The sequence below is a fragment of the Schistocerca cancellata genome, chromosome 2, assembly GCF_023864275.1.
Source record: "Schistocerca cancellata isolate TAMUIC-IGC-003103 chromosome 2, iqSchCanc2.1, whole genome shotgun sequence".
Classification (NCBI taxonomy): domain Eukaryota; kingdom Metazoa; phylum Arthropoda; class Insecta; order Orthoptera; family Acrididae; genus Schistocerca; species Schistocerca cancellata.
In genome coordinates this window covers 772,512,620-772,584,708 of record NC_064627.1, presented here as the reverse complement: position 1 = coordinate 772,584,708, position 72,089 = coordinate 772,512,620, and the positions used below count along the sequence as shown (strand labels likewise).

The 72,089-nt window shown below is 43.2% G+C and overlaps 1 protein-coding gene across 1 annotated transcript; it reads left to right on the top strand.

The window, feature by feature from the left end:
* Positions 1-40,268: 40,268 nt before the first annotated feature.
* Positions 40,269-48,838, top strand: LOC126148264 (cuticle protein 21-like). Its single transcript, XM_049915746.1, has 2 exons — positions 40,269-40,285; positions 47,556-48,838. The coding sequence occupies exons 1-2, from the start codon at positions 40,274-40,276 to the stop codon at positions 48,153-48,155; spliced, it is 612 nt and encodes a 203-aa protein (XP_049771703.1). The 5' UTR covers positions 40,269-40,273; the 3' UTR covers positions 48,156-48,838.
* The last annotated feature ends 23,251 nt before the right edge of the window (positions 48,839-72,089 follow it).

Genomic DNA, 72,089 nt, shown 5'->3' with positions numbered 1-72,089 from the left:
AGAGAAGTGGCGGAAAGTACAGACAGCTGCCTTCTATGACGAGAATGTTGCAAAGTTGGTACAACGCCACGACAAATGTCTAAGACGGAGCGGCGACTATGTAGCGAAGTAGCTGGAAGGTGTAGCAAGCTGTTGCAAATTAAACATTTTTGATTTTCACTGCAGTTTCCATTTCGCGACCGATCGGACCTTACTTTCCGAACACCTCTCGTATTTTACATGCCATTATCTACTAGACTTAAGTATTTAGTGTTCGTACTTCACTTTCAATAACTGTACATTACAATTATTTAAATTCCTTTTATCCTGTTTGTGAGCTCTACATTCCTCTATTGAGTTTCTTGTAAATACAACACGTGCTCGGAAGAGGAAATACTATTAAGTTGCTTGTTTGTTATTTTTTATAAATGTAATCTTGTGAAGTCTCTTCGTTGACATTTATGTTAGCCATATTAGGCACTAACCACCAGTGAGTGTGTATACCAATTATCGGATACGTTATTTATTCAGTCCATCTCAAAGTCTATATTTAGATTGAATAACCACCTTGAAACAGCCATAATTCCGATCAGTCTTTAGACATTGTTCTTAGTGTCATATATCTGTGACATAGGCGATGAAGCCCTCAGGTTGGAGTGGATAAATACTATATTGCAACAATTCTTCTTGCTCAAAAACCGCCTCCCTCTTTCTTATTACAGAAAAAAAATAATCCTTGACAGTTTTTCCGTCCAGTCAATAAGTGTCGTATTAGAAACTGCCTATTGGCTTCTGTCTCGGGTTCTTCGGCCGACGTTCATCTAATGATTTTACTGACGTTTCGCCATCACGAGTGGCTGGCATTGTGAAAGCTTCACCCTCCATTGCCGGTGGTGAACTGGAGTCGAGCTCGCGGCCGCAGACTATATGTACCTGGCGCGCCAACGTCCGAGGGCTTCTCCGCGGTCATTTCCGGTGCGGTTCTCGTCTTGCTACCTGCGACGGTCGTTCGCTGCAGAACGGGACGCCAGGATCCGTTTACCTTAAGGCTTTCCTCTTTCTTGTTGAAGCTGTTCGCGTCTTTTTGTATTCCTACAGCTTCTCTGAACAAGCGCGTGTGATAGTGCTTCTTTACAGCCAGAACTTCCGTGTCGGTGAATTTTATTACGTGGTCGGTCTCACTCAGTGCGTGCTCTGCCACGGCCGATTTCTCCACCTGCCCCAATCTGCAATGTTACTTATGTTCTTTGATCCTGGTGTTGGTTGATCGTCCAGTCATTCCGACATAAACTTTTCCGCATGTGCATGGTATACGGTATATTTCCGACATTGCAAGGGGGTCCCTTTTCTCCTTTGCCGATCTAAGACACTCTTTGATCTTCCTTGTCCGTTTGAAAATCGTCTTTACGCCATGTTTGCGCAATATACGGCCGATTCTGTCCGTCACTCTGGGAATGTATGGCAGAAAGGCCGTACCTGACATTTCTTTTTCTGATTCCTTACTTCTCCAAGTGTTTGGCTCTGTTACATTTCTAATATAATTTGTGGAGTACCTATTCCTCCTCAGAACACTTTTCAGGTGTTGCATTTCGCGTCTGAGGTGCTGCGGCTCACATATTGATCCTGCTCGCGTTACAAGCAATGGGTACTCCACAAATTATATTAAGAGGAGAACCGCACCGGAAATGACCGCGGAGAAGTCCTCGGACATTAACGCGCCAGGTACATATAGTCTGCGGCCGCGAGCTCGGCTCGAGTTCACCACCGGCAATGGAGGGTGAAGTTTTGATAATTCCAGCCAATCGTGCTGGCGAAACGCCAATAAAATGATTAGATGAACGTCGGCCGAAGAACCCGTGACAGAAGCCAATTGGCAGTTTGTCAACCAGTGGCCACGAAATCCTTAACAATTTTGTCGTATTATAGCTACCTTTGCTGTTCAAGATTGTATAAATTACCCATGAAGACTTTTCCCATTCAGGCTCTAATCATCACAGCCATTTGTCTTCTTAGTCATGCTGTGAGAGTATAGTAATACAATTCTACGGATAGTCGATGGCGCCGGCCGCTGTGGCCGAGCGGTTCTAGGCGCTTCAGTCCGGAACCGCCCTGCTGCTACGGACGCAGGTTCGAATCCTGCCTCGGGCATGGATGTGTGGGATGTCCTTAGGTTAGTTAATTTTAAGTAGTTCTAAGTCTAGGGGACTGATGACCTCAGATGTTAAGTCCCATTGTGCTTAGAGCCATTTGAACCATTTTTTTTATAGTCGACGATTACGTGTGAAGGAAAACAATCTTTATAGAGCATTAATAAGACAAAAGCGATTTTAGGCTTAGTTGATAGTGGAACTAAGACTCGTTGCACGTTTGCAGTTAAGAGCCTTTCCTACAATATCTGTTCAGAAGCATCTGGACACGTCTGTGTAATGTGAAATTGACTACTAGATGTCACAAAATGCGGACCATCCATTATAAAAGGAGATGGCTAGTATTGTGCTGTCAGTACGGAAGCAGTACCAGCATAACGTATCGGTCAGAAGAGCTCAGTGATTTTGAAAGCTGACTAGTCACTGGTTGTCATCTGAGTAACAAATCCACCAGGGAAATTTCATCCCTTCTCAAGTTTCTTAATCAGACTGTTGGTGATGTGACTGTGAAGTGGAAACCCGAAGTAACAAGCACAGCTAAAGCAAGACCACACATACCTCATGTACTGACGGACGACACGTCGAATACGGCGAACGGTCGTTGTAAAAAATCGAATCAAATCAGCGGAAAGGATCAGTCGTGAGTTCCTAGGTGGTATCAGCACCAAGTTCTAACTCATCAAAGGTGTTTCATTGGGTGCACGTTGGACTCCGGGCAGGCCAGTCCATTTCAGAAATGTTAATGTCCAACATCATTGTCTCATAGACGCTTTTTTATGACAGGATGCATTGTCACGCTGATAAAATCATTCATCGTCTCCGAACTGTTCCTCAACTATACGCTGTGCACAATGCGGTGAGATATGTTCTTCTGCACATACCGTTTCCTTAAGCGCATTACGGGAACCACACCCAAATCACGAAAAACATCCGCATATCGTAACAGCACTTCCTCGCACTAAACAAGGTGGCAGGTAAGGTTCTCCAGGTCTTCGCCAATCTCAAACCTTTCCATCGGATTGCCTGAGTTGATGTAAAGAACGACTTTGGGTGACTGGAAACGAGTGATTTGGAATGATAAATCACCCTGTACGCTGTTGCAATTCGACGGATGAGTTTGGGTTAAGAAAATGGTATTTGCGGAAGAACACATTCTACGGCACTGTGCACAACGTATAGTTGAGGAACTGTTCGGAGACTATGACTGCATCAGCGTGACAATGTATTCTACCATTACGAAGCATCTATGAGACAATGGTTTGTGGACATTAACATTCCTGAAATAGACTGGCCGGTCCAGAGTCCAACTCGTACCCAATGAAATATCTTTGTTGTGAGTTAGAACTTCGATTTCGGTTCTTGAGGGAGAATGGATTCCTCCACAGAGATACAGACACATCATTAAAAGTGTCCCCAGGACAGGACCCCATATTAATTTCCACTAAGATGTCCGGATACTTTTGGTCAGAAAGTGTATAATTCGAACGCCAAGAGATTTAGTCAGCAAGTTTTGCGGAAAAAGATAAGGAAGATTAGGGTTTAAAGTCCCGCGGATTAAGAGTCATAGAGACGGAGCAAAAGCACGAATAGGACAAGAAAGACGAGAAAATTATTAAATATGCTCATAAATACAACATACGCCTTAATTTATCTAGGAAAAGCAAGAGTGTCGTAAATGCGGACGGCCGGGCGCGGATCAAAGTTACGAGAAAGGCTTCTAGGCGCGCAGTCCGGAACCGCGCGACTGCTACGGTCGCAGGTTCGAATCCTGCCTCGGGCATGGATGTGTGTGATGTCCTTAGGTTAGTTAGGTTTAAGTAGTTCTAAGTTCTAGGGGACTGGTGACCTCAGATGTTAAGTCCCATAGTGCTCAGAGCCATTTGAACCATTTTTACGAGAAAGGCAAAGGAACACCGAGTAACGATTGGCTTATTCGAGGCATGCTGCCACGGGAGTTGACTTTGGTCGTGTCAGTCAGTAGCAACGGGCGCATAGGCAGGGATCTGTTAGGGTACTTGTTGTCCAGTGTGTACTTTGCTGTGCTTTTTGGCACCATATTTTATGAATAATTACGGTTAATAGCAAGGTGTGTGGTTTGAAAATGAGTGCGTCAGCCCGAAATGGGTAACATCTACACTTGAATTTTATATCAGTTCAAGTGGGTCGGACGAAACAAAAATGTTAATTATCCACTTCCCTAATCGAATAATGAATTCTTACCTAAACTTTCATAGTCTCCATCATTCAACATGTGAGTAAAACGACTACAAAAATATGGCAAGAAACAGTGCAAAAACACTTTATTCCTTTATGACGTTCTTGTTCGCGAAAGACAGCAGGTTTTTCCGATTCCAGGTAGAGCAAAATTGTAATGAAATTGGTTGCTGCTTTTAAAGGTGACCTAATAGTCTAGCAAAGAACGTAGAAATTCAGTATGTGTTAAGCTCTTCTTTTTGTTTACTTCTGCATTACTTCTGTTAGAACGTAATTGGGCAGGTTCGTTGGTTGCAGAAAGGCGTACGCGTTTCTCCATAGTTAATGCATCGTTTGCTTCACTCACTATAGTGCATCACTAGGCTGTTCCGGATCTTTAGACTCGATTCTTACGCGCACCCACAGATTTAATCTATGTTTCATTATATCGATACACTTCAAAAGCTTTTACGGTGCCTGGATTTCAGTGTATCGTTCGCCACTCATGTACCTAAGCAGGTCATCAACCGCAATATCAGAATAAGTCGCACTATTTCCTTCTGTTACATCTCATTGATATTCCCTGCTTTGTACGCTTCCCGTGCTACACCTCACAAATAAAAGTATTTGAGGACTTCATTGAACCAGCTCTGTATCACTGCTGCACTATTACCTTTCTGCCACCTCATTCTTGCTCCACCACCCCTTCCTTATTCTTTTGTATCATCTGCACAATCCCGACAAACCTAGGGAGAACACCAACTCTAGCTATATTATGAAATACCGTCATCAAATTTTATGTCCACGAAACAATAGTGAGATTTTTCCAACTTTTTTAACCGTGTAAAGGATGTTCGAAGCCTGTGCGGTCAAAGTTTTTCAGACCATAGAGGATCCTACACTGTATGTTTTAGTATAATGAATCATTGTTCAAAGTACGTATTTCGGACGGAACGCTATCTTGAAGTATGTGTTTGACATTTCTGCATCGACGTTGGTGTCGCTACCTTGAAAAACAATACGTGATCATTTGTGATGAGTCCACTATTGGCTCTTTTTCTTATTGTGATGTATAAAGTCGTTTGTGTATGAAACTGCAGTAGAAACTAAAGAGGAAGTGGTTGGTGGAGTCCTAGCTACTTGTCTCATAGCGCGTGGGGCGTTCAATAAATAATGCAACACTTTTTCTTCTCGGCCAATTGCTGCTGAAACAATGCCGAATTTGTTGTGGGCCATCGCGGAACATTGGCCGCTTCAGCGCCTTTAGTTCCATGAAGTTCCAATACGAACTGTAACGGATTTGCGTTCCAAGGACAAAGCTGTTATTGAAGCGGGAAACCAGAGCATCGCAGACATTCATAGGCGCTTGCAAAATGTCTACGGAGACCTGGAAGTGAACAAAAGCACGTTGAGTCGTTGGGTGAGGTGTCTGTCACCATAGCAACAAGGTCACGGAAAAATGTCTGATCTCCCGCGTGCCGGCCAGCCGCACACAGCTATGAAATTGAAGAAACGATTTCAGAGTGTTCGTCACGAGAAAAATGCAAACGATCTTCTGCCCCATGACAAGGCAAGGCCTCACACAAGTCGGCGCACCCGAGAGAATCTCACAGAACTTCATTGGGCTGTTCTTCTCCATTCTTCCTACAGCCAGGAATGTGTAAATTTCGACTTCCATCTGTTTGGCCCAATGAAGGAAGCAGCACGTGTATTATGAGGAGATCATTGATGCAGCGAGACACTGGTCCGACGTCGACGAGTAGAATGGTACCGTCAGGGCATAAGGGCCCTCCAGGTAGGGTGGCGTAAGGCCAGCGCACTGAACGGAGATTATGTTGAAAAATACGGTTTTGTAGCTAAAAGAGTGAGGAATAATATGATGTATTGGAATCCTGAATAAAAGCAACCAGCTTTCAAAAAAAAAAATGTGTTGCAATACTCATTGAAGGGCCCTCGTAAAGCAGACAACGGGCATATTTGTGAAAGTCGGGTAAACTGCTATGCGCTGATGCAATACATCGACTGAATTTAGCCGTCATTTTGAACAGTTGCTACGAGCTTACGTTTCTGCTATAAAATTAAGTTGTTTGAATCAACAAAATATAAATATTTACCTCCGATCATTAGTGCTTTGTCTTAAAATACCCGTACTGGATCTGTATAAAATTTTTAACCAAAAGATTTGGTACAAACTACATAGCTTTTTCGTAGAATGAAATAACGACAATATGAAACCACGATGTCCTCCAAGACCATAGCAAACAAGGTAAACAGCAGTTCCACATCAGCCGCCTTCGTAATTACCCGACGCACGATTGTAAGCTACTGGCTGACACGACGTTTTAGTCGTGTGCCACACACTCCAGAAGTACAGTTGGTGACCACTTACTGCAGGCCTTAATAGGACGGGGCTCTAGCCTGCCCAGCCAGACTGCATTTCTCAGCCTGGTTCGGCTCGCGAAAAAGCACTGCTTTCATTTCTGGGCCCGATTTATGTGCCCACTTGGTGAGCTCTCCCAAACAGACGCCGAGTACTGAGTGTAACACGCGGCCGGTCGGTCGACGAAACTCTTGCCGCAGCTCTTCACCCAACCAGGAAAACTAGAGTACCAGGTAAGGGTATGCCTTTTGTTTTCTAATGGAGTGAAATGCTCTTCTGTGAACCTCAAATAACACTGTGAAATTATTTTGGGAATGGTTCGCTTTCTGCTAGCGGCAGAGACATTTTGAGCAAACATGAGACCACTCTAACCTTAGCTCCTAACATTGCATTATATATTGTGCAAGAGAAATTTATTACATCGAAGGAAAAGATTATGGCACCAGCAGCTGAAATGCGGATTTTTACAATCCTGGAGCAACCTGGGTTTAAGAGATGCGGTTATAAATTTCATATTAGCGTAACGAGAAGAAGTATAGAAGATATTTTAATTCCGTCTTTTCAACTACAAGAAAATGCGTGTTTTGTCACCAAACGCATGTCGTTCTGTTGAAATAAAACATCATCAGTGGTCTGTAATGAGAGATATTTACAAAATGAGTTTCTTTCTGTATTGAATCTATCGGTACCTCTCACTTCGGATGACTAATTACGTTTCATTTCAATAAAACGAACGCGTTTTGCGACAAAAACAGGCATTTTCTTATAGTTGCAAAGGCGAAATTGAAAAAAAAAAAGATGCTCCACGAAGGAATTATCCGAACTGGACGGAAATCGGTAGATATGATGAACATGTACAGACAAACAAATTATTACAAATTCAGAAAAACTGGATGATTTATTCAAGAGAAATAGTTTCAGAAATTTAGCAAGTCAGTAACACTTTGGTCCACCTCTGCCCTTTACGCAAGCACTTACTCGGTTTTGCATTAATTGGTAGAGTTTTTAGATATCCTCCTGAGGGATATCGTGCAAATTCTGTCCAACTGGCGCGTTAGATCGTCGAAATCCTGAGCTGGTTTTTTAGGAGGGAAGAGAGTGCCACGGATCTGATATACGAAATGGAGTGGCAGGACCTTCTCACAAGGTTTCAGTCACCAACTTTCTCCTCATAGTGTGAGAATATTTTGCTGGCGCCCACCTTCATAGAGAGAAATGGTCATCTTAAGGAAATAAGAGAAATCAGAGTTTACACAGAGAGATTTAATTGTTCGTTTCTCCCGCGCGCTGTTCGAGAATGGAACGGTAGAGAAGTAGCTTAAAGGTGGTTCGATAAACCCTCTGCCAGGCACTTAATTGTGAACTGCAGAGTAACCATGTAAATGACAAACTGCCTATTGGATTCTGTCTCGGGTTCTTCGGCCGACGTTCATCTAATGATTTTACTGACGTTTCGCCAGCACGAGTGGCTGGCATTGTCAAAGCTTTACCCATATAGTCTGCGGCCGCGAGCTCGACTCCAGTTCACCACCGGCAATGGAGGGTAAAGCTTTGACAATGCCAGCCACTCGTGTTGGCGAAACGTCAGTAAAATCATTAGATGAACGTCGGCCGAAGAACCCCAGTCAGAAGCCAATAGGCAGTTTGTCAACAAGTGGCCACGAAAGCCTTAACAATTTTGAACCACGTAAATGCAGATGTAGATAGGGTTGGACTGCCCTGCCCACGATGCTCCAAATTTTCTCGATTGGGGACACATCCGGCGACCTCGCCGGCCAAGATATGGTTTGGCAAGCAGGGATGCAAGCAGTAGAAACTCTCGCCGTGTACTGGTGGACATTATCTTCCTGAAATGCAAGCCAAGGCTGGCTTGGTATGGATGACAACAAAACGGGGCTAGAATATCGTCGACGTATCCCCGTGCTGCAAATGTGCCACGGATGAGAACCGAAGGGATCCTCCTATGAAAGGAAATGGCACACAGACCATTACTCCTGGTTGTCGGGTCCAATGGCGAACGACTTTTGGGTTGGTATCATCCCAACACTGTCCAAGGCGTCTCAAGTCAAGCCTGCACTGGTCGTCAGGGCTCAGTTCGAAGCGATACTCATCACTGAAGACAAATTCTGGTGTATTCAGTCAGATTACAGGCCGAAGTCTTTTCTGGAGACGTCCCGGACACCAGCGCGATACCAACCTGATTGTCGTCCGCCATACGGCCCGACGAACAGGATTGACGGTCTGGGGTGCCACTTCTTTTCATAGCAAGACCACTTTGGTTGCCACCCGCGGCACACTTACGGCATAGCGGTACGTCGACGATACTCTACGCCCCGTCTTGTTACTCTTCATGGCAAACCACCCTGGGCTTACATTTCGGCAAAATAATGCACGCCTGCACACGGCGAGAGTTTCTACTGTTTGTCTTCGTGCTCGCCAAACGCTACCGTGGCAGCAAGGTCGTCGGATCTCTCTCCAGTTGGGAACGTTTGGAGCATTATGGGCAGGGCCCTCCAACCAGTACGGTACATTGACGATCTGACGCGCCAATTAGACAGAATTTGGCACGATATCCCTCCGGAGGACGTTCAACAGCTCAGCCAGTGCCAAGCCGAGTAATTTCTTGCATAATGGAGGTGCACCAATACGTTATTGACTTGTTCAATTTGTGAAGCTCTTTCTCTTGAATAAATCATCCAATTTTTCTGAAATTACAGTCTTCGTTTGTTCAAACAAATTTCGGGCTTGCAGCCGGTCGTCGTTCAATACCTCGCACGATATTTCAACTGGGCACCTGCCAGTCACCAGCCAGATGACTGGCAGGTGCCCAGTTGAAATATCGTGCGAGGTATTGAACGACGACCGGCTGCAAGCCCGAAATTTGTTTGAACAGTCAATTCAAAATGACTGGCAGGTGCCCAGTTGAAATATCGTGCGAGGTATTGAAGGACGACATGCTGCAAGCCCGAAATATGTTTGAACAGTCAATTCGCCGGGAAAATTTTAAAATACTATCTTCGCTTGTCTGTATATGTGCATCACATCAACCGATTTCTCTCCCATTCGAATAATTCCTTAAAGCAGCTACGGCCAATACGACATTACAAATGAATAACGAAGGAAAGTACTTAAGAATGAGAGTCTCAGTCCGAAACAGTGGTATAATTAGGATATTGAAGCAGAGGCCCTTGCTCTGGGGCTGTTTCCGTAGGGGCTATTTTACTTTATGCACTCAAACGTAGGAAAGTAATAAGGGCGGATTAGAGGAAGGTGGACTGATGGTTAAACAACAAAGAGGTGCTATGTTGGCATGGGAATGGTGGTGGGGGAAAACACAAAATGAAATTTTTCTCTGGCTCCTGTCACCCCTGCTATACCACTGGTCCTGGAGTTAGACGACCGCCACAAATTCACCCCAAAAATTGATACATTTCTCCGACCGATGGATAGCCAGCAATACTCTCATTGGAGAATTCCTCACTTTGGTTACTGAAATTCTGCATTAGCTGGTTGTCATCCTAAGGAATGTCTGCCAGACAGTTGGCTCCTCATGAGAGAGAAGGGGTAGAAATCAGTCGCTGCCAGGAGAGATAATTATCGGGAAAAATATTTGTATTACAAATCAGTTCCACACGTCCCCGTCTGGTATGAAACATGTTGCGACATGTGTAGCAATCGAACTGCCTTGGACTGTTTCTCGCAGCTATTTTGCCTGTAACATCATTTGTTATCTGAACCTTGCAAGATAATTCGTAAACAGCACACTATCGCATTATGACATCTGTGTCTGCTTTTTTGCGATTCGAAGTGCTTCCACTGCTTGCTCTGCTACTTGGTGAAGGGATCAACACGGTATATCAATATTCAACCGTGATAATCTAAAGCTCCGAAGATCAGACTGATCACATGCAAAAGTTCAAAACTTGGATTTCCACCTTCCTTTCGGCTCTATTTTTGTTCAAGTTTGAGTGAATGTGGTAACCGTCGGAAGGAGATTTTCGGATATTTAAAAGATAGTTAATATTGTGTGCCACTAACTGGGGACTAATGCGAACTTTCTCCACGATTGACTAGACAGGAATTCTATGGTCTTCAAGCATTTAGCTAGTAATTCATGGTTACTCTATGACTGGGAAAGTCTATATCACTTAACTGCAGTGTCATAATTTAAGGCATTTTCACCATACTCGGTAACCATCTCATCATGAATTTATTTAGCAAATAAGATACGAATCATCACTCCGTCTTCCATCTGTACCAGATGGTGCCACAGCACACTCTGAACGCTTAAGGCGTTCTGTGGAGGAACACAGAAATAAAATGTAAGCGATGACCACTACGAAGAGAAATGGTTGCTCCACAACGCACATTGAGAAATTATTGTGTGTAGTTATCCCCAATAATATATACAGGGCTATTACAAATGATTGAAGCGATTTCATAAATTCACTGTAGCTCCATTCATTGACATATGGTCACGATGCACTAAAGATACGTAGAAAAACTCATAAAGTTTTGTTCGGCTGAAGCCGCACTCCAGGTTTCTGCCGTCAGAGCGCTCGAGAGCGCAGTGAGACAAAATGGCGACAGGAGCCGAGAAAGCGTATGTCGTGCTTGAAATGTACTCACATCAGTCAGTCATAACAGTGCAACGACACTTCAGGACGAAGTTCAACAAAGATCCACCAACTGCTAACTCCATTCGGCGATGGTATGCGCAGTTTAAAGCTTCTGGATGCCTCTGTAAGGGGAAATCAACGGGTCGGCCTGCAGTAAGCGAAGAAACGGTTGAACGCGTGCGGGCAAGTTTCACGCGTAGCCCGCGGAAGTCGACGAATAAAGCAAGCAGGGAGCTAAACGTACCACAGCCGACGGTTTGGAAAATCTTACGGAAAAGGCTAAAGCAGATGCCTTACCGTTTACAATTGCTACAAGCCCTGACACCCGATGACAAAGTCAAACGCTTTGAATTTTCGGCGCGGTTGCAACAGCTCATGGAAGAGGATGCATTCAGTGCGAAACTTGTTTTCAGTGATGAAGCAACATTTTTTCTCAATGGTGAAATGAACAGACACAATGTGCGAATCTGGGCGGTAGAGAATCCTCACGCATTCGTGCAGCAAATTCGCAATTCACCAAAAGTTAACGTGTTTTGTGCAATCTCACGGTTTAAAGTTTACGGCCCCTTTTTCTTCTGCGAAAAAAACGTTACAGGACACGTGTATCTGGACATGCTGGAAAATTGGCTCATGCCACAACTGGAGACCGACAGCGCCGACTTCATCTTTCAACAGGATGGTGCTCCACCGCACTTCCATCATGATGTTCGGCATTTCTTAAACAGGAGATTGGAAAACTGATGGATTGTTCGTGGTGGAGATCTTGATCAGCAATTCATGTCATGGCCTCCACGCTCTCCCGACTTAACCCCATGCAATTTCTTTCTGTGGGGTTATGTGAAAGATTCAGTGTTTAAACCTCCTCTACCAAGAAACGTGCCGGAACTGCGAGCTCGCATCAACGATGCTTTCGAACTCATTGATGGGGACACGCTGCGCCGAGTGTGGAAGGAACTTGATTATCGGCTTGATGTCTGCCGAATCACTAAAGGGGCACATATCGAACATTTGTGAATGCCTAAAAAAACTTTCTGAGTTTTTGTGTGTGTGTGCAAAGCATTGTGAAAATATCTCAAATAACAAAGTCATTATAGAGCTGTGAAATCACTTCAATCATTTGTAATAACCCTGTATTTTATGATCGTCTTTATATGTATAAAATCATTTATCTTCCAATTTTTCAAACAGATCTTATCAAATCTACCATTTAAGGAAAACAGTACATTACAAAATTAATTCTGAAAATTTCCCTTCAGTTATGCCGAACTACATATAAGAAATTCTTCGTCATTAGTTGTAAGATCGATGGGAGTAAACAGACACATCATAGTCAACAATAACTGACACCAAAACTTTCCACTGGCATTCTAAGATAGATAACTTAAGCCTAGTACAGGGGTAATAGGACAAGACCAGCAGCTTCGCTTCCTTGCTATGTGAGGTACAGTACCACATGATGATCCAAGAAGTGCCCTGACCAGTCTAGAGTCCACAGCGCAGTGAGGTAATGGTTTCCATTGTCGCCACGATGGAGAGGAATCGTTCAAGCTATTGTCTCTCTCTACATCTAACATGTATAAATGTTTGCTTACCGAGACGGTAGCCAGGAAGCTCTGAAGCCAGATTCAGGTTTTCTGACTTCCTTTATACTTCATTACTTTAAATATATTCCAGCTAGATTTGGAGCAATTCTTTCAATGCAATGCTGGGCGATTGCTTTCTTATGTAGACTTTTCGACCAAGATGATCACTCGTCTAGGAACTTATTGCGTACTTCCACTAAGTCAGATGAATTCTGACTTAAACAGAAGTGTATCGATAGTTGCTCTTCCCGCGAACTATCCATCCATGAATGGAATCGATGCGCAGAAGAAGATAACACACCATATGGTAGCTTGCGGAGTACAGATGAGGATGTAAACAGAAAATAATGTTGCACTGCCGCTTCCTGTTTTCTTCCCATCAGAACAGAAATAGTTAGTAATTACTCTCAGTCATCAATAGAGCTTAATCGTTCCTTCTTACCTCTGAGGGAAAATTTAATGTAGTATATTCGATTCAATTCACCCCGGATATTGAGTTTCTAGCGAAGAAGGAATAGAACTATTTTCCGGGCAAAAGCAGCTATTACGATGGTTCATTGATAACTTCCTGCATATCAGTCAGCACTGAATTTAAATCTTTGCTGCATGGCAGTCTTTTAGCGGTAAAAAAATCAATAAATTTATGGTTTTAGAAGCCAGTATTACTATTCCTCTTATTTTTAACTTCACTTTTTCATGTACGAAGCTGTCAATCTTTCGGTCCAATACAGAGCTAAGTCAAAAGCTTCAGGCTTGCTTAGCCAGAATCGTTTATGCAACAGCGTGCAGGACAATTTCAACATGTTAGAAGATGTTCCATGTTTTGCATTTCTCCACAGTCGTTCTAATAGGCTTCATTTTATCAATTTGGTTTTGACAGGAACTACACCAGTTCCAATACGGTTTAGAATTTTCCATGACCAGTAGTTTAATTCAATACAACTTTGTGGACGTTCTGAAATAGGGTAGCCGACAGGCGGTTCATCCAATGTGTAACTTAGGAACCGACATCTTGATCTTAGTGTTGTTAATCCAAGAACGCCACTGCATACTGGACGATGCTCATTAAATGTCTTTTTGAACTCCTCAGTATGTTCATGAGCTACCCTATGAGACCTGGGACTGCTGAACCCGCAGCTTGGTAGAGCTTTTCCAGTGGAGTGGGCTTCATGCATCCTGTGACCAGCCTACGGGTTTCGTTAAGGCTTACGTCGATCTTATTTCTAGTCTCCGATCTAGACTAGGCAGGGCACGCGTACTCAGCTGCGGAAAAGCAAAGTGCTGAAGCGGTGGTTTTAAGTGCAGTAGGTTTGGCGCACCACATGCTGCCAGTTAGCTTTCTAAGGATATTATTCTCTGCAGCTACCTTATTTCGATTTTTTTCGCAGTGATCCCTGTATGTGAGGGTCCTGTCAAGCGTCAGTCCGAGGTATGTCGGCTGGTCTGTGTGCTCAAGGGTAACGCACTCCAGCGAACGCGCTGCTTTCTATTTGGTAGGCGCGTGTGCAGGTAAAATAAATGTAAATGTCGTGTGACTAGGGTCTCCCGTCGGGCAGACCGTTCGCCGGGTGCAAGTTTTTCGATTTGACGCCACTTCGGCGACTTGCGCGTCGATGGGCATGAAATTATGATGATTAGGACAACGCAACATCCAGTCCCTGAGCGGAGAAAATCTCCGACCCCGCCGGGAATCGAAACCGGCCCCTTAGGAGTGGCATTCTCTAGCGCTGACCACTCAGTTACCGGGGGCACAGGTGTGTGCACGTGAGAAGTACATACTTTAGTTTTAGTAATATTTGGTTTGAGATAGTTGTCATCGTAATATATTGACATAGCTTCTAGGTTATTCTCCACTTTGCCTCTGCTTCCTCAAAGTTTCTTCCTTGCACTGTGAAACTCAAATCGTCTGTGTAAGGTGTCAGGCAAATCCAACACCTTCCATGAAAACCCTGACATGATAAGCAAATCCAGTAGTATGTCACATAGCTCCGAATAAATCGTGACATTAAATTAACCAAAATTATACGAGTAACGAGTGAGCAAATGAAATACCACAGACTAACACAAGAATGCCTAAATGCATGTCATACCTTCCCACCGTGAGACAGACGCAGTTCCGAGGGGAGAAACGAGAACAGAAGCCGAGAGCAGAACCGTGTTAAGCTGGAAGGCCCTACGATAAGGGACGGACACCCACGTCGCCAGCTAACCGCTAGGACCACCCCCAGCCCATGTTAAAAGCTAGAACCCTCCAGAAGAACAGTATAGATCTTATGATAACACAAAAAGGGCCACACCACCCGCAAGTTTTAGCGTGAGACTTTTTCGCGTCTCTGTTACGTCAGGACCACCCCCCAGCCCATGTTAAAAGATAGAGCCCTCCAGAAGAACAGTATAGATCTTACGATAACACTAAAAGGACCACACCAGCTGCAAGTTTTAGCGTGAGACTTTTTCGTGTCTCTGTTATGTTGCAAACTTTAAAAACATTGCCCCACCACGAAAAGTATAACGTTTCTCATTGGATAGACAGAATTTTTGTAGGCGGAGCTTAAGGTTAACATTGAGACCGTGATTGGTCAGATGAAAACACAGCCAGATAGTTTTTTAAACCAACTTCGGTAAATTGTAGTAAGGAGAAGTTAGGAGAGAGTTGCTTCCGAGACGGCGAGGTGAGCGGAGCTGTGCTGCCCGCTGCCCTCTGACGAACACCGACAAGGTAATGAACGCATGCGATGCCGCATAACAGCGCATATAACTTCACTCAGAACTGCAGAAGTCTCATCTGTTACACCCCCTTTTTGTGTAATACTAGTGTCGGTCATCAATTAAAGCTCATGGTGTTCACATTTGCCACTTGAAGTTAAAATCTGAAACGCGATGATTTTTCTGTTATATAGTTATTGAGAAGCCACATCAGCCACTGTAATTTACGACAAGTTAGATAAGTAATTAAAGGTAATTGAGGGTCACTGTAGACCATTTGATAGTTTTCTCTTTTGTGAAACTTAATTTAAACCTAGATTATAGATGTGATATGGCATAGGTCATCCCTCAATCCATTGTAGAACTAGGAAACCCTTTCAGGGAATATTCGTTCACATTTTTGTTGAACGTAGTTGGTTTTTACCATCCTGTATTAAAACATTTCCTTTTATCAATAATGCAATTTATAAACAATGTTTTGTGAGTAGAATAAAATTTCCAATGGTAAACTTAACTGCTTTTTCGACGTTATTTTACCAGCTAACTAAAAATAGGAAAGCCTTGAACCCCTTCCACTAAATTTAGTTAGTGTTAAGATTCTTTTACAGGGAGTGCAGTGGAGCTGACGCTGAAATCATTAAGTATTTGGTTATATCGTCGCTAGTCTCACTGAACTCTTCTGAACTCTACATGTCATGTGTGGTCTGGCGTCTCCTTACCAGCAACAGGTCCCAGGTTCAAACTAGTCAATACCCTAAAAAAACACGCTCAGAGCGTCGTTGCGCGAAAGTGGTAGGGAGACACGACATAGAACAAACAGAAACCACGCAGAAAGTTAGATCTGCATAGAGAAAATGTCTGTTATCTTTGGGTATCGGCTTATCGTTCGTATATAAACTGAACAGGATGGGAGCTAGAACATTTCCCTGAGTAATGTCGTTTTTCTATTTCCTCCAGTTATTTTTTCCCCTTCTAGAGTGAAGCAGAAATGGCGATTGTGCAACAAGGATAAAGGACTCTATAATTTTTACTAGCTAATGGTCCTTAGTAATATCATAAATATCACAGATTTTAAGTAAGTTTCCGGTGGTTTATTGTATCGTATCGTATCAATCGGAGACAAGCGAGTTATAAGTTTTAAACAAATACGCATCGGTTGTAGCTCCTAAATCAGGAACATCAATTTTTGGTATTTCCTAATGACGCACTTCATACTGCCTTCTAATATTTCACCCAATAACTGCCCCTGTTGTAGAATCAATGTTATCCATTCCGCGGTTCACTGTTTTAGGCTGGCAACAATCTACAATGTCGCTCACGCATACCGGCTTAACTGCTCATCGCACATGCAAGAAATCCGAGAGGGATGAAACTCTCAGGACGTAGAAAGAATTATCTTCTTGTTGAGATAAAGCTGTGAAAAATTTTTCAATTTCCTTTCACTGGAGGCTACAAAAAATTGTATCTTCCCTTCAGCAATAAAATCGATCTGCAGAAATTTCAATTTCTAACCAGTGACATTCTCATGTCACGTTGTATTCCTTAAAATTACTAATTTTGAGCTTACACATTGCACTGAACTGTATTTCAACTTAAATACGAGGGGGAGTCAAAAAGTGAAGGGACTTTTGAGAAAAGGAATATTTATTCTAATGATAGAAAACTGAAACATACATTATTTTTCTAGATAACCTCCCTGCACTTCAATGCACTTGGTCAAACGTTTCACAAGTTTTCTGATTCATGGAAAAAAAAGTTTTTGGTTGCACCTGTAACCGTTTTTGCACTGCATCAATGGCTTCTGTATCGGTTGCAAATCTTCTCCTGAGCGCTTCCTTCAACGGTCCAAACATACGGAACTCGCTCAGGGCCAGTATGGACTTCATGGCGGGAGTCCCAGCAGATCGAAGCCCAAACTTCTTTATTGTTTCAAATGGTTCAAATGGCTCTGAGCACTATGGGACTTAACTTCTGAGGTCATCAGTCCCCTAGAACTTAGAACTACTTAAACCTACCAAACCTAAGGACATCACACACACCCATGCCCGAGGCAGGATTCGAACCTGTGACCGTAGCGGCCGCGCGGTTCCAGACTGTAGCGCCTAGAACCGCTCGGCCACCCCGGCCGGCTTTATTGCATCCTCTGTCCGTTATGTTACTGTAGGATGACACCTTTTCGCGATATTCCGCAACGTTTGGATCTGACTGCAAGTTACAGTTTAGTTCGCAACACATCACAATAGTTCCCACTGTTCTCAGTCTCGCCTCTTGGGGTGAAATGAACGGCTACTACACCTCCCATGTCCCAAAGTAGTGTTAGCATAATCCAATCAGCTAATGGTTGATATTTAAGTTTCTAAACTTCTGGTGATGGTGTGTGATTCCAAATCATGCCTGCAGTCTAATTTTCCGGTTGGTCATGAAGCACCTGCATTTCATCTGTAGTAACGATTTGCTTTAAAAATCTAACTCCATCGCGATTATAACGGGCTAGATGATTGGAGAGGTGTCCATCCTTTGCCTCTTATACTGCGCTGACAGTTCTCTCGGTACCGACCTTGCACACGCTTCCCGAAAGTTTGTCCTGTCGTGTAAGATGGAAGATGCTGAATCATGAGTGATACGTAGAGTATTGGCGATTTCGTCCACTGTGATTCGCCTGTTTCCCATTACCGTAATCTCAACGGCTTCCAAATTGTACTCAGTTGTTGGCATCGATGGCCTGCCCGATCTTTCCTCGTAACATAGAGAAGTTCTTCCCTGTTTGAAGCGCTCTATCCATTCATAGATCTTGCTTCGCCATAAGCAGCTGTTATTATACTGCGCTTGCATTCGGTGAATAATTTCCACAGCTTTAACACCTTCTGCAAACAAAAAGCGAATCTGCCCTCATTTCGCCCTTTGTGCAGCTCGACAATGGAGCTGCATGTTTCACGGTCGCCTACAATACAATACAGCCCTGGACACTAGCAATACAAGGCCTACAGCGAGAAATTGCAAAAGCCCCTTTACTTTTTTACTTCCCTTCGTAATTACGGCAGAGCGTTGCAAGAGAAATATTCACATAAAAGATCTCCAAGAATATCGCTGTGCAAGATGTTTTTCCAGCAGCTTCTATTGATTTGTATACTTACCATTTAAAGACAGAAATCTTTCTGTATATGCTACCTCCTAAGTAATTACGGTTATTTATTGGTGTAACAATAAAAGCGAACAGCAGAAGGATTATGTCGTAAAAGTTTACTTGACACTGATTTTCTTTTGTGATTTTAACTCAAACAAAGCAGTTCGTATCACAGAGCAGAATGGGATGAATTATTTTATGAGATCTATATATATTATTAAATACCATGAATTCTAGTAATTAGGCCTGTGACATATACGATCCTGCTTCACTTCATGAAAAATTCATTTGAAATTTACAAATTCTGTTAAATATAAAAACAAATTATAATTCCTTCCAGCAAAATAAAATTCTTTGAATTCGGAATCTGTGCGTAATACTTTAAAAAACCTAACTAACAGATCCAACAAATGTAGTATCTTGTATACGCTTCAGTCCTCATAAATACAATCAAAAGAGAACAAAAGTGGTATAACAACGTTTAATGGTCAGTGCGGTGCTGGTTCGTCGGACTCGAATAACATAAGCCTCCAAATTTTTATCAGCTGTTCAGGAACTATATAAATAAAAAAACTGCTGAAAAAAAAAATATCGTTTTCATTGTCATCTGTGTCACAGAGATGGTTGTTGTTTAGAGCGAATAGATTCTCAACATCATCAACGCGTTTTCTGTTCTTTACACTTCTCTTGTCTTCATCTGGCTTCATACTCGGCTTGATATTTAATTCATACGGTGCCTGGTAGAAATCCTTGCCGCCATTCAATGGTTGTTCATTGGTTCTCCCATGCTACAGAAGTATCTGTTACGCGCTGTCTCAAGGCAAAACAATGTTAAAATTGTCCAATAAAAGTTACAAAAATCACTTGTTGGTCATATCATGAAATATCTGGGCATAAATTATACTTTCAACATCTTAACAACACTCTCTATTATGTATGGGGAGGTTGATAACCATTTGTAACACGTTCATCTTTGCTGTTTAGAAGGGTGAGACCTTGGAGGTTGCGAATTCTTTTGTGTCTTGTGTACACGTCGCTGTATTTTAACTGCACCCAGCTTAGGTCACTAAGGTATACTACATCTTGGAAATTATATGTTATAGTAGTAATGTTTTTAAATTTTTTTTTCTTCATATAGACTTCATAAAAATTTATATTATTAATATGAACATTTTGGAACTGATTTTGTAACACTGGATTTCACTCACATGATGTACAGTAGTGGTTACAGACACTGACTTCGGGATTGGAAGTATCAGAGTTAAATCCTCATCTGGCGAACTTTCTTCACACTTCCCTTGTTATTACGAGTCAAGACATACGAGTGTCACAAAGGTTCCTTCAGGCAGACTACGTCCTATTCCTTCCACCGTCTTTTTCCTTGCATAAATAAGAAGATGCTATACCCACAGAGAATTCGATGTAAGCGAAACGCTTAATTCTAACCTTTCCTTTTCCTTCGAACTCACGATGATACATGTTCCAAAATCTAACTAATCCTCACATCACCAGGACTCAGACAGGAAAAATATCTTAAGCTGCTTCTAATGGATTTGTGCAGCATTTAGAGATACGACTGCCGGAATAAACAGTATGCAATTCCAACTGACATTCGTTTTTAGCTGTCCCGTTACCTGCTTCTTTAAATCAAAATGTGGCCACACGAGTCGAATTCGAGCTCCACAACTGAATCTGTTGAAAGGAGTCAACGGTTATAGTAAATAATATCAGATTTACAATTTATTTTTAAAAAAATAGATTTGTTTATTACATGAAAAACTGGAAAACCATTTGGTTAGGATGGGTGATTAGTATCTGTCAACCAAAATTATCTACTTCGACAAAGCCCAACTGGGTGGTAAACAGTTGTATTTTTGGCGTTCCGTACCTCAGTCGGTAAAAACGGAACCCTGTCTGTCTCTGTGCCTGCTTGTACGACTGCTAAAAACCATGTCTCTCAGGAACAGGTAGTCGTATCAAATCGAAATTTATGTCACGTACTGAGTTCTGTGGTCATTTGGCAGTGTAAAAACATTGAAACTTCAACGTCAATGCACTCAAAAGATACGCCCATTTATGTCAGATATTTTAATACTCTCAACCTCAAGCACGGAAACCTATAGGGAACTTCCCTTTAGCCTAGAATCATGAAATTTGGCAAAAAGGAATTTGCACAATACTAGGAAAGGAAAAAATCTGAAAACTGAAAATTTGTTATTACACCACAAGAAAGAATTTTTTTCATTTGTTTTCAGACTGTTCGTCTGTCTTTTAAGAACCTTTTTCTCAGGAACGGTAGACGTATCAAGTGGAAATTTATGGCACATGCTAAAGTCTATGGTCCCTTGGTAGTATAATAAACATTAGCCACTAAGTCAAAGCAACAGCAAGGCACGTCATCTATGTCAACATATTTTGATATTCCCAATCTCACTCATGAAAACCTACTCGGTACTTCCCGTCGACCTAGAATCACGAAATTTTTCAAGAAGTAAGATTCCATAGAACAAGTAAAGGAATAAATAGGAAAGTTGCTAATTTGTACACGACTGGCCATTAAAATTGCTGCACCACGAAGATGACGTGCTACAGACGTAAATTTAACCGACAGGAAGAAGATGCTGTGATATGCAAATGATTAGCTTTTGAGAGCATTCACACAAGGATGGCGCCGGTGACGACACCTACAACGTGCTGACATGAGGAAAGTTTCCAACCGATTTCTCATACACAAACAGCAGTTGACCGGCGTTGCCTGGTGAAACGTTGTTGTGATGCCTCGTATAAGGAGGAGAAATGCGTACCATCACGTTTCCGACTTTGATATAGGTCGGATTGAAGCCTATCGCCATTGCGGTTTATCGTATCGCGACATTGCTGCTCGCGTTGGTCGAGATCCAGAATATGGAATCGGTGGGTTCAGGAGGGTAATACGGAACGCCGTGCTGGATCCCAACGGCCTCGCATCTGTAGCAGTCGAGATGACAGGCATCTTATCCGCATGGTTGCAACGGATCATGCAGCCACGTCTCTATCCCTAAGTCAACAGAACGGGACTTTTGCAAGACAACAACCATCTGCATGAACAGTTCGACGACGTTTGCAGCAGCATGGACTATCAGCTCGGAGACCATGGCTGCGGTTACCCTTGACGCTGCTTCACAGACAGGAGCGCCGGCGATGGTGTACTCAACGACAAACCTGGGTGCACGAATGGCAAAACGTCATTTTTTCGGATGAATCCAGGTTCTGTTTACAGCATCATGATGGTCGCATCCGTGTTTGGCGACATCGCGGTGAACGCACATTGGAAGCGCGTATTCGTCATCGCCATCTGGCGTATGACCTGGCGTGATGGTATGGGGTGCCATTGGTTATACGTCTCGGTCACCTCTTGTTCGCATTGACGGCACTTTGAACAGTGGACGTTACATTTCAGATGTGTTGCGACCCGTGGCTCTTCCCTTCATTCGACCCCCGCGAAACCCTACATTTCAGCAGGATAATGCACGACCGCACGATGCAGGTCCTGTACGGGCCTTTCTAGATACAGAAAATGTTCGACTGCTGCCCTGGCCAGCACATTCTCTAGATCTCTCACCAATTGAAAACGTCTGGTCAATGATGGCCGAGCAAGTGGCTCGTCACAATACGCCAGTTACTACTCTTGATGAACTGTGGTGTAGTGATGAAGCTGCATGGGCAGCTGTACCTGTACACGCCAAGCTCTGTTTGACTCAATGCCCAGGAGTATCAAGGCCGTTATTACGGCCAGAGGTGGTTGTTCTGGGTACTGATTTCTCATGATCTATGCACCCAAATTTTTTGAAAATGCAATCACATGTCAGTTCTAGTATAATATATTTGTCCAATGAATACCCGTTTATCAACTGCATTTCTTCTTGGTGTAGCAATTTTAATCGCCAATAGTGTAATTATATCACACGAAAGGATATTGCTTTCGTCGTTTGTTATCCAACGTCAAACTTGTAATTAAAACAATCAGTAGTTCTCCTTTCTGGCTGACAGGGTCGCAGTGGTAAAAGTCAAACTTCAGGCAAGGGATGACTCTATTGCTCATGTGATGTGCTTCGGAGTTCATCCAACATCAGACGTACTGGAGCGACTACTGCATGTGGAAAGGTCGTATCTGCGTGCAGTAATCGCTCCTGGATATCTGATGATGGATAAATTCCGAAACGCGTCATATAATCCATAAAGTCATCTCTTGCCCGATGTTTGACTTTTACCATTGCGACCCGGTCAGCCAGAAAAGAGAACTAATGATTATTGTATTTATTGTCGGCTGCCTCTTGCATGACTTTATGTCTCATTTACATTATTGGAATGAAAACATTTTCGAAAATCTTGTAAGCCGTGGGACCGATATCTTACGAGTATCAATGTCAATAACAGACAAAAATGGTCGAGACTCTCGATTCTCGGAATGGATGAACTGTCTGTATACATAATTAAGCTTGTAAGGAACCTCAGTGTGGCCTTTTTTTATTTGTATCATTACCGATTTCCAATTAACAATTATTTTCAAGTGACAAGAATATATGAAAATAACTGTCAATTAATCTGAACCGCACTACATAGGAAAGAAATTGTTAGTAGCTGACGAAGATGATAATTGTAAAGAGCACAGTTAGTACATCTGTTCTATAAAAATAACCTGTTCCAATTTGTTGTCCAGCAAAAGAGGCTTCCTTAACCAAAACAGTATAGAGTTGTTGCTCGTAGACGGACCGAAAGTAGAAGGAAAAAATTCAACAGTCTTTTGGGCGTTGAACCCCTTCTCTCATAATTTGTAGTCTGAAACCTGAGACGCGACTGGACCAAACCACAAAATAAATATTGACTGAATTCATAAAATAAAATGGTATGTTTATGACTGATTGTCGATACAGGAACGTGCAAGCAGCAGTGTCTGGAAAGTCGGAAGAGTGTACAGAGAACATTTTCGCGGCATGTCTAATCTTAATTGCAGATTTGTTGCCATGGATGCAAACTTACCCAATCTTCGGTCATTCACGCCAAGAAAGTTGAAGAATGTCCTCGGCGCAAGTTGTCTCCACAGCAGAATTTGAGAAGAAGGTGTTACACTAAAATGCACACTCCGGTATAATGTGAAGAGCACTGCATTCCTTTCGGCCAGAGAAGATTCGTGACCGTTAAAGCGAGCTCTGCCCGGGCGCTTCACGCGCCTACCACAACCAGTCACTTAACGCGCTTTTCTTTACGTTTCTGCGGCAACGACTCAGTGTTGCCGCAATTTCAGGCGACTATGGTTTTCAGTCGCCATGTTTACGTGATTATCAGTTTAGAAATGGAGTAAAGTGAAGCGGAGATAAAAACTGTAGAGGAAGACCAAGAGGTTAGTACATTAAGTAAGTTCAAACTGATGTAGATTGCAGTTGTTATTCGGAGATGCAGAGGCTTGCGCAGCATAGAGTAGCATGGAAAGCTGCATCAGACCTGTCTTCGGACTGAAGACAACAACAGCACGTTTGCACGAGAGACAACTTTCGGAAGCCGAAAACTGAATTTCGGAAACATTTTTCCGCTGTCGTTGTTACATGTTAAGGTTTTCCGCTGTCGTTGTTACATGTTAAGTCATGAAGGGTTTTGCTAGACCGGCGAAATATCGGTTTTCTGATAGCCAATTGGTTTTCACAAATGACCCCTGTAAATCGGGAGTTCCGGTTTCCGATTTATTCAGCACAATGTCTGTTTCTCTTCAGTTAAATTAGGAGGCAAGCAGCGCCAAGCTCAATTTACTACTCTGACGGAAAAAAATCACAATATCAAGAACGAGTTGTGCGATATAAATGAAAGGTAGTAAATAAGTTTTTACATCTGAGAGATGATGTCTGTTCAAATTTTGCACTAGTCACACAACAGTGGCCCTAGTAGCGCCATTATGAGGATGCATATCATGTTTGCTTTGTAAATACACGCTGTAACAGTCGTGAGCATTAGTTACATTTGAGATTGGACGTGATGAGTTGATGATAGTGTGGCATTACTAGCCCATTATGAGGATGCATATAGATTTGCTTTATAAATACACGCTGTAACGGTCGTGAGAATCAGTTATATTTGAGATTAGAGGTGGTGAGTTCATGTTGGCGAAAAAAGCTTTGAAGGCGACAAAGATGCCATTATCAACATCTCACTGAGTTTGAATGAGGCCGTGTAACAAGGGTACGAGAAGCTGAATGTTCCTTCTGCGATATTACAGAAAGACTTGGCAGGAATGTAGCCACTTTACATGACTGCTGGCAGAGGTCACGAGAATGTATAGTCGCCAGAAGACCGGGCTCCAGACGGTTATGTGGCACTACCGAGAAGGTAGATCATCGTGTTCGGCATATGGCTCTAGCGCATAGTAATGCGTCTGCAGCAGCAACTCCAACAGCAGCTGGCACGACAGTGGCACTACAAACAGCTACAAAGCGGTTACTTCAAGGACAGCTCCGAGCCCGACCGCAAACCACCGCCATTTGCGACTTCAGTGGTGTCGAGCGAGAGTTCACTGGTAGGCAGGTTGGAGGTCTGTTGTGTTTTCCGATGGCAGCTGGATCTGCCTCCGTGCCAGTGATGACCGTATGTTGGTTAGAAGGAGGCCATTTGAGGGCCTGCTACCAATTTGTCTGTGTAGTCGACAAACTGGACCTACACCTGGAATTATGATCTGGAGTGCGATTTCGTATGACAGCAGGAGTACTCACGTGGTTATCCCACACACACTGACTGAAAAATTGTGCGTCAGTCTCCTGATTCGACCTCTCGCGCTGGCATTCATGAATAGCATTCCAGGGGGTGTTTTCCAACAGGATAACGCTCGCTCACATCTGCTGTTGTAACCCAACATGCTTTACAGTATCGAGATGTTGCCTTGGGCCTGCTAGATCACCATATCTATATCCAATCAAGTACATATGGAACATAACCGGATGACAACTCCAGCGTCATCCACAAACAGCAATAACCGTCCCTGTAGTGACGTACCAAGTGCAAGAGGCATGGAACTCTAACACACAAACTGACATTCGGCACCTGTACAACACTACGCATGCACATTTGCATTATTGCATTCAGCAGTCTGGCGGCTACAAGTGTTATTAATGTACCACCATTTCACGTTTTCAATGGCTTATCTCGCACTTAACATTAACCTGTAAGCTGACAATGCTACTCACTTAAATATGTTACCTAGACAAATGTATTCCCGAAATTTAATTACTTTCCATTAATTTTTTTGGAGTTGCGATTCTTTTTTCGTCTGTGTGTTTCTTCTACTTATTCTTCACTGGACAAAGAGTCTCTCCGTTGAGACGAGGCAAAAAACCTTCAAAAACAACCATAGCACGTTTTCAAAAACAGTTGTGCCTCTCCATGGCAGCGAAAATCGATTGTAGAAGAGGAAATCGGGTAGCTATAACCGCATTTCCATGTAATCGATGCTTGAGTGTTTACACGACCTATCAGAAGCGGTATAGGGCAGGGGTTCCCAACAAAATTTTCTCAAGGATCCCCTCATCGAGCATGATTGGTACCTTGTTATATCACAGTATCAAATACCTAAAAAAACAAATTAAGAGTCTTTTTATACGTTTTCTATTCTTGGTACTTAGAAAAAACATTGACATATTCATTATTGAAAAAAATATTGAGCTTAAAACTTTTTCAATTTAGCCATCATTGTTATTGTTAAATTTTTGATTATTGCTCAAAATCTTTGTCTTCAATTCTGGTTGTTTAGTATAACAAACTCCTTAAAAAATAAAAATTGAGTATTAACTGAAAACGACAGGAAAAAATTAAAACTGAGTGTATTGGTCTTTTAAGTGTTCTAAACTTGAGATTGCATTGAGTAGACCTTCATTAGAAAGGCTTTCATAGCAAATTAATCATTGAGGTTTAGGCTGTTGCTCAGGTCCAGTGAACGTAAAACCGATTTCCAGGTAATCAGAGTTATATTTTCTAGTGTCAAATGGCTCTAGCAAGACGCTAGACGCAGAAGTTAGCGTTCGCTAAAGCTCTGCTCATGCAGGAAGCGGCCAAAACAAAAAACCTATCATAAGAAATATATTTAATATATTTTTTATTCTAATAGCATCATGCGGACCCCTTTGGCATAGCTCGCGGACCCCTGGGGGTCCGCGGACCACCTGTTGGGAACCACTGGTATAGGGAAATCGGTTTGAAAAATTCAGTTTTGGGAGTTCCTTGGAAACGCAGCGAGTCAGTGCTGTCGGCAGCCTTCTGCTCTTCTTGAAAGTGGGCAAAAGTGCTGCAAGCTGACTAGGATCTTCTCTTGAAGTACAGTGCAGGAATATTTACACCCTTATCGTGAAAACCGTGTGCAAGGTATGTTCCCATATGATAATTAGCCCAGAGATCAGTTCTGCCAATGGATTATGTTGTAATGCGTGTACTGAGATTGGCGATCGTCGCTTTCACAACACGCAAAGTGTATGTTGTTTACCTCTGTTTTTTAAAGAAACGTTAAATATTCATTTTCGATCACTACTCATTTCAGAGCTCTCTGTTTCGAATTCTCTCTCCTAAGAAATGATTCCGATACGAAAGTTTTGGGACAGCTTGTAGTTTAACCTTTGTAATCTTTATACTTGCTTATTATTGACTTGTGTTTTCATTCTTTTCTGATTCACTTCAGTACTTCCAAACACGTTGTGCCGTTTAGAGCTCGCTATTGAGGTACTGGAATGGCCAGCAGTAGTGGTCTTTACGTCTATGTAGAGAAAACGGTGTGCGTCAGTTTTAATCGTCATGTGTTCAATCTACCTGTACTCCGGCACTGTCCTGAAACTTAAAATTTCTATGAGGAGTATCATTTAGAAAAGGCAGAATAAAGAGCTAGGAAGGCTTACATTATGAGGTGGACAGCCGCGTGGGATTAGCCGAGCGGTCTCAGGCGCTGCAGTCATGGACTGTGCGGCTGGTCCCGGCGGAGGTTCGAGTCCTCCCTCGGGCATGGGTGTGTGTGTTTGTCCTTACGATAATTTAGCTTAAGTAGTGTGTAAGCTTAGGGACTGATGACCTTAGCAGTTAAGTCCCATAAGATTTCACACACATTTGAACATTTTTGAGGTGGACAGCGAGACGTAGTTTGGACGTAATTACCAGCGCCGTAGAAGATATTTGGAAAGTGGAGGGAAGGAGAGAGCTGGAGAGAGACAGTATCTTCAGAAGGTGCTTGCGCATAGAAAGTGCGCATGCAGTAAGCTCAAAAGTGCCTTACGTCCCTCCCTTGAATTTCCGTAGCGACGCGCGAAATCACAATGGTGGCCGCGACAGGATTGCACGTAACGTATTGCTCCTAAGATTTATCCGGAAACTTTTATTGGCAATCCCGGATTAATCCTCTGCATCGCTACTTTATTAAATTAGTTTGAATAAGATGGCCAGCCTCGCTGTGGTCCACGAGACAGGGTTAAACTTGTTACTATTTCAGAGACAGTACTTAAGGTCCTGTAGCCCTCTAACTACCTTCAGAAAGATTTTTATATCTGGCCATTAGACTACAAAATGACGAAGTTCACACGCCGCCTCCACCTGGCCCGTAACGACTTCGACCGTCAGTATCAACAACAACACAACAGGAAATGTTTCAAGGTCAGCAGGTGAAAAGGCAAAAACACCACAATTCAAGTTTTCACGGTGACAGAAGAAAATTATTCGCTTTAATCAAACCTCGCAAGTCCACAACTTTCATCGAACATCGTCTCCAGCCAGCTACTGACTCCGCGATCTGGTATGTAGTCTCTGCCTGCCTAGCAAGTGCTCGCTCACTAAATCGCAACACTCGCCTTGAACATCGGAAAGTAACTGAGCCGAATTTCACGCCTACACACGGGAACAAACATTTTAATTCTTTGAAAGTTTTCCGTACCGTAAAAGTAGCCTTGCAGATTACGAAACATTACTAATTCCCGACCTCTGAAATGGCAATCACTTTAGCTAAAACCTCTTTCCCACAGCACGCTCGACTTTCCTCCTATACACCTCCACATCGCGAGCTCCAAACTGCCCCACGAAATTATTTAAAATTTAGCTCTTTCAGCAAATCACCTTTAGGAACAAATTCAAGCAGTTTCATTTGCCATTTCCTGCCCACCTACATTATTACCATTTGGTAAAGAGATGCTTTCTGCCAGGGGATTTGAAAATTTATTTCCAACAACCATTTTCCAAAGTTAATTTCCAACCGACAATCCAGGGAACAAAATCATTTGTTCTTGTAATCAGCCTAGCGGGCGCATACCACAGCTCACGTAGGCTGACCATGGAAACACTGGTCCATTGTATCAGGGCAGGACATTTCGCATAAGGACCTTGGGGAAGATCAGTTTGGATTCCGCAGAAATGTAGCAACGCGCGAGGCCACACTGACCCTACCTTAGAAGATAGGTAAAGAAAAGTCAATCCTACCTTTCTAGCATTTGTAGACTTAGAGAAAGCTTTTGGCAATGTTGACTGGAATACTCTCTTTCAAATTCTGAAGGTGGCAGGGGTCAAATACATGGAGCGAAAGGCTATTTAAAATTTGTACAGAAACCAGATAGCAGTTATAAGAGTCGAGGGGGATGAAAGGGAAGCAGTGGTTGGGAAAGGAGTGAGACAGGGTTGTAGTCTCTCCCCGATGTTATTCAATCTGTATATTGAGCAAGCAGTAAAGGAAACAAAAGAAAAATTCGTAGCAGATATTAAAATCCATGGAGACGAAATGAATACTTTGGGGTTCGCCGATGGCATTGTAATTCTGTCAGAGGCAGCAAACGACTTGGAAGAGCAGTTGAGCTGAATGGACAGTGTCTTGAAAGGAGGATATAAGATGAACATCAACAAAAGCAAACGAGGATAATGGAATGTAGTCGAATTAAGTCGGGTGATGCCTCGGGAATTAGATTAGGATGTTGTGTGATGTCTTTAGGTTAGTTAGGTTTAAGTAGTTCTAAGTTCTAAGTCCCATAGTGCTCAGAGCCATTTGAACCATTTTTGAATTAGATTAGGAAATGAGACACTTAAAGTAGTAAAGGAGTTTTGCTATTTGGGGAACAAAATAACTGATGATGGTCGAAGTAGAGAAGATATAAAATGTAGACTGGCAATGGCAAGGAAAGCTTTTGTGAAGAAGAAAAATAGTCGAGTATAGATTTAAGTGTCAGGAAGCCTTTTCAAAACAGAATTTGTATGGAATGTAGCCATGTATGGATGTGAAACATGAACGATAAACAGTTTAGACAAGAAGAGAATATAAGCTTTTGAAATGTGGTGTTACAGAAGAATGCCGAAGATTATGTGGGTAGATCACGTAACTAATGAGAAGGTACTGAACGGAATTGGGGAGAAGAGGAATTTGTGGCAGAACTTGACTAGAAGAAAGGATCGGTTGGTAGGACACATACTGAAGCAACAAGGGATTGCCAATTTAGCACTGAAGCGAAGCGTAGACGGTAAAAATAGTAAAGAGAGACCAAGAGATGAGTACACTAAGCAGATTCAGAAGGATGCTGGTCGCAGTAGTTACTCGGAGATGAAGAGGCTTGCACCGGATAGATTAGCATGGAGAGCTGCGTCATATCAGTCTTTGCACCGAAGACCATAAGAACAACAACAACATGTACACTGTTGAGCAAAAACGTTACAATCACTATCCACTGCGAGAATGAATGTCGATTGGTGGCGTTGCGGGATCTTGACGAGGTAAGGAATACATACAGAGGGGTCCAAAGAAATGTATCCACTGTTTAAAAGTCCATAACTGGTAAACTAATTGACGGAGTTGTCTCATTTTTGGTGAAAGTGTAGCTCAAAATCCAACTTAAAGATATCACTGTAGGTGTTCGAAATGGTCATCATTAACATTCACACACAAACGATGCCGCCGAACTGCAGCACGAACTACTGACTGCAACGTGTTCATTTGGATATTTGCACATGAATGGACGATGGATTCTCGAAGTTCATCCAGTGTGCGTGGCTTTTGTCGATAATCGACGTCCTTTAGTGTTCCCCACAGGTAAAAGTCCAGAGGAGTTAGGTCTGGGGAACGTGGTGGATACTCCACAGCACCTCTACGGCCTATCCATCTTCCACCGGCACAGTTACTGGTAAGGTGTACCTTCAGAAGCTTCAGACATCTATTTTACCTTTCATCCGAGACTTGTATGGAGACGGAAGAGTTTACTTTCAACAAGATGGTGCCCCAGCCCACTACCAAAATCGTGTTAGGGCGCATCTCGACGAAAATCTACCAGGAAGATGGATAGGCCGTAGAGGTGCTGTGGAGTATCCACCACGTTCCCCATACCTAACTCCTCTGGACTTCTGCCTGTGGGGAACACTAAACGACGTCGATTATCGACAAAAGCCACGCACATTGGATGAACTTCGAGAATCCATCGTACATTCATGTGCAAATATCCAAATGAACACGTTGCAGTCAGTAGTTCGTGCTGCAGTTCGGCGGCATCGTTTGCGTGTGGATGTTAATGGTGACCAATTCGAACACCTACAGTGATATCTTTAAGTTGGACTTTAAGCTACACTTTCACCAAAAATGAGGCAACTCCGTCAATTAGTTGGCAAGTTATGGACTTTTAAACAGTGGATGCATTTTTTTGGACCCCTCTGTATAAGCTGAGAGGAACGAGGGAATTTTTACGACGACGATAGGGCTGCAAGTGAGGAAATACACCGACGTAAGCCACGTTGACAAAGGGCGGACCGCTATGATGCAGCGCTTGGGAGCGAGCATTGCAGAAATGGCGGAAAGGGTCGGCTCTTGGTGTGCTAATGTCGTGAACATCTACTGAAAATGGTTGAAGAATGGTGAAACCACGAACAGGCAACAAGGTGTTGGATGTCCACGTTTCTTCACAGAGCGTAGATGTCGGTGGGTTGCCCGTTAAACCTGGAAGGCGGCTATCTGTGCTAGATATGACAACAGAGTACAAAGTTGGTGCAGGCTTAAGTGTTTCGCAGCAAACCACTCAGCAGACATTGTCGAACATGGGACTCGGCAGCAGACGACACCATATGCTACCATTTTGACCCAGCTGCTTCATCAAGTAAGATTGCAGTGACCACGGAATCATCGAGACTCGACGGTGAATCAATGGAAACTTGTCGCCTGCTCGCATGAATCATGTTTCTTGTTACATCAGGTTGGTAGCCATTTTAGAATATGTTGTCATCCAGGTGAATCGCTGCTAGAAACATGCACCGCACCACGGAACCAGACCGATGGGGTCAATATTACTCTATGTTGGATATTCACCTGAGCGTCCGTGAACCTGCGGTACACTCTATGGCACCATGACAGTTATGGAATACGCGCACTTTACTGCAGACCACTTGCATTCCTTCAGGTTACAAAATCTCCGTTCGACCAATACCTGAACATTGTTCGTTCGTATGGGATCCATACCGGATAGGATTGATAGGGGAAATAAAGAAGATCAAAAGAAGAGCAGCGCGTTTCGCTACAGGCGCGTTTAGCAAACGCGAAAGCGTCACAGAGATGCTCAGTCAACTTCTGGGGCAGACGGTGCAACACAGGCTTTCTGCATCACGGTCTGGTTTACAGTTAAAAGTTCCGACCGCGTACGTGCCTAGAAAAGTCAACAAATATGTTGCTTCCTCCTACATGCTTGTATATCTTGCGAAAAGATCATGAACGTAAAAATTCGAGCTCACATGGAGGTTAACCAGCTATTGTTCTTCCCGCGAACCGTTCGCGACTGAATCAGGGAAATGGGAAGTGACAGTGGTGCACAAAATATCCTCCGCCACATCCCGTAAATGACTTGCGGAGTATAGATGTAGATACAGATGTCTTCCTCGAAGGCGGTTGCATCTTCCAACAGGATAATTGGCCATATCAGAAGGCCAGAACGGTGCTACCGTGGCTTGAGGAGCACTACAGTGGACTGACATTGAAAACTGATGCATCAAATTAGCCGGATCTGAACTTGGAACACGTACGGGACGCTACTGGGATCCGGTTCCGCTCCAAATACCACCGGCCCGTAATTTACGAGAATTGCGTGACGTGTGCGTACACAGCTGCGGAAACATATCAACGATTTGTCGAATTCATACCATGTAGAATCGTTGCTGCATCGTATTTCAAAGGTGGACCAACACGCTAGTATGGAGGTGGTTATAATGTTTTGGTTCATCATTACACATCTGAAACAATGAAATACAAAGTATGTCGACTTCTTGAAGCCTTTGTGTAGTCCTTTAGGCAAGTGCAACAAGTGCAGATGGTTCAAATGACTCTGAGCCCGAGGCAGGATTCGAACCTGCGACCGTAGCGGTCGCGCGGTTCCAGACTGTAGCGCCTAGAACCGCTCGGCCACTCCGGCCGGCAACGAGTGCAGAGTTCTTTTGTTGTTGGTTCTGGAGTAAATATAAGAAATAGTTATAAACAATCATATTTTTGCTTTCAGCAAGTTGTTCTTTATTTGTTACTAGCTGAGTATCTGGCGTTGCCGAGGTATGTATTTATTCAAATCTTGTATTAGTCCATCTTCTCCTCCTCGCTCTCTGTGCATCTCCTCCTTCACCCCGTCTCCATCATCTCCTCCACCCCCTCGCTCTGTCCACAGCCGCCACCCTAACTCTGTCCACCTCTGCCACCCCCCACACTCTCTGTCCATCTCCTCCTGCCCCCCTCTCTGTCCATCTCCTCCGCCCCCTCTCTCTGTCAGTCTGCTCCTCTTCCCTCTGTCAGCCTGCTCCTTCCTCATCTATCCATCTCCTCCTTTCCCCTCTATCCATCTCCTCCTTCTCCCTCTAGTTCCATCTTCACATCCTCCCTCTCTTTATCCACCTCCTCCTCCCTCCTCTCACTGTCCTTCTCTTCCTCCCCACTCACCCTGTCCATCTCCTTTCCCATTTCTCTGTCCATTTCCACCTCCCCCCCCATAGCTCCTCTCCTCCTTCCCCCTCTCTCTACCTATCTCTTTCTTCCCCAATCTCTGTCCATCTTCTCCTCTTTCTTTTCTCTGGCCATCTCCTCCTCTCCCCTATCTCTCTGTTCATTTCCCCCTACCCTCTGTGTGTCACCCCCTACTCCCTGTATGTGTGCCCATCTCCTCCTTTCCCCCTGGCTGACTTCCATCCCCTCCTCTCCCCTTCTCTCTCCACGTTATCACACTCACGCCCATAGGAAGCTGGTGGTTCTCACCACTACAGTATTTCTTTCCACATTGCAACTAATGTGTTTAAATTTGGTTCAAATCATTGCAAGGGTTCGCGCACATGCCCACATGTCAAATATATTTAACATATTTCACACGTATTTGTACACATATTCCACCTGTGTCTCTAGCGAACTTCGCCCAGCACTTTCATTTTTACACAGCTCAATGTTTATGATGTCGTATCTCCTGAATAATGTGCTGTACAATGACACAACTTTGCAGGTACATCCAGTGGTGTATGTGTCTAATGCATGCGAAATGTGTTGGGAACAGAGAAGAAAGAAGTAATAAATTGAAATTTCGTGCATGACGTGGCAGTTTTGCACGCATCTCAGTCTTTATGAGATCATATATCCTGATCTATGTGTCTTACAGTGATATAAGTTTTTTGTACATTCAGTGGTGTATGTGAATACTGGCTGCAAAATGTGTCGCTAATACAGATAGCAGTAAAGAAGTAATAAATACTTCGTGTGGCAGTTTTACTGCATGAACAGCGAAAAAATAATAAGAGATAAACTTTTTTCCTTTCATTATTTTGTGGGGGCTGTCAGCAAAGGTTTGAAATCATGTGTAAAATTAGCTGCGAGTCATTAAGCACTCTCATTCTCAAATACTGAATGGGTATTCGCGCGTCACTGCCTACTCTGCGTTTTCACTTTGACCCGCACCCCTTTGATAGGTATGGTATTGTATTGTATTGTATGTTAACTGGGGACCTAGAAACGACGGAGAGGCTCCGTCCCCGCCGCTGCCGCAGTGGTCCACAACCCCACGACGACTACCGCAGTCCACTTCACCCCTCCGCCGCCCCACACCGAACCCAGGGTTTTGTGCGGTTCGGCCCCCGGTGGACCCCCCAGGGAACGTCTCACACCAGACGAGTGTAACCCCTATATTTGCGTGGTAGAGTAATGGTGGTGTACGCGTACGTGGAGAACTTGTTTGCGCAGCAATCACCGACATAGTGTAACTGAGGCGGAATAAGGGGAACCAGCCCGCATTCGCCGAGGCAGGTGGAAAACCGCCTAAAACCCATCCACAGACTGGCCGGTTCACCGAACCTCGACACAAATCCGCCGGGCGGATTAGTGCCGGGGACCAGGCGCTCCTTCCCGCCCGGAAAGCCGTGCGTTAGACCGCACGGCCAACCGGGCGGGCTCCTTTGATAGGTAGCTACCTATTACTACCACAGCGGCGATTTACGACAGTAAGTGATATGTGCATTAAGCTTGGTTGAAGTCGGTCTACTGGTTTAGGAGGAGACGTGGAACATACATACATACATATGTGCATCCATTTTGATAATATGTATCCATTTTGGCTTAAGAACTTCTGTCACTACAGTACGTTAAATGACGTGGTAAGTGGTGGGGTTACCGGTAGTATTGGTAGCATTGGCAGGGGAAAAAAACTAAAGAAATAAGAAAATGGGAGCCAACGAACATCTCTTTGTTTTTTGTTTGTGTGGTTGCTTGTATCCCACATAATTAGAACTGCACATCAGTCGGTGTTAGTTCACTGTGTATCTGATATCCTGACAGAACATAAATTGCATTTTGCAAGTAATGAAAGTTAGTCGATCGTGTAACTTCTGCGCTTTTATGTAACCAAAGAAATTACTTTTGATACAAGTGCAGTTTATATGCACAAACATAAAAAATGTATAAAATTAAAGTTATTATTTCCTACTCAGTACTTCATAGATACGAAAGTATTTATCAATACAGAAACATGTTTTATGTAAGTTCGACGAAGTATCAAAGCCGAGTTTGATATATTTTTGTTTTGTGTTTTTTTATTTTACATTTTTGTTGAGAAAATTGCGTTTTCTAGCGCTGTATGATAAATCTGCATTGTTTCCTTTATTTTTACAACACTCCTCTGTTTCACCTTACAAATAAACATTTTTCAAATAAAACGTGAATTAAACATTTACTGTTTCAGTTTTGCTATAAATACTGTTCATTCTTAAGCAACAAACAGGAAGATAACTATGCAGAACAAAAATGTTTCCGGGCCTGGATGTGTGTGATGTCCTTAGGTTAGTTAGGTTTAATTAGTTCTAAGTTCTAGGCGACTGATGACCGCAGATGTTAAGTCACATAGTGCTCAGAGCCGTTTGAAGCATTTGACATGGCCAGTTGCGCACTCATGTTCAAAAGATGTGACGTCACGCCACTGTAAGGAAACTCGCGGAAGAGGAATTTTGCTGGAGTCAGTAGCGAGCTAAGGTGTGAATCGGACATTCAACAAAGCTACGATCCCCCTTGAAAATGTCCTCCGCAGATGGGCACGAAACGTTGGGTTTTCAATTGAAATCCTGTCGACCACGGCATGATAACCCGGAATATTTTATTCATTGTGTTCCCTCTTTTATCATTTCATAGAAATGGCAACTGAATCTTTAATCTTTTAAAGCAAATGAAGCATTATACTTCACCGATATGCCACTTCGAAAAAATACTTCGAGACTAGAGTTGGTGCCCTTCTGCAATACAACGGATGTCCGGCGACGAAAGTAAGATGCCCTACCATGTAAACAAGGTGAGGAAAGTCCTTGCACACTGCACATATACGCGTACCTTAAGCCACGACACACGGCAACAATAACATTACTGTCTCAGCAGTTCTGTACCAATTCTTATCCCAAGTGTTTGTTGCTCATATTTGTTGGCATTGTTACTAAAATAGCACTGATCGCTTTCTCATTTTCTACAATAACACCATATTTCAAATCAGTGTAAAATTTACAAGTAAAAATTACTCGTTTTTTTAAAAAAAGGTTAGTTAAGAACGAAATATTTTAGGATGTACTGATATTTCGGTTTTTTACTCCTTTATTAGTGAAAATTACACTGAAGTGCCAAAGAAACTGGTATAGTCATGCGTATTCAAATACAGAGATATGTAAACAGGCAGAATACGGCGCTGCGGTCGGCAAAGCCTATGTAAGACAAACAAGTGTCTGGCGCAGTTGTTAGATCGGTTACTGCTGCTAGAATGGCAGGTTATCAAGATTTAAGTGAGTTTGAACGTGGTGTTGTAGTCGGCGCACGGGCAATGGGACAAAGCTTCTCCGAGGTAGCGATGAAGTGGGAATTTTCCCGTACAACCATTTCACGAGTGTACTGTGAATATCAGGAATCCGGAAAGCTTCATATCTCCGACATCACTGCAGTCGGAAAAAGAGCCTGCAGGAACGTAACCAACGACAACTGAAGAGAATCGTTCAGCTTGTCAGAAGTGCAACCCTTCCCCAAATTAGTGCAGATTTCAATGCTGGGGCGTCAACAAGTGTCAGCGTCTCAACCAGTCAACGAAACATCATCGATATGTGCTTTCGGAGCCAAAAGCCCACTCGTGTAGCCTTGACGACTGTGCCACACAAAGATTTACGATTCGCCTGGGCCTGTCAACTTCGACATTGGACTGTTGACGATTGGAAAGATGTTGCTTAATCGGATGAGCCTCGTTTCAAATTGTATCGAGCTGATGGACGTGTACGGGTATGGAGATAATCTCATGAATCCATAGATCCTGCATATCAGCAGGGGCTATTCAAGCTGGTGCAGGCTCTGTAATGGTGTGGGGCGTGTGGAGTTGGAGTGATATGGGGTCCCTGATACTCCTAGATTCGACTCTGACGGGAGACACATCCGTAAGCATCCTGTATATCACCTCCATCCATTCATGTCCATTGCGCATTCCGACATATGGTTCAAATGGCTCTGAGCGTTATGGGACTTAACATCTGAGGTCATCAGTCCTCTAGACTTAGAACTACTTCAACCTAACTAACCTAAAGACATCACACATATCCATGCCCGAGGCAGGATTCGAACCTGCGACCGTAGCAGCAGCGGGTTTGCGGACTGAAGCGCCTAGAACCGCTCGACCACAGCGGCCGGCTCTCCGACAGACTCGTGCAATTCCAGAAGGACAACGCGACACCCCACACGTCCAGAATTGCTACGGAGTGGCTCCAGGAACACTGTTCTGAGTTCGTACACTTCCGCTGGCCACCAGCCTCCCCAGACATGGACATTATTGAGCTTATCTCGGATGCCTTCCAACGTGCTGTTGGGAAGAGATCTCCACCCCTCGTACTCTCATGGATTTATGGACATCCCTGCAGGATTCATGGTATCAATTCCCTCTAACCCTACTTCAGACATTAGTCGAGTCCATGCCACGTCGTGCTGGGGCACTTCTGGGTGCTCAGGAGGGTCCTGTATGATATTAGGTAGGTGTATCAGTTTGTTTGTCTCTTCAGTGTAGAAAGCATCTCTTATAACCGAGACGAAACAGATACCGATCAGTACTGGTTATTCAGAACTACACTACTGGCCATTAAAACTGCTACACCACGAAGATGACGTGCTACAGACGCGAAATTTAACCAACAGGAATAAGATGCTGTGATATGCAAATGATTAGCTTTTCAGAGCATTCACACAAGGTTGCCGTCGGTGGTGACACCTACAACGTGCTGACATGAGGAAAGTTTCCAACCGATTTCTCAAACACAAACAGCAGTTGACCGGCGTTGCCTGGTGGAACGTTGTTGTGATGCCTCGTGTAAGAAGGAGAAATGCGTACCATCACATTTTCGACTTTGATAAAGGTCGGATTGTAGCCTATCGCAATTGCGGTTTATCGTATCGCGACATTGCTGCTCGCGTTGGTCGAGATCCAATGACTGTTAGCAGAATACGGAATCGGTGAGTTCAGGAGGGTAATACGGAACGCCGTGCTGGATCCCAACGGCCTCGTATCACTAGCAGTCGAGATGACAGGCATCTTATCCTCATAGCTGTAACGGATCGTGCAGACACGTCTCGATCCCTGAGTCAACAGATGGGGACGTTTGCAAGACAACCACCATCTGCACGAACAGTTCGACGACGTTTGCAGCAGCAGGGACTACCAGCACGGAGACCACGGCTGCGGTTACCCTTGACGCTGCATCACAGACAGGAGTGCCTGTGATGGTGTACTCAACGACGAACCTGGGTGCACGAATGGCAAAACGTAATTTTTTCGGATAAATCCAGGTTCTGTTTACAGTGTCATGATGGTCGCATCCGTGTTTTGGCGACATCGCGGTGAACGCACATTCGAAGCGTGTATTCGTGATCGCCATACTGGCGTATCACCCGGCGTGAAGGTACAGAGTGGCATTGGTTACACGTTTCGGTCACCTCTTGTTCCACTTTGAACAGTGGACGTTACAGTTCAGATGTGTTACTACTCGTGGCTCTACCCTTCATTCGATCCCTGCGAAACACTACATTTCGCAGGATAATGCACGACCACATGTTACAGGTCCTGTACGGGCCTTTCTGGATACAGGAAACGTTCGACTGCTGCCCTGGCCAGCACATTCTCCAGATCTCTCACCAACTGAAAACGTCTGGTCAATGGTGGCCGAGCAACTGGCTCGTCACAATACGCCAGTCACTACTCTTGATGAACTGTGGTATCGTGTTGAAGCTGTATGGGCAGCTGTACCTGTACACGCCATCCAAGCTCTGTTTGACTCAATGCCCAGGCGTATCAAGGCCGTTATTACGGCCAGAGGTGGTTGTTCTGGGTACTGATTTCTCAGGATCTATGCACCCAAATAGCGTGAAAATGTAATGACATGCCAGTTCTGGTATAACATATTTGTCCAATGAATACCCGTTTATGATCTGCATTTCTTCTTGGTGTAGCAATTTCAATGGCCAGTAGTTTAAAATACCAATATTTGTGTTAACCAGTCTGTTTTTACCACCCCTAGTGACAGTCCACTCCGTTGCCCCTCCGTGGCAAATGGGATGCAACAATTAGAGAGTACAGGTAGAAAACGGTTCGCTCTTACGCCGCGTGGAGCCGCGGCGGCAGCGGCAGCGGCGGCGGCGGCGGCCGGCGTGCGTCTGGTGAGGTGCGGGGCGTTGCGCTGGGTGCTGGGCGTCGCCGGCCCACTCTGGGCAGGGCCGGCCGCTGTTGCTCAATGCAGAACCGGCTGGCCGCGCCACGCCGCCCTACAGAAACCGAAACCCAACTTGTCGCAAAAGTGGAGCAGCGGCCCCGCCATATGACGTGGCCTGCATATTAGGTGTAATTAATTCGGCGCTGCGGCCTGCCGGAGCCGGTGCTGCTGTCCTGATTTACGGGCGGGCCGCGGCCGGGCGGTGACACAACGGTTGCGCCACGCCGGGCCACGCCGGCACCCCGGCGACCACCCGGCGGACCGGTATAAAGCCCCGCCGGACCGCTCCTCGGCCAGTCAGCTGCTCAACGACAGACATGGCCTTCAAGGTGAGAGAGCGGCAGCGCCGGGCATTCTTTTACGACGGGTCCGACCGGTACCCTGACGCGTAACGGGGGCGCCTTCTCTTACTGAAATGACTTACGATCCCAACCCGCCCCACTCTTTACCTTACTAGTTTTCTATATTTCTAGCACAACATTTGAGACTTTTCCGTGCTCAGTTGCGAACAATGCTGAAGATTAGCTGGGTAATTCGAGTATCTATTGGACATGTATTGAATCTGAAATGCGGAGACAAGAACTTTGGGGCATAACTTCGCCAAAAAAAGAAAGGCACACATTCTCAGGCATCAACCAGCTGTTAATTTGACAATGGAGTAGAGCGGGGGTAGTAAAACTTGTATTGAGGGTCCAAGACTTGAATATGGTAAGCAGGTTCAGATGGATGCAGAGTACAACAACTGTGCAGATCTGAAAGGACTTGCACACGGTAGACTAGCGGAGAGAGCTGCTTCAAATCAGTCAGCAGCAGCGCGGTTCCGGACTGAAGCACCTAGAGCCTCTCTGCCACAGCGGCCGGCTTTTTCGTAAGGTGTGGGTGTATCGATACCTTATACGTAAATACTGAAGACTGCTCAGTAGTTCAAAAACAGTAGTGTTCTGTCTATGTATGACGCCCCACCCTTCACTAGTTCCATACATTTCTAGAACAATGCTCCAGACTTTCCTCAGTATAGTAAATGTATTCCATCTTGGGCTCAGGGGCGTGGGATAGCGGCTGGTCGATGAAATGTAACTAACGGCCCTTGTCCTAATATTGTTTTATTGGGGAACCAGTTCCGACATTCCAATCACGTCATCTTCAGGCCTGTCGCATGAATAACACCAAGTACCGCTCGTGCATGTATAAGAAGAGGCACCAACATTCGTATCGGGTGCCGTACATATCCGAACTTCATGACATGTGTACTCTTCAGACATGTCACAGCAACTCGAGTTGGGGTCACACGTATCATCAACAAGCATGCTCATGAACTTCGGATATCTACAGAACCAGATACGAATATTGTTGCCTTGTTTTATACATGCACGAGTGGTACTTGGTGTCATTCATGCGACAGGCCTGGAGATGACGTGACTGGAAAGTCGAAACTGATTGCCTGATAAAACAATATCAAAATTACGGCTTTTGGTACTGTATTATTATATTTTTTCCTTGTATAGTTTCAAGGAATGCTGAAATTAGATCAGCAAGTCGAGTTAATATTTAAGACGTATTGAAACGAAACGAGGAGAAAAAAGGTCTAAGACAGAACTTCACGAAAAGAAGATATAAGTTTTGATATGACGTTTCCTCAGGCATCGAGGAATACTTAATTAGGTAATGGAGGAAATTGTCAAGCAGGAGTAGGAACTGTAGAGGGAGACCAGCGATTCCATACAGTAAGCAGGTTCAGATGGGTGCAGGTTAAACACATCTGGAGATATGCAGAGACTTGCACTATGGCGTAACTAATATATGACAGCCGAGTGCAAGCCTTGCGCGCCGTGTCCGTAGAAGTGTAGTTCTGTGTCGGGCTAAACAGATGTGGAAAGGGTAAGAAAAGACGTAGAGAGATAGCGAAGTAGGTGGTGGAAGGAGAAGAATCAGAAGAGAATGAGTTGGAGGGCACTAAAGTGGGAAGGTGCATATATTTATGAAAGGGAATCATGAGAGGCTTCGGATTGTACTGCGTTGAGCATCAGTTCAATAAGACCCACGTTTCCCTGCTTGTTTTTTGTTTTCATCTATTAGATGGAGCTACGACTAGGAGGATTAAACAAAGAAAAATAGAGATGTGTCCCAAGGGGTGAGGGAAGGGAGGGTGAAAACTGGAAATTTGGCCTAGGTGCTGTTTATCTTAGTTACGCCACTGGAATGGCGCAGGATACACTAACATAAAGAGCTCTGTGAAACCAGCCTTCGTACTGATGACTGCAATAACGAAAGTCGGTCCATAATTTTTTAATTTTTTTAACTCCGTAAACACTGAGCAGGTGGCCAGCAGCCTAAGATACACGTATTATTCTCCTTTCCTCCCCCTGCGCAGAGCCTGCACCTGACCTTACTCTCTCATACAGCCTCTGGCACTTGCTTCCTTGACAAGAGTCCTTCTCGCCGCCACAATGCCCCATAGTCTAATTTACATCATACTCTACGAACAGCTGTGAAGAGCATTCCAGAAGGTACGTTCCGTTGTACCGTATGTTAAGATTACTCGCTGCTCCATTCGCGTATGAAGCCCGGGAAAAATGGCTGCTTAAACCCCTCCGTGCGCACGATAGTTAGCCAAATCTTGTCTTCGCTATCGCTACTGGAGCGATATGTAGCAGGTGGTAGTATATTCCTAGTTTCCTGACTTACTGCTGGTTGTTGAAACTTTGTAAGGAGGCCGTCGCAGGGTAGTTGGCTTCTGTTTTCAAGTGTCTGTCAGTTCAGGTTACTCAGCTTCGAAGTGTCGCTCTATTGTCGGTCAAACACACCTATCACCATTCGTTCTGACCTTCTTTGTATGTGTTCGATATCCTCAGCTAATTCTGTTTGGTAGGGGCTCCACACAGTTGGGTATTATTCTATGACGGGTCGCACGAGTGTTTTGTGAACACCCTCCTTCGTAGACTGAAGGAAGCCGTGTTACGCGGTGAGTCGGTGAATCGTGTGAAGTCTATTGTGTGTGTTTTCCGCATTTCCACTGCTCAAGTGTTGTGTTTCTGTGGTGGAAATTGGAAACCAACCCAGTATTCGTCTATGCGGGCATGAGAAACCACATAAACAGCACGCCTTGGCTGTACTATGCACCGAATCAGCGTGGTAATCCCGTAATGCGGGTAAAATCTACATTACCTGCTGCCATAAGACTTTTACGGAGGCTACAGATATCACCTACACAATTTTTTTAGACGAAAGATCAGAAACTTCATCTTTCTTACCATTATATAAGCAACTTTAAATGCCAGTGTCAGTGCCATAGCTTCAAATATGTTAAGGGGCAATCAAAAAGTTTCCATTTGAGCGCGTCGTTACAGCATATGTGCAACGCATCGCGACTCCGATGCGGGTATATAAGCACGGACATGTAGCCAAGGGGCTGGTGTCGCCTTCGAAGGGAAACTTTTTGATCGCCCCTTATAGTGATCTCTAGTTCTAGCAGCCATACCACGTTTTATGGTCTTCCTAACTTCATGTTTTTCATATTTTCTCGCTTTGTTTCGTTTATTTTCTTATTAAAATCTAAAATCAGAAATTTCATGTAAAACAGCCATAGAGGAGAAATGAAAATCATTGTATGCATGTGACGAGCTAGTTATGAGATTCAGAGAAACAGTTATTAGATAAGGACCTTAAAAACCTGAAATTATATGTAAAACACCGACGGAACGAGTGAAGAAAATCGTGGTGTACGTGTAGCGTGCTAGTTATAGTATACGAAGTAACATTTATCAGATAAAAATATTCATATATCACATATTAATCGATTTAACCCACAATTTCTTTGTTGTAAAAAAATAACCGAAATCTTTTGTATTGGAACCGTCACTTACAGATGCTAGTTGCTTAAGTTAGTGACATGCACTTACCGAGTGTTTTATGAAACAGATAATAGACTAATGTGCAATGTTTTTAGCACTAATAATCGACTCAAAAGAGTCACACATCTGTTTTTTATTCGTTGGGTACGATTTAGAGAAATTTAATCTTACATTATACACGTTAACAACAAATATGCGCGCAGAGAGTTAGATAATTTTCTATTGTGAAAAGATTTTCATAAAGTTAAGATACGAACTGAGTTCTGTATCATACCATCCTATGCACTGTAACGTTTCTTTCATGACAGTCTCAAGCAAGGGAAGATATCGAGCTATAACTTACTTTCACGTAAGTGTGAAAATCGATGATCGTTCATCTTCCTCGATTATTGTTGTGATTGCATTATTGAAATTATAGCATTTCGTGCTATTCGGGCACTGGCATAGAGTTCGGCCCAATCAATGAAGAAAACTGATTGTTGGCTTCATGCAAGTAACACATGAACTACGCGAAGGACTGAACTATTGCAGTGACAGGAACAGGAACGGCTATGTCTAATACTGGTAGAAAGTGAAGAAGTTCGTCGTTCGAAGTCTTCAGCACCGTTATATGGCGATGGCAGCCAAATAATGAAGTCTAAACGGAACGAAGAAAAGTTAGACTAGTGTCCCGTCGCTATCAAGGTCATTAGAGATAGAGCATTTCAAAGAACCACCCAAGCATTCACCTTAAGTACTTAGGGAAATCACGAAAATTGTAAACCAGAACATCTGGACATGGACTTGGACCCTACTCCTTCCGAAAACGATTCTAGTGCCTTAACCACTTTGCTATCTCGCTTAGGGCAAAAAGTGTAGTAGGACCTCAACGAAATTCAAAGTCTGATGGGATCAGTTGTCTATTGCAAAGAGAAACAACGAAAACGGGACATCTCTAATACGTGATATAGGATCAAATGCAGCGATACAACAGAGCACGGCTTGGAAAAACGCAGATAAGGCTCGGAGCCTTTTTGAAAAAATGTGACCCTAGCTGTAGCCTAACAGAGCATGTGCAAAACACCTTTCGCGTAATCATTAATTACACGAAGTCCTTCGTGAGCTGGAGAGCTACTGCTCGAAAGAGAGGATAAAATCTACCTAAAGCCTCTGATTCAAAACGTTTGAGAAGAAATAAAAACGAATTTGGATCTGAATTGCCTAAAACGTAATCACATCACTACCATCTTGTTATGTTCCCAACGCTTAAGTGGTCACTTAATCAGGATTGTTCGTGCTTCTCGTAGTTGCTGAAGATTTCAATCATTACACGTTGCAGTTCAACATAAGTATTCATCAGAACTCCTTCTCATCTACAAACTGCAGCAAACGGTATTAATCAGACCACAGTACAGCAAAAGTTACTCCAAATTTCTGCACTCGAAGCAGTCTGGTTGTTGTCAGCAAGCTAATGCCCATATAACTAACGACAGTTCCTGTGTAACTCATCCATCAGTTGTACGATCTCTGACGTTTATAGCATCGCTGTAGATACATAAGGCACATGAATAACTATATCTGTAGCAAGAGTCTATGATAGTGAGTGATGATCGTCCTACTCGCAAAACGAAATACTTCGATCTGTTAATCCAAGCATGTTTCAGCACTACCCTATCAGTTTATTCCGAGCATTGTACTAGAGTCACAGAAGAAAAGCAGAAGTTCGTGATACGCCTAGAGAGCATTCACTCACAAACGGGTAATCTTAGGTCTCGGTATACGAGTATACCTCTCCTCTGTGGCCCGTCGGCTATAGTAGAGGTGAGTCTGCATGTTGTCTGCTTAGGTACCCTTTAGGAACAGTTGTATTGTGATGTTAGGTATATAACATATTATTCTCCGGAATCTTTGTTGGAGCTTAAAGAACAGAAAAGTATGCTCGATACGCCCTTAGTGTTGTCTGAAAGGTGTAGGCTATGTGCTAGCATCTTATCGCTATCCCGTCTGTCACTGGCGCCGAGAAAACTGTACTCGCATTCTACACGCAATTATCTGTGTCGTCGCCATTGCGTCTATATTCGGTACGCCACCTCACATTGTCTGGCGGAGGGCACATACTGCAGCAGTATCACCCTCTCTCTCATCCTCCACTAGCCCACAAACGTTCTCCAACTCCACCACTAACCCACTCAACCACCCCTCCGCATATTCGCGTATGCCTTGCCTCTGTAAAAGCCAAATGTAGTCTTTTCTTTGAATTAAACGAAATGTACATAGGAGGAAAGGAACAAGAGCTCTCAGAATTTGTCAAGCACATTCCTTTCTTGCATCGTTTCCCACTAGATTTTACTAGGCAATTCTCTGACACTTCCGCGCTAACGAAACATATTCGTGATGAATCGCACAGCTCGACTTCCGATCGTATCTTCTCTATCTCTTCCGCTAATCCAGTTAAGAGCTCGAGACCAGCGAACCATATTCAATAATTGATTACACGGTAGGCCTGTAAGAGACTAAACATTTACATTTGAGAAACAACACACTCACTTAACGTGGAACGATAGCGATACTCACGAGTAAAGATGAGGGCATCGGTCTTCTAGTCATCGCCGTCGTGTGACTCCACGAACGAGCCCAGCGAAAACACGCTTATACTCGAACACTCTGTCATTCTCCGTCAGACACACTGAACATGTGACTGGTAAATTACATTATCGACATTTCACGTCAGATTTCGAAATGGAGCCCTTAATGTTCCCTCAAGTAACAGATCTGCACTGCCTACGCGGAAGTGTAACGGAAATACTAGGGGAACGGAAATGGGAATCGTTGTCGTGTATCCCTGTTGGGCAGATTTAGAGAACATTAATTTTAAAAAAAAATGTGCTACCATTATGCTGCCACCGTCGAGTATCTCGTGTAGGGAATATGAGAACACAATATGAGAGAGTACAGCACGTACAGAGACAAATAGTCATTTTTCTTTCGCTCAGTACGTGAATGTAAAAGGAGCGAAAACTGTTAACGTTGGTACGAAGTATACTTTGACATGAAGTGTACCGTGGCCTGCAGAGTATGTATGTAGGCGTAGAAACTCCGTCCGAACAGGACTTGAAGGCCTAACGGCACCAACCGTGTCATTCTCAGGCCATCGCCGTCATTGAATGCGAAAATAGAGTGGCATGTGGTCAGCACACCGGTCTCAAGGGCGTTGTTGGCTTTCTTGACAGGAGCCGCTGCACCCGCTTGTCAGCAGCGCTCGGCAGACAGGACGGTGACCCATCCAACTGCTAGCCAAGCTCGACAGCACTTCACTTAAGTGATCTGATGGGAACCGGCGTTACCACTGCATGTAACGGAAATTCTAGGGGAACTCAAATGGGAATCGTAGTCGTGAATCCCTGTTGGGCAGATTTAGAGTACATTAATTTAAAAAAAATGCGCTACCATTATGCTGCCACCATCGAGTATCTCGTGTAGGGATCATGAAAACACAATATATAGCAGTAACTCCTCAGCTGTCTTCACTACGTCTTCTCATCAAGGAAACCTTGTCGTGAGAACAAAGAATCGAAACTAGATCGTTCGTGACTCAGACGGAGATACTGACCACTCAGTTATGGATTAGGACCGATGTGTTTATACTTCTCTATGTTCTGTAAGAAGGTGGAGACCTACTGATATGTCACTCTGTATAAGCGAAAAGCGTGGAGGAGCTACAAAATTCCATGAAGCTTACTGATTGTTTTCGTTTGTTCTTGTGATGCAGCTTTTCATCTTCGCCGCCGTAGTGGCCGTGGCGCGCGCCGGCTACCTGGGCGCCCCCGCCGTCGTCGCCCCCGGCGCTCCCCTGGCCGCCCGTGCCTATGCCGCCCCCGCGTACGCTGCCCCCGCCTACGCTGCGTACGCCGCCCCGGCCTACGCCGCCCCCATCGCTAGGGCTTACGCCCCTGCCCTGCGCGCCGCCCCTGTGGCCGTCGCCCCCGCCGTGAGAGCCGCCCCCGTCGCAGTCGCCGCCCCCGCCGCCGTGGCCGCCGAGTACGACCCCAACCCCCAGTACAGCTACGCCTACGACGTGCAGGACGCTCTGACCGGCGACTCCAAGACCCAGCACGAGACCCGCAACGGTGACGTCGTCCAGGGCAGCTACAGCCTGGTCGAGCCCGACGGTTCCATCCGCACCGTCGACTACACCGCCGACCCCGTCAACGGCTTCAACGCCGTCGTGCACAAGGAGGCCGGCGCCCACCCCGCCCCCGTCGTCGCCAAGGTCGCCGCCCCCGTCGCCTACGCCGCGCCCGCCATCGCTAAGGTGGCCGCCCCCGTCGCATACGCCGCCCCCGCCTACGGAAAGGCCATCCTGGGTTAAGAACCGTCCGATTACGACGACGACACACCGCCTAGTTCAAACGTTGCTTCCCCTGAAATAATCATCATGCAGCGCATATTTATTTGTATCTTGTCTCATCTCATCATACTACTATGTACAAATAAATGCACGTTTCTTATATAAGAAATCTCGTCTTTCGTTGTCTTTTTACAACCTGAAACTGTATATCTATAAGGAATGCTCCGTGCTCGTGATAAAGAGAAACTACATCGGCGAGCCGATCCTTCTATATTCTTCTAACAAAAGCGCTCTGGGCAAAAAATTAGTCATCCCCAAAGTACATCACGCTAATACAAGGGTGATTTGATAAGTCTGGTAAACTTCCATGGAAGAATTAATATTGCTGTTGCGCCTTCATGGCTGGTAAGCTTGATTATTCCAAGGATCGTATAAAGAATTTTAACAGTGTATAGTTCATTGTTGGTAGCTGTTTGAATTGGTCAATGTGTCGACTGCAATTGAAAATGGAGAAAACCGAGTTCCGAGCTGTTACTAAACATTTTCATTTGAAGGGCTGGACTGCCGCACAATTCAAAACAGAAATGGATGAAGTTCATACGAACTCTCTGTTGTATCCGCGGACCCAATCGAATAGCGCGCGCGCCCTGCCGTCGCATCGCTTGTCACAGTTTCCCGTCGCGACCGCCGACGGCGCATGGCGTTGCCGCCGACCGAAGACGTCGCGCCTTCTGGCTACACGATATAACAGGAGCGCTGGCCCCGAGTCAGGGAGTCTTGCAGACGGCTCGTTGCAGGCGTCAGTGCCGTCGTTCGTTGTCTGGTTAGCTAGCTCTCTGTGTGATTCAGTATTGTATAACGACTTAGGCCACGAATCAGGAATATTCTTTGGACACTAACTGGAACTGTATCTACGGTACACTCTTCGCTGTCAATAAAACTAAGTAACTGTTTTATACTAGCTGGCGCTTATTTGTCACTTAATCGTTTTCCTGCCACCAGATTTTAGTCACAACCTGGTGACGTCCTACTCCATATCCAAATTATGGTTGCCACGTCCGGGCAGCCATAAAACTCTCCACAATCATTGAAGACCATTTCCTTTTGGATTACCAAAGACGAAGCGCTCTCCGACCGTCCAGTTGAGGACACTAGAAAGGAAACCATTGACAATACCCATCATATTGTAATGTAAAACCGCTGAATAAGATTGCTGAGGCTGTAGGCATCTCAACTGAGCAGCTGCGTAATATTCTAATATCCTGCACGGAGAAGTGGCCCTGAAGAAGCTATCTACAAGGTCGGTACCGCGATTGCTCGCAGTCGACCATAAGCGCGTCCGGAAGAACATTCCAACACAGTGTCTGGCCACGTTTAATCGCAATCCGTAAGACGTTTTGAGCCGATTTGTGACTGTTGATGAAATCTGGATCTATCATTACACACTAGAGTCAAATCGGCAGTCAGAACAATGGACAAAGGTAGGTGAAAGTGCACCAAAGAAGGCAAGGACCTTTTAGTCAGCTAGTAAGTGATGGCCCCGTTTTTTGGGATTCCCAAGGAATAACCGTCATAAATTACGTGGAAAAAGGCGGAACCATAATTGGACCCTATTTCGCTTCATTGTTCGATCGTGTGAAACACGTCGGCTGAAAGAAGACCAAGGTGGACTCACAAAAAAGTGCTCTTTCTCCAGGATAAATCGCCATGACGCAAATCAGCGGTAACAATGGTGAAACTGCGTGAATTGGGTTGTGAATTGGTTTCTCATCCACCCTGTCCAGCAGACTTAGTCCCAAGTGACTTCTCCCTGTTTCCTAACTTAAAGTTTGGCTTGCTGGGGAGAAATTTTGATCAAATGAGGAAGTGATAAGTTGCAGTCAACGAGTATTTTGCATAGTCTGATGGAACCTATTCTTCCGATAGGATGATACAGCTGGAGGATCGTTGGACCAAATGTCTGTCCCTCAAAGGAGACTATGTCGAGAAGTAAGGTGAGTTGTTTTTTTGCCAGATGTATCAAACCACTCTCAAACCTTAAAGGCAGCCTCTAGTCTGGAGGAGAAGAGTCGACAAGTTTCTTTAGTTATTCCATATCCATATGAAGACTCTCATTGACGACTGGATCCCGTAGACCTACCAAATTGTGGGGATGTTGACTGATACGTGTTATCCACTGTTCTAAATATTCTCAGGCATTTTCCATGAGCTTAAGCTCAGGTGATTCAGCGAGCAAGCTGCTGTGAGATATGGTGCCTGTGCATTCATAACACGAGAAACGTACGTACACAGCCCTGTGAACAGGGATAATCATCATAAAGGTATCGAAGAAAGGGTAACAGCGCGGAATGGCCGCGCGGTTTGAGGCGCCATGTCACGGACTGCGTGGCCCCTCCCGCCAGAGGTTCGAGTCCTCCCTCGGGTATGGGTGTGTGTGTTGTTCTTATCATAAGTTAGTTTAAGTAGTTTGTGAGTCTAGGGACCGATGACCGCAGCAGTTTGGTCCCTTAGGAATTCACACACATTTGAACATTTGAAAGGGTAAGATTTGGTCTACATCTACATATATGCTCCGCTAGCCACCAAGTGGTGTGTGGCGATGGGCACAATACGCGCCAAAGTCATATTTCCCCCCGTCTGTTCCACACGCGGATAGCGCGGGGGGAAAAACGACTGTCGCAACGCCTCAGTACGAGCTCTAATTTCCCCTATCTTTGAATGGTGATCATTGCGCAATTTGAAAGTTGGTGGTAATAATATATACTCTACATCCTCGGCGAAGATCGGATTTCGGAGTTTAGTGAGCAGCCCCTTCTGATCAGCGCGCCGTCTATTTGCAAGTGTGTCCTGTTTAGCATTCACGTTACCCCGAATGACTAGGCCCAAGTCATAGTACGAAAAACACTCCCAAAACATTAGAGAAGGAGTACCTCTGCCCTGAACTACATTCTCCACAAACGGTAGTTTAAACGCCCCATTGGGGCGTTGGTACACTCGACGCGTTGCATCATTAGAAAAGAGACGAAATCGCAACTTGTCGAATCACATCACACGCCACTAGCGAGCTACTGTCCAGTTTCTCTGTTGTTTCGCCCGCTGAAGTGCAGATTCATATGTCATTGTGAGCAGAATTGTAAAACTACCGTAGGCTGTCGTACCCTACCATAACCGAGCGTAGACTACGGTACTTTTCCTAATAACTTCGCTCAGTTAAGGTCGTACGTACGTTACTGGTAAATTAGGTGAAATGCATATCTATCGAGCATTACGTCACAACGGTCGCTTTCTTTATCTATCAGTGTCTTACTAGGTTCCCCTAAAAATTGTCTAGAATCTGAGTGAGGATATATAAAGGTTCGCGTAACCTACGGAATATTTTTGGTCTACGTAGTTATCCTCCTGTCTGTTACTTAAGAATAAACAGTATTTACAGCAAAACTGAAATTGTTAATGTTTGCTTCTGGTTTTATTCGAAAATTTTTGATATATAAAACAGAGTTATGTTGTAGTAAAAATTAAGAAGACAATACAAATTTATCATATAGCGCTAGAAAATGCAATTTCCTCAACGAAAGGGTAAAATAAAAAAATGCAAAACAAAAATATGTCAGACGTCGCTTCAATAATTCGTCGAACTTAGATAAAACAGTTTCCGTTATTCATAAACAACATTCACATTATCAGTAATAACAGGAAACTGTTTCCTTTGATCATGATGAAGAACGATCTACTGAGTACAATATATACAGGGTTATTACAAATGATTGAAACGATTTCACAGCTCTACAATAACTTTATTATTTGAGATATTTTCACAATGCTTTGCACACACATAGAAAAACTCAAAAAGTTTTTTTAGGCATTCACAAATGTTCGATATGTGCCCCTTTAGTGATTCGGCAGACATCAAGACGATAATCAAGTTCCTGCCACAGTCGGCGCAGTATGTCCCCATAAATGAGTTCGAAAGCATCGTTGATGCGACTTCGCAGTTCTGGCACGTTTCTTGGTAGAGGAGGTTTAAACACTGAATCTTTCACATAACCCCACAGAAAGAAATCGCATAGGGTTAAGTCGGGAGAGCGTGGAGGCCATGACATGAATTGCTGATCATGATCTCCACCACGACCGATCCATCGGTTTTCCAATCTCCTGTTTAAGAAATGCCGAACATCATCACGGAAGTGCGGTGGAGCACCATCCTGTTGAAAGATGAAGTCGGCGCTGTCGGTCTCCAGTTGTGGCATGAGCCAATTTTCCGCGGGCTACGCGTGAAACTTGCCTGCACGCGTTCAACCGTTCTTCGCTCACTGCAGGCCGACCCGTTGATTTCCCCTTACAGAGGCATCCAGAAGCTTTAAACTGCGCATACCATCGCCGAATGGAGTTAGCAGTTGGTGGATCTTTGTTGAACTTCGTCCTGAAGTGTCGTTGCACTGTTATGACTGACTGATGTGAGTGCATTTCAAGAACGACATATGCTTTCTCGGCTCCTGTCGCCATTTTGTCTCACTGCGCTCTCGAGCGCTCTGACGGCAGAAACCTGAAGTGCGGCTTCAGCCGAACAAAACTTTATGAGTTTTTCTACGTATCTGTAGTGTGTCGTGACCACATGTCAATGAATGGAGCTACAGTGAATTTATGAAATCGCTTCAATCATTTGTAATAGCCCTGTATTTGTTTCAATGAGTGCCACCCCAACTCGCGTATCATATCCGTGACAATCTCTCACCTGTTTCGTGATAATACAAAATGAGCTGCCCTTCTTTGAACTTTTTCGGCGTCCTCCATAAATCCTATTTGATATGCGTCCCATATCTGCAATAATCTGGCAGATGATGGACAAACGTAGTGAAGGCAGTCTCTTTAGTAGATCTGTCGTATCTTCTGAGGGTTCTGCCAATAAAACGTGGTGTCTGATTCACCTTTCCCACAACGTTTTCTGTGTGATCGTTCCACTTTAAGTTGTTCGTAATTGTAATCAGCTGTTTAGCTGAACTGCCAGCCTTTAGCTTTGCTAGATTTATCATGTAAGCAAGATATCACCTCCGTTTTACTAGATGGCCTTCCGCCAACAATTACGAACTGTCACATTTCAGACGAAATCACGCATCCAGTCGCACAGCTGGACAGACCCGTGGGGTGTGAGAAGCTTTCCGTAAATCTAGAAACATGAGTCAGCCTGTTCATCGACTGTCGTGTCTCTCTATCTGAACACGCTTCTTCGAAACCAGTAGACGAATTTTCATGCAGTTTTCGCAGGTAACTTGAGTATAGCTTGGGGCACCGTGTAAGCTTTATTTCACCAAAATCAGACCATGGGAAAAAAGATATAGTGATTCAAATCTTAATCTAATAGCGACTGGTTGCTTGTTTGAACACGCTGATATCCAAAACTACTAGAAGAACTTTCACGGTGTTTTTTTTCACAGGTAATTTGAACAGAGCTCGGGGTACAGTGAAGGCTTTATTTCATCAAAATCGGATCAAGGAAAGAAAGATATCGTAATTGAAAGTATTATCCATACTAATATCATAAACGGTCGGCTGGGGTGGCCGAGCGGTTCTAGGCGCTACAGTCTGGAGCCGTGCGACCGCTACGGTCGCACGTGCTAATCCTGCCTCGGCCATGGATATGTGTGATGTCCTTAGGTTAGTTAGGTTTAAGTAGTTCTAAGTTATAGGGTACTGATGACCTCAGAAGTTAAGTCTCATAGTGCTCAGAGGCATTTGAACCATTTTAGTATCATAAATGCGAAAGTAAATGTCTGTTACGTTTTCACGACTAATCCAATGAACCGATTTCGATTAAATCTGGCATCGAGGTAGCTTGAATCCTGAAGAAGAATATAGGCTGCTTTAGAAAGTGTGTAGTATAAGATACTTATTGGTTTGAAGAATATTACGTGAATTAAGGAAAATATTTAAATTTTGAAAAAGCTATTTACTCTTTGATTTTTGACCTTTATCGTGTTTGCAAAAATGCTTTTGTTGGTTGATATGTGCTATGTGATAGGATTCAAAGTTCTGTAATGAATACAATTCTTATACGATCTTCAATGTGTTTAATCCATACTTTCACATTATACACTGAGGAGCCAAAGAAACTGGTACACCTGCATAATGTCGTGTAAGGTGCCCGCGAGCATGCAGAAGTGCCGTAATATGACGTGGCATGGACTCGACTAATGTCTGAAGTAGTGCTGGTGGGAAAAGACACCATGAACCAGTAGGGCTCTCCATAAATTCCAGTCATCAACAGTCCAATGTCGGTGTTGAAGGGCCCAGGCGAGGTGTAAAGCTTTGTGTCGTGCAGTCAGCAAGGGCACACCAGTGGGCCTTCGGCTCCGAAAGTCCATATCGACGATGTTTCGGTGAACGGTTCGCACGCTGACACTTGTTGATGGCCCGGCATTGAAATCTGCAGCAATTTGAGGAAAGGTTGCACTTCTGCCAAGTTGAAAGATTCTCTTCAGTCGTCGATGGTCCCGTTCTTACAGGATCTCTTTCCGGCAGCAGCGATGTCGGAGATTTGATGTTTTATCGGATTCCTGATATTCACGGTACACACATGAATGGTCGTACGGGAAAATCCCCACTTTATCAATACCTCGGAGATGTCGTGTCCCATCACTCGTGCGCCGACTGTAACACCACGTTCAAACTCACTTAAATATTGATAGCCTGCGATTGTAGTAGCAGTGACCAATCTAACAATGGCGCCAGACACTTGTTATCTTATATAGGCGTTGTCGACCGCAGCGTCGCATTCTGGCTGTTTGCATATCTCTGTATTTGGATACACATGCTTGTACCAGTTCCTTTGGCGCTTCAGTGTATGTTGCATAATGTACAGCTACTTCAGTAGCATGATGCATACATACGCGATCTTGTCCATGACCTTCCGAACGCCCTGCTCGGCAGTGACACTGCGCATACGAACCCATCGTGCATTGGGTCAGTTTCGGATGGGGAGAGCGAGCGGGTCGCAAATCACGAGCTATGTTTACCCCAACAGGCAGACACATGAGGACAGCTGACGTAATTGTATGTACATTAGCATACTTCGAGAATGAGAATTTCACTCTGCAGCGGAGTGTGCGCTGATATGAAACTTCCTGGCATATTAAAACTGTGTGCCTGACCGAGACTCGAACTCGGGACCTTTGCCTTTCGCGGGCAAGTGCTCTACCATCTGAGTTACCCAAGCACGACTCACGCCCCGTCCTCACAGTTTTACTTCTTCCAGGCAAATGTCCCGATTTCGAGTCTCGGTCCGACACACAGTTTTAATCTGCCAGGAAGTTTCACTATCTTACTTACTCACCATCACTCATCATAGAAAAACTACTAATATGCGAGCGCAGCTGCGGATAACTGCTAGTATTAAAGCATGTTTTTCAGTAATGTATTACAGAACGTAAATCATCAGGAAATATTTCGAATATGAGTAGAAAAAGATAACATTTTATCGGAACTTGTGCGTCGTTTCGATTCCTTTCAAATTACTGAGGATTTAATGAAGTCAGTACCTTTCGTAACAGAGAATGATTACAATATAGTTGCAGGTCTGAATGACATCACTAGCCGGCCGGTGTGATCGAGCGCTTCTAGGCGCTACAGTCTGGAACCGCGCGACCGCTACGGTCGCAGGTTCAAATCTTGACTCGGGCATGGATGTGTTTGATGTCCTTAGGTTAGTTAGGTTTAAGTAGTTCTAAGTTCTAGTGGACTGATGACCTCCGAAGTTAAGTCTCATAGTGCTCAGAGCCATTTGAACCATTTGGGCATGCTGGTTTCAGTAAGTGACACTCTGATCGAGGTGAAGGAGTTGCTCCCACATCAAGAGCTAAGCAGATTTCGGAATATAGAGTATCATATCCTAATCGAGATTATCGTGTTCCCGATGCCATTCAAAGAATTAAAAATTCTCTAGAACCTGACAACTATCCAACTCTTCATTTAGTATTCTCTGATGATGTGAACTTCTGGACGACCATTCGATCCCTAATGAATCAGACAATGATTACGTGGCAATACTTAAACTAAGATGCGAAAGTTACGTGGACGGAAGGAATGATAACATTAAACTGTACATCTCTCACTAACTGCAGTGGTTAGACACTGGACTCGCATTCGGGAGGACGACGGTTCAATCCCGCGTCCGGCCATCCTGATTTAGGTTTTCCGTGATTTCCCTAAATCACTAAAGGCAAATGCCGGGATGGTTCCTCTGAAAGGGCACGGCCGACTTCCTTCCCCATCCTTCCCTAATCCGATGAGACCGATGACCACGCTGTCTGGTCTCCTTCCCGAAACAACCAACCAACCTCACTAACTCTCATGCCGCCCATACCGTGATCGTTTGATGCTGAACACTGAAGACACAGATAATGTTCTCAAAGCCTTTCGTGCATGAACAGACATAGACAAACTATTGACCTTGGAACATAGTCATCCGTCAGTTTGCTACAGATTGCGACCTCCTTTCGTCCTAGCTACTAATGGTTCATGCGGATGTACATCATACCTATCGAAACTGCCGGCATCCATTGAAGTTCCATGTGATAAGTCCAGACCAAGTGGACAAACACGGTGAAATGTCGTTGTGCCTCTCAATCGCTGCTACCGAAAAGGATGAAGAGTAGGAGACATATTCTTTGACGGTGGAAAGAACACGAAAAGACATTACCTTCTCTGGCACGTTTAACTTAAAGCGTATTGTATATTCCAGGCTTAAGTGGCTCTTGTGACGGAAACTTCAGTGCTGCAGGTTTAGTTGCTACTGAACGCCGCAATCGTTTGGATCCTACTCTCATTGATGACATTTTATTGGCTCACAGGAATAATGATAAATTTAGTACTTCTGACTTAGGTTAATTAACATCGATGATGTCAAGATATCGAGGTGATAGTATGACATAATGTTATCACCTAGAAACGCCAAGGTGGAGGCCCGTTATCTCTGAGGAGTTTCTTAAAGTGCCGATAACTGATGACATAAATTTCTCACATTACTAGTTGTTGTTTTTGTGGTCTTCAGTCCAAAGACTGGTCTATTGCAGCTCTCCACGCTACTCTATCCGGTGCAGTCCTCTTACTCATAAGCATTCTTAAATGACGCTGGGCTGGCTTTCTACACATCAACTAGCAACACACATATTAAAGATATCTCTATTGTTATGCAAGCAGTATGCTATTTTCATCATTAATGGAACGAGACTACTAAATCAAGAGCGTCAGCGTGTAGAGATTATTACAAAAAAAATGATTCAAATGGCTCTGAGCACTATGGGACTCAACATCTGAGGTCATCAGTCCCCTAGAACATAGAACTACTTAAACGTAACTAACCTAGGGACATCACACACACCCATGACGGAGGCAGGATTCGAACCTGATACCGTAGCGGTCGCGTGGTTCCAGACTGAAGCGGCTAGAACCACTCGGCCACTTCGGCCGGCAGATTATTACATCGTGTAAGAAAAAAAAGGTAACTTATACACTGAAGCACCAAAGAAACTGGTGTAGGCATGCTATTCAAATATAGAGATATGTAAGACGGCAGAATACGGCGCTGCGGTCGGCAACGCCTATATAAGATAATAAGTGTCTGGCGCAGTTGTGAGATCGGTCACTGCTGCTACAATGGCAGGTTATCAACATTTAAGTGGGTTTTAACGTGGTTTTAAAGTCGGCGTAAGAGCGATGGGACACAGCGTCTCCGTAGTAGCAATGAAGTTGGGAGTGTCCCGTACGACCATTTCACGAGTGTCCTGTGAGTATCAGGAATCCGGTAAAACATCATATCTCCGACATCGCTGCTGCCGGAAAAAGATACTGCAAGAACGGGGCCAACGACGACTGAAGAGAATCGTTCAACGTGACAGAAAATGGCTCTGAGCACTATGCGACTTAACTTCTGAGGTCATCAGCCGCCTAGAACTTAGAACTAATTAAACCTGACTAACCTAAGGACATCACACACATCCATGCCCGAGGCAGGATTCGAACCTGCGACCGTAGCGGTCGCTCGGCTCCAGACTGTAGCGCCTAGAACCGCACGGCCACTCCGGCCGGCCAACGTGACAGAAGTGCAGCCGCTGTGGCCGAGCGGTTCTAGGCGCTTCAGTCCGGAACCGCGCTGCTGCTGCTGTCGCAGGTTCGAATCCTGCCTCGGGTATGGATGTGTGTGATGTCTTCAGGTTAGTTAGGTTTAAGTAGTTCTAAGTCTATGGGACTGATGATCTCAGATGTTAAATCCCATAGTGCTTAGTCACTTGAACCATTTTTGAACAGAAGTGCAACCATTCCGCAAATTACTGCAGATTTCAAAGCTAGGGCATCAACAAGTGTCAGCGTGAGAACCATTCACCGAAACGTCATCGAAATGGCCTTTCGGAGCCGAAGGCCCACTCGTGTATCCTTGATGACTGCACAACACAGGGCTATACACCTCGCCCGGGCCCGTCAACACCGACTTTGGACTGTTGATGACTGGAAATATGTTACCTGGTCAGACAAGTCTCGTTTCAAATTGTATCGAGCGGATGAACGTGTACTGGTATGGAGACAACGTCACGAATCCATGGACACTGCATGTCAGCAGCGGACTGTTCAAGCTGGTGGAGGCTCTGTGATTGTGTGGGGCGTGTGCAGTTGGAGTGATATGGGACCCCTGATACGTCTAGATACCACTCTGACAGGTGACACGTACGTAAATATCCTGTATGACCACCTGCATTCATTCATGTCCATTGTGCATTCCGACAGGCTTGGGAAATTCCAGCATGACAATGCGACAGCCCACACGTCGAAATTGCTACAGAGTAGCTTCAGGAGCACTCGTCTTAGTTTAAACCCTTCCGATGGCCACCGAACTCTCCAGACATGATCATTAATGAGCATATCTGTGATCCTTTGCTACAAGATGTTTAAAATAGATCTCCATCCCATTGTACTCTTACGGATTTATGGAGAGCACTGCAGTATTTTTGGTGTCAGTCCCCACCAGCACTACTTCAGACATTAGTCGAGTCCATGCCACGTCGTATTGCACCACTTCTGCGTACTTGCGAGGCCCTACACGATGTTAGGCAGGTGTACCAGTTTCTTTGGCTCTTCAGTGCATAAATGACAGAACAAGTCACGAACGAACATTACTTGCTTTCTATAAAAATGTACTGTGGTATTTACACACCCATCCAATCTGGCTTCTGGCAACTCAACTGAATTTTGTGAGTGTCCCATCATGCTGGAAGCACATACATCGACGGACTGTAAGTGAAACGTCCTCCAGCAATGCCAGCAGCACCTCCCGGACGAATATTTTATAGCTGTCGCCTGTGGGTCGAGGGGGAAACATGTAAGGGTCAATCAAGTAATCGTGGAACATATCCGCCCATACATTGATGGTGTACTTTTCCTGATGACCTCGTTCGTTTCGTGGGTGTCAGGCGCGTCCACCTCCACCCACACATGGCGATTGTAGCCACTGAACACACCCTCTCGGGCGAAGGACGCCTCGTCCATGAACAACACATATGCAACATAATACAGCTGGCTGGTGCAATGCTGCAGCAACACTGCCCAAAATCCACACACGGAACAAAATCATGGACCAACAGTGCCTGTGTCTTCTGTAGGTGGAACAGATGCCTTCCCTCCTCTTGTGGCATCCATCAACCCACTGAGTGGAATCTTAGCATTGCGTTTGTCACAGTGCAGGTGTTCGCAGATAGGTCTGCATAAAATCTCTCTAGTACATCCTCTGCAAACCCGTGGCATGCATACACTTTGTGCGTGACCTCTGTCATGTAAATGTCCTGTGAAACCACATAAACACTGATGGATGGCTGCAAACGTGGAGTGTTGTGGCTGACGTCTATTGAGACATTGTCGCTCATAGATGCATAATGCTCTATGCCCATTGACTCTCGCCACAACATATGCGAAAAGAACCTTGCACTGATTGACCCAGGTGAACAAAAAAATGGTTCAAATGGCTCTGAGCACTATGGAACTCAACATCTGTGGTCACCAGTCCCCTAGAACTCAGAACTACTTAAACCTAACTAACCTAAGGACATCACACACATCCATGCCCGAGGCAGGATTCGAACCTGTGACCGTAGCGGTCACGCGGTTCCAGACTGAAGCACCTAGAACCGCACGGCCACACCGGCCGGTCCGGGTGAACATCTCCATGATACAGCACACAGCAGGCGACAAACTATGACTCAGCACTGTGTTCCTAGTACGTTTCTTTCCTCTCTGCTGCTACTGCTTTTAGCTGTCTCTACAGTGTTGGTGTGTCAGGCAAGGCCGCATTCAGCACCACTTAACATCTAGATGCCGTATGGCACATTGCAAGATGTTCTGTCTATGGTCTGTTCGCATACGAAGTCATACCTGCTCTGTAGCATTGTTGGATGATGTTTCTGGACACGGGTTTGTATCCTCATTTTGTTCCTCACGACACCTCCCTCAGAGTTTTCAGTATGATCTTGAAGTACCCTGTATATAGGAATGATCTTGCAATTAATATTCATCAAGTAGAATTGACACTTTTTGCAAACAATACTAGTGTTATAAAAAAATCAAATTAGAGAGAAAACAAGAGAAGAAGTTATCAGTGATATTTTCATAGAAATATTAATTAGCTCTTCCTTAATTTTGAGAAAACACAATTAATTCACTTTAGCACAACAAATGGTGTCATACCAACAACTGATATCTCATTTGAGGAGGAGCCAGTAAACAGGGTAGAATGTTCAGTATAGCATCACCTAAAACTTTTCGATCATTTGCCCAATAACAAAATGTCTGACAGGTAGCGAAGCCAAGTTCGACAAAGCAACCAGGAGACATGGATGCGTGTCAATGTAACTATGTAAATGTACACACTACTGGTGAGTATTTAGATGATTAGAGTTTTAGTTCACTGTGTCAGGTAGAACGGCCACCAGAGTGCATTAGTGCTGATTGTGGTTTGTGTTGTTACCAAGCTTGGTACAGAATATAAGGGGCATTAAGAGAGTCAGATGTTGAGCAATCACTGTGAAGGAAATAGAGGAGGTACATACTCGTGTAAGACAGCGTGATCAGCACATGAGAAAGTTTGAAAGGGACCTCATTGTTGGTCTCCATTTTGCACCTTGTAGAATTGTGGAGTATCCAGATTTATGGGGCACTGGGATGTGACAGTGATCTCATGTTGGACTGCACGGGAATGTGAGAGCTAGCATACCCATCGTCAAGGTTTCGGTCTGCCACATCTGACAACCACAAGGAAAGATTGCCTTGTAATGCACCAGGCACATTGTAACCATTTCATATCTATGTCAGCCATTTGAGAACAAGTAATGGACTCCCTGCAACATTCTGTGTTATCTCACATCATTTGTTGGAGACTAGCATCAGCTGGGCTATGAAATTACTGACTCACACCTAGATTACCATTAAAACCACAACACAGCGGCTCCATTTGAAGTGGTGCCATGATTGGAAGACTAGAATGCTGAATAATGGCATTGCATTGTCTTCAGTGATGAATCATGGTTCTGCAGTACTCCAGATGACAGACGTTGGTGAGCATGGTGGAGACCTGAGGAGACGTCCCATCCTTTTGATGTTTTGGAGAGGCACAGTGGTGTAACCCCTGGCATCATAGTGTGGGGAGCCATTCGGTATGCCTTCACGTCAGGACTACTAACGACTAAGGAACCCCTAAAGGCACAATGGTACATCACAGACATCCTACGTTCTCATGTGTTACGTCTCTTGCAATTATATCATTGTGCTACTCTTCAAAAGAACAATGTTTGTCCATACATGGCATGTCTGAGTGACATGAGGTACACCTGTTGCCAGCAAGATCCCCAGATCTGTCCATGATAGAATACATGTGGGATCACATAGCACACCAGTTCCACCAAAATGTCAGCATCCAGATAGTATCAAGCATCAGTTACATTAGTTCTAGGCCAGCTTGCCTCTAGAGAGGATACAACTGCTTTATGTTACCATTTCCAACTCAGTCACTGCAGGCGTCCAGACCAGAGTGAGTGCAAGGTCATTCTGTATAAGTGGGCTCATAATGCCAAGTTCTTTAGAAATTTGACTTGATATTGTAATCATTGAGATATCATCACATATCCTCTCAACACGTGAAGTTTCATTTCATTTTCTTCTCCCCTTCTGGGTGCTTTACTCTTTCTTCGGGCAGTCTGACTTGTTCCACATCATTTTGATAACAATATTGTTCAATTTATCTATGGAACATGTACTACCTATTTGTGTATTGTTTTGGTCAAGGTAATTTGGGTTTATGGCCTAATAGCAAGTTGTGTAGCTTATCATTCATTTCTGTAACGTCTTAGAAGACTACTGTCAATTTATTCTAATTTTTAATCACCATTCTTCATCCTCATTAATTGTTTTCTTGTACTGCTGTCACTGACTCATTCAGTAGCCTGTACAGGGTGGACCAAAAGTCACCATGCAGTTAAACTGTTTTCAAATCAGAGAGAGAGAAAGACAAAGAGAGAGAGCCTCTTATGACAACACTATGGATGTGCAAAAATCACAGCTTTCACTTATATGCATTGGCGAGATTCATTTTTTCATGTACTTCATTATGACAAAATCTCGAGTTGTCTTGGTAGTGCAGGAAAAAATTCGAAGTCCATTATCAGGAAAGTATAAAATGAGCATACTTTGTGATGCCACAGCAACAAATGTGCCACATCTGTCATTTTGGGGCTCTGCAGAGTAGAGTTTTATTGGTTCTGGTAATCATATAGTACACAAGTGGTACATTCTGATGTAGGACAAGTCAATGTGTAACAAAAATAATAAATAATTTAAATTTACATTAATTTCACTATTTCTACATTAAATTCTCATTGAGTTACAATATACAAAGAAAGCATTGTTTAAAAAAGAAGAAGAAAGAGGAGGTATAAAGCAGAAACAGCATGTACTATACTGGCAGATTATTATTTATATCACAGTAACATTTACATGCTAAATCTTTAAGGTTATCTTAACATTTATATGATACACCACTTAGGTAAAGACACAGACCTATAGTGTACTTCCTGAAGGAACTTGCACAGGCTATAGAAGCAATGATGAGTCAAATACGAAGCCATATACACAAGATCTATGCTCTGAAGGTTCTTGTCAGACATCCAGATCTGAACAGTTTGTTCACTTCCATATTGTTCAGTGTCTCTGTTGCAGACCTCTGAAACATTTCCATTTCTTTCCCAATCCCTAGCACACTTGTATCATTGGCAAACTGGAGGGCGTTCTTCCAGAATTTGCTTAGGTCAATCACATGTAACAGAAATAGAGCACTCAGTGCCCAATGCGAACATGAACGTACTACTATTATCGATTAAACATGCTTAAAAATTTTCTTGTGTATGATATGTTATTTAAGAATTTAGTTCCTTATACACAGCATTATTGCTGACAAAGATGTATTCCAACAGGGAAGCTGAGAATAAGGACATACATTATAAAGTGGCATGTCTTGGGTCATATTATTATAAACATTAGTCTTCAAGAGGGTACCTTGATTCAAACCTGAATATTGCATCAATGTATAATGACTGTAAATCCAAATAATGCAAGTCAGGATCTCTTCTAAAATACCAGCATATGTTCCACATATATTCCATAAGAACAATTCAGAATTCAGTAGACTGAAGAAAAATCAGTGAGACAAATGTACTGCATTTAAATGACTGACTGAGAATGAGAAGCTGTTGAAGCTAGATCACTTTGAAGAAGTGCAATGAAGACAAAATGGTAGCACAAAGCAACCCTAGTGTTGTGGCTATAAACCTTTATCTATAAGTCATGTTGAGCTCTCTGAAGGGACCTTGTTGCCAAACATCTCTCAGTTCAACAAACTACAACAGACTTTGTTCATAATAGTCCTAGCCATTCAATCAGCCACTTGACTTTGCTCACGTAATGTATCTTAGTTCTATCCAAATTTAATTCCTTTTTCTTGCAATTTTTTATTTCAGTAAAAATATTCACTTATATAATCTCAGTCCTCACATTAAATGAGTATGTGACATTGTTTTGATTTGTTTAGGATACCACAGTACTTCAGACTTTTTAAATGCAAATGTAAAGTGAATGGAATCATCTACCAAAATGACATCATACCACTGTTTGTCAGAAATGTGAGTAGTAGGGCACTTGACATCTGGGTGTACTACCTCCAGTGAACACATTGTTTTTTTAGTTACCCCCAGTAAACACTCTGTTATTATGGTCTTCTTATTATGCAGAAGTCTCAGTTTGTTATGTACTGTCTTGGTGTTCTTGCTTTCCTCACACATTGGAACCAGTTTACATCTACACATTTTAAATGACTTATCCTCTAATACCAAATTTGCACTGTTTCAATAAAACATGCTGTGTAAGACTTTCAGAAAAACTCTACAGTTTGTGTTCGTAAGGCATTAGTTAAATAATGCTAATTTGGCAATTTTTGCATAACACAAAATGAGATCCCAAAACACAAAATGAGATCCCATCAAGAAAGGAGAACATTCAGGGATGTGAAACAAGTCACAGTGTAAATCAAGAAAGAAAAGAAACTCCTACAAACTGTATTAATAGTAAGCTATTACTAGTGTAACAGATTCAGAAACTGAAAGGTTAGTTTAAACTTATTTGTTTCAAATGTAAAATGCTCAAAAAATCATTTTACAATGTAGCCCCACACTGAATGCTATTCTCAGACATGATGTAACATTACCCTAAAGTTTATGTTCTTAAGGCATTAAAATTTTTCAGAGACTCAACACTTTTAATGAAATAATGCTAATTAGGCAACTTTTGCAAAACACAAAATGAGATCCCATCAAGAAAGGAGAACATTCAGGGATGTGAAACAAGTCACAGTGTAAATCAAGAAAGAAAAGAAACTCCTACAAACTGTATTAATAGTAAGCTATTACTAGTGTAACAGAATCAGAAACTGAGTGGTTAGTTTAAACATGTTAGTTCACTGTTCAAAAAAAAATAAACATTTTACTGTGTAGCCCCACAGTGAATGCTATTCTCAGGCACGATGTAATATGACCCTATTTACATGTGCCTCCAGTAGCTGCACCTCCATCGAATCTGATGGAAGGTAACTGTCTAAAGCAGACTACTTCAAATGCTATTGTCCACACCAGGTTTACAGTCCAAATCTCTTTATGACCAAGTCAAGTCTCATTCACTATAATTTATGCACAGATGAAGGGTAAGGTACTGAGCCATGCTGTCTCATATTGATAGCTGCTTTGCAGCCTACTGGCATGACTTCACAATTCAGGCATCCCATGATGTGTTGTGACTGTGCACCATTGCGAGTTTTGTAGTGATTTCTGAATCAAGTGCAAGACCTGTCTCTCCTGGGAGTGGGAGAGAAGAAGAGATGGAAAAATTGGTTAACTGCTCACCATTGCCCTGTCTGGTTCTGAGGTAAGTTCTTGTTTGGCTTTTCTTATGTGACTTCATCCGTTTCGTACCTTTCATTCATGCCTCAACACCCCCCAAACCTTTGGGGGCACTATTTGACCTTTCTCACTACCCCTCAGGGAAAATAGTCGTAACTATTTTCAATTTAATTAATTGTATTAGATTTGGTTTGTCTCTTTTAGGGCTTTTACTGAATGAATTTGTTTAATACATAATTTAATGGGTACTCAGATTCTAACTTAGTGAGCAGTAAGTTGATACAGTCTGTTTTAAAAATTTGTCATTTAATTGCACCTAATTGAAGCGGCTTAGGTGTCTATTTATCTTGTGCTTCCTATGGTGAAGAGCTATTGTGCTTGTATTACTGTTTGATTTGGTCCTGTCTTTCTTAAGTGATTCTTTCGCTGCACTGTTTCCTATCTGGCAGCACTTCTTGCCTTGGTTATGGGGCCCGGAGGGACCCAGTACTAGAGTGTCTGTGTATTGCAACACGCATCTGCAGTGCATCTCCAGCGTGCTGTTTGTCAGGCAGAGCAAGATCTGACACCATCATTTACCTCTGCGGGCACCTTTCATCCCACTTTGCCAACTCCCTAAATTGAGTTTGGCTTTCCCTCTGTAACCTTTAGCCACTTGTTCCTCAGTGCCTCATGTGATTAGATTATGTCTAGCCCCTTGATCATTAATGCTGGTGCAATCCTGTGACATTAAGGACTTACTGCCCTTGACTCAAACGAGTTATTCAATTCCATTTTTCCTAATTAATTCATTCTCTTAGAAGGGACCTTTATTAAAGATTGTTCTTCTGAAATTGTTTTGCGGTCCACTGCTAAACTTGGTACTCCTTTAAATACAACTGTAGTTTTTTTTTATCTGTCTGGTTTTGTTAAATTTACAAGTTATTCAGTATTGAATATTTGTCCAGCACCTTATATGTCAATTCTGTAGTTGTTCTAATTGTCATTCAGCATTGCCTCAACTAAGAATTTTAAATTTTGATGCTCCATTAAAAAAAATATTAATGCGAAGCACAATATTTGAATTTGTAATGTTATTAACTGTTTTACAGTTGTCCAAATCCTTTCGGGCAAATGATCCCTTTTCCAGTTGTGATTATCTCCTTTAAAAAATAAATAAATAAATTCAAATTGTGAGAAATGATGAATGATGATGTAACCAGGGCTTCGCCCTTCACAAGGAGTTCCAATCCTTGTCCTATTCCTGGGGATTTAAGCCACATACTACATTCGATTGATATTATAATTTTTAGGGTACAGTAATTTAACACTGAAGAGACCCAAAAGTTCCCTAATTATATAGTCCTTCCAAGTATATAGTCACATAAAAATGAAAAAATACCATTTAGAAATAACACAGTTCACAATTCAATACTATTGTCATAGTTTGCACAATGCATTATTGGAGATAATCACATTTCTTGAAGTTAATTAAAATTTCACAGTTGATCAGTAAAAACAGTCACTGAATAAACTCTTGGGCACAGAATTTATGTGAAACTTTCAGCAACTTGTGATTTGTGCTAATACATCTGCAAACACTGTGCAATAATTTTGAGCCACAATCTTGCTCACATGATACTCTTCCACAGATTGGCTCAAATGGCATCTAACAACCTCTCTCTTATAAGATTACAATAATTAAAACAGAAGCTATCTATTGCTGCTTGCTGTATTTTACAGTTACAGATTTACATTCCTGATTAGTTGAGTGGTGGGGAAGATTCTTCTGAATGTGAACTTCCAGGTACAGTAATAACTGCTATTGAATTATGCTGTCTAGTTTGCAAAAATACAATTGACTTTGCTCACGTATGTATCTTAGTTCTATTCATATTTAATTCCTTTTTCTTGCAATTTTTAATTTCAGTAAAAATATTCTGCTGTATCCTCTGTCAGGAGGAAGCAGGTAGAAAAGGATACAAGTTCATTAATAACTGACAGTTTGAACAAATAGTAAATAATGCTGCCACATATGGAAATGACAGCAAGGGATAAGAAGAACTGTTTGCCCACTCAGTAACATACTGAAGATGTTCTACCAGCAGCCACTGCGGGAACAGAGCTCAACTAGCTGCAAATTGTGGTGCACCTTGCAACGAACAATGATTATCAACTGTGCTTAGAGCTCATATTTAGACCATTCCAGTGACTGGCAGAAAAATTGAGAAGACCAGCATTGCTCATGTAATTTCAGTTAAGCACCCAATCTGTAGCATTTTTCCCAGCACTGATTGTCACCCACTGGCTCTGAGTCGTGTGGAAGGCTTGAACCAGGAACTCTTAAGGATCTGTGAAAGCTAGGTTGTGACTTCCTAGAGTTGAGAACAGTCCTCCTAAATGGCTCAGGGATGGATTGCACATCAGAGGCTGCTGCCCTGGATGCTTGCTTAGAGAGTGCACACAACGGATTTTAGTTTAAGTGACCCCATTCAGTCCAGATGATAATTACAGCCATAAAAGTTCATACTAGTGAAAGATTCCTTCCATCAAAAACTTAAACTCAGTATTTGCTGTAACTGTCTTCCAGGAGCTTGTCATTGTTACAAAAAGGTAAACCCAAAAAACATATGGTTGCATGACAAAGACAGATTTAACTTTTCATGTCTGGGTCTAGAATCTGAAGTGGTGTGTAAAAATAGCAACTGAGTGCAATAGTTCCCATGTTTTATATACAGGGTGTTTCAAAATGAGTATATGGGTCTTAAGGCTTTGTAGCACATACTACACTCACCTTACGATTATAAATAATACACCAAATGAAAGAGAAACACAAACACTTCTCCTTACAATTATTCAGTATGAACACCTATCACACATCGAGTTGATGGGCGAGTTGTTCCAAAACCTGGATCAATGTGTCAGGAGTAACTGTTGCAATAACACTGTTTCTAAAGTCAGTTAGATCAGCTGGTATTGGAGGCACACACACAGGATCGCATCAGATTGTGTGTGAACATGGAAGTCATGCATAAAATGCTGTGTCAATCGGCCCCTTGCAATCTATTAAAAAACTCAATCTATGTTGCATTCAAAATTCAGCCTCATGTCCTAAGCTGTATCTCTTTTGTACCATCATCACTTGTTGCAATAAGTACCACTGCACTACTGTATAAAAGACCTTTCAAAAATAAAGCATCTATCAGACTATCACCTAATCTTCCAAAAGTTGTATGTCAAGTCAGTGAACTGAATTTTGTAAAATTATAGTTTCTGAAATACATATCAATTTTTCTTTTGTTGCAACATGTAATAGTAAAAGTAACAATGATACGAAAAAGATTCATGTTAGTGTATAGTTTGTGTAAGTATGATTCTTATGAGTAAGGTGTTTTTACGTGTAAGATTTTAATTCCAGTTTTGGTTGAAGTTACATGGAGCTCTTTAAGAGAGTGGGTTATTGTTAGTAAATATAACTAGAATATCAGCAAATACCAGATAGCAGACTTGAATTTTAGTTTCACATAGTCTTCCAATGGTTATTCTGTTTACTTTCTCCTCCCATGTCCTGACCACCTTATCCAATATGAGACTGAACAACAGGGAAGAAAGCCCATCTTTTTGTTGCACTCTTGTGCTAATATCAAAAGGGTCCAATATTTTCCCTAAAAGTCACTTTTTAAGTCTCCCTGTCTATTGAATTATATTCTTTTCATAAAGTCTCAGAAGTTATCACTGTCTGTCTGTCTTTATGAATTTGTAGTATGGTTGGTATTATGATCTGTGCAACATGACACTCTAAGTTACAGCATATGAATGTGTTCTTGACTGTTACTGACAACAGAGTTGGCTTTGTTGAGCCTGGAGTTGGTGGGTCAGTCTTTCTATAATCCATCTAAAACAGTTTGTGCTCAGTGTCTACTAGGCTGACTTAAGGGCTAGTGGCTTTCCCATGGTAACAAGTGTTCTCCAGCACCAGTTTGGAATTTAATTGTGAAAAGTCTGAGTGTTACTAATGGATGCAGGAGATCATCAATGAAAATACCAGCATTCTGCTAATGACATCATCCAATAACACTACAGAATACCAAAGTTATAGGTGCCAGCAGCTGTAAATGTATGTAAACATAAGGTTATTCTGTGATGATGTCACAGACTTTCAAGGATGATGGAGATGGATAAATGTATCAGTATGAGGTAAGGATCTCTGGTTCAAAAACAAACGAGTCAAAAGTTACAAACAAAAATCATTCTGACACATCTGACAGTGCAATACATGTATCAGGTAATGTTCTTACTAAGAATGTAGGATATGCAACTTTCAGAGGTGGCAGAAAGGACAACAACAACAACAAAAAGCTAATAAACATCAGCTCTAAAATGCTGTGAGCATTTAATCATTTTTGCTAGTCTCTTCTGCTGAACAAGTGCTCATAGCTCATATTGTATGTATTTTAGAGCCCACATTACGAGACATTTTTTTCTTGTTTTGATCCATACTACCACCTCTGAAAGTTGAATATCCTACATTCATAGCAACAACAGTATCAGTAGATGTATTAAACTGTCAGAGGTATCGGAAAGGTTTTTGCTTACAAATTGTAACTGAGTTGTTTCTTGACCAATGTCCTATATGTCAAATTGGTACATTTATCCATCTCCATTATCCCTGGAAGTTTATCACCATGGAATCACCCTGTATACACACACATTTACAGATGATGGCACCTATAACTTCCACACTCTGTAACACCATTGGATGACATTTATGAAGGTGACTTCCCATTCAAAATATTATGTACTAACTACATGTCCTAGAATTTTTAATGGTAATTTCTGAACACCCTGTATATAAATGACCTAATAGGTAATGTTGGAAATTCCATGAGGCTTTTCACGTTGCATACAGAGAAGTCATGATGCTAGAAAATTGTAGCGAAATGCAGGAAGGCCTGCATAGGATCGACACTTGGTGCAGAGAACAGAAACTGAGCCTTAACATAAACAAATGTAACATGCAGAGAACACATAGACAGTAAGACTCTTTATTGTGTGATCACACAACTGCAGAACAATCACTGGAAGCAGCAACTTCCTTAACCTATCTAGAAGAATTTGAAATGGAATGACAACATACAATTAATTGTGAGTAAGGCAGATGCTAGAGTGAGATTTATTGGAAGAATCCTCAGGAATTGTAGTCTGCCAACAACAACAGAAGTAGCTTACCAAACACTCATCTGACCAATACTTGAATTTTGCTCGTCAGTACAGAATCCATACCAGATAGGACTGATATAGGAAATAGAGAAGACCCAAAGAACAGCAGCATGTTTCATTACTGATTCATTTGTTAAGTATACAAGCATCGCCAAGATGATCAACCAACTGCAGTGACAGATTCTGCAAGAGAAGCATTTGGCATCATGACGTGATTTATTGTTAAAGTTCTGAGAGCAAACATTCCTAGAAAAGTCAACAAATAGATTGCTTCCTCCTATGTATGTCTCACAAAAGGACCATGAAAATAAAGTTAGAGAGATTTGAGCCCACATAGAGGCTTACCAGTGTTCATTCTTCACATGAATTATTTGAGACTGGGACACGAAAGAGGGAACTTGGCTATGGTATAGAAAGTACCCTCCATCACGTACCACAAGGTGGTTTGTGGATTGGTCGGTTGGTTGATTTGGGGGAGCAGACCATCAGCACAGCATTTGCCTGAAGTGATTTAGGGAAATCACGGAAAACATAACTGAAGATGGGTGGACGCAGGTTTCAACCATTGTACTCCCAAATGTGAGTCCAATGTGCTAACCACTGTGCCACCTTGCTCAGTGGGTTTGTGGAGTATACAGTAGATGTAGTTGTAGAATGAACAAGCAGGACTTGGTGAGGTCTAATATAAGCCAAAGAATTATGTTTATTTCTGCAAAAACTTAGAATATGGTATTTTTGTGTGACTTCTGTACAATTCACTTTGAACTGTGGTGCTACTTTGCCTCTGAGAAGGTTATTGGCAGAAGTCACTTGGAACCAGCCAAAGGCAGTGTACTAATTGTTTGCAGTGTACAACTTCTGGTCCACAGATTGGATTGCAGAATCTTGCTGAATGCAGTTAGATAGTTGTGGGTCATTAATCATTTGTTTTGGATCAGTGACAAGCTTAATAATGTTCTGTGGCTCAAATGAAAGCAGCTGCTTCTTATTTATATGGATTTTATTAGTGTATCGGTGAAAATTAATTTTCCACTGATAAACATTTCCCTAGTTACCATTTGAAACAATATGCCATGTAAATGATCTTACACATCAAGAGCACATGGATTCTGGCAGAGCAAAACTTTATGCTGTTATCTCTCAGAGGGCAAGACAAGGGAACACACAACTGAAGGAATCTTGCATCCATTCTGCATAAGATCTTTGTTTCCTAAATCTTTTTGTCCCTCAAGTATGATTTTCGATAGAATTTTACAAATAACTGGCAACATGGAGATAGTCT